This window comes from Cupressus sempervirens, chromosome 5 (assembly GCF_028749045.1).
Source record: "Cupressus sempervirens isolate cs-2001-9-10 chromosome 5, ASM2874904v1, whole genome shotgun sequence".
Taxonomy (NCBI): Eukaryota; Viridiplantae; Streptophyta; class Pinopsida; order Cupressales; family Cupressaceae; genus Cupressus; species Cupressus sempervirens.
The window spans coordinates 428,980,017-429,052,105 of record NC_143122.1 but is presented as its reverse complement, the minus strand read 5'-3'; positions in this window follow the sequence as shown (position 1 = coordinate 429,052,105).

The window sequence follows — 72,089 nt, the reverse complement described above, 5'->3', positions numbered from 1 at the left end:
CTCATTTTAAGGGTTTCTAACTCTTCATAATCCTTATTTTCCTCCTCTATTTGAACTTCATGCTATTCTCTCTTAAAGAATGATCCATTAGAGTCCAAACTTTTGGGTATATTCTTCTTAGTCTCATTATTAGAATATTTAATGATTGCTGAGAAATATTAAAATATGTATTAAAGTGGTTTACACTATCTTTAATTTTTATAGTGTAATAGAATTTTTGGTTTATGGTTCTTATATTTCTTAAAGGAAAGGGATTAGAACATGACTTCAATTTTTTATTTTCATTGAGACATCTAAAGATGAAATAAAATGGAAGGGAAATGAAACTCTCAAATTATATATCTCATGTGGTTTAACAATACCATAAATAGATCTAAATAGTTTTTCCAAATGATAACCATAAATAGATCTAAATATTCAATGCATAACTTCTTTTCAAACTAATTTGAGTGAATTATTGACATGCCTAGAATGCAATTTAACTAAGCTTGTTATAAGCTTTACACAATTCACCAAGGCACCATGCTCCATATATTTTATAATTTTATTATTTTCTCCACCTCCATGGATAGATTAATAAAATATAGAATGAAATCCTCTATTATTATTAGACAATCAAAACCTTGTAAAGAGACTTCTTTATCCTTCCTTTAGCCTTTGGTAACCACCATAGCATGCCCTTAAAATGTTTCTAAATAGATCCTTAAGCCCCCTCTTTCAAAAATCCTCCACATCTAATCTTATTTAATATGAGAAAATGGATCCGTGTGATTATTATCACCACCCATATATGAGATTATATTTTTCAAATCAAGACTATCTCACCCACTCTAAGACTCTTGCACTTCTTCACATAAAGAAAAGTTAGCCTAAAGATCTATAAATCATTAGAAGCCACAATCTTGGAAAAATGATTTCAAAGCCCATTTTGTTAGAGGCAATGTGTATGAGATTTGCATTAATTTGCCTCTATAAGGTAATTTAAATAATGATGTTGTCTATTATTGGTCAGATCAAAATACTTGTGCAAGTTTTTCTTTATTAATACACTTAGCAAATATTATATTATAGATTTTTAAATTAGCAAACAAATTAACACTTTCATTTTCACCAAGTATATATAGCAAATAAAAGGTTAACCTTACAATTTATCAATTATAATATTTAAGTAAAATTATTATCGAGAATGCATTTACATTATTTTGTAATAGATTCAAATAATCCACAACTTTTCAAGTGGAAATAATTAATAATGCACATTTCTTCTCAAATATCTTCCATTTAGTGCATTTGTTGACAATAAACATGCAAGGCACAATTTTGTTTCATAAACACAATCCTTGAGTAAGCTCAATGCATGAAACATTTCCATTCTCATGCAGATATTTTATTTTTGTTCTTTGTTCTTGAATTTCACAATAGTAAAGTAATTATTTTCCTTTTTACTTATCTTACTTGAAGGAGTATTTTTTAATAGAATAAATATTTATTAGAAGACTCAATATACTCATATTATAGACATTAAATATATGAAACAATGTGTAAAGGGAGAAATATTAATCAAGGGGATAAACCCTAAGTTCATCACGTAACTACACTTACACAACTCAAAGAGGGAGTCAAGGAATTTGATCCTTCCAATCTCAATTCTAAAGGGCTAGATCTAGAAAGATTAGTCCTAGCCAAGTAAGAAAGGATCACTAATGCAAACTAGATCTAGGTGAGGTATAATATGGGAAGAGATACAAAAGTCCTTGAAAACCCTATGAAATAATGAGAGATAGGGAAATATGGGTAAATGAAATAAGTAGATATGTCGAAATTAAGAAGAGGATAGAAAAAATGCCTTTTATATTTGATTTTATACTTATTCTACTCAAAACTGATGAATAATGCTAGATTCGGGCCTAAAATGTTGAAATCTGCAAAACCCAAAATCATTTGGTCATCTCAGATGGGCGACTTTTTTCTAATTAGTGGTGACCTCCACAACCTTGAATTCAAGGGTGACCTCTATGGCCTTGTAAAACTATATTGGATGTTGATTCTAATTTCATAGTTCTAAAGAAAGCCAAAAAGGGTACCCAAATCTGTGACTCATTTGCCAATATGAGATTTGCATCCTACAATAACAAGGTTTTTTTTATAGTTGATAGGGGGTCTTCCATCAAACCCCAATTTAGTAATTAACCCCGAATTGAAATTATTTAATTGTAGAAATATAAAGTAAATGTATGAATTCACCTTATAATAGTATGATCTCTCAAATTTCATGTAGTGTCCTTACTTCACCAATTAATTTAGATCAAGAAGATAAAAATGAATGAATGTAGAAGATGCACCAACGGATCTTGAATGGATCATACTCGATAAACTCCTTCAATGACTTGATGCTTGGATCCTTGATCTTTGATGGAGGAATTGCTTGAATGGTGCTTGAAGACTTGAATGTTTGAGTGGTTGATCCCGTGAATGCATCATGTGAAAATGAGGAAATGAATGAGATTATTAAGGGCTTGTAATTGACTAACTTCTGTAGGATGACCTACCTAGAAGTTAACATCCCAAAATAATATAGACACATGCCCTAAGCATTGGATTGAAAGTAGTTCCCAAATAGGGGCACACTACATATTTGATTGGCCCAATAAGGGCACATTGCATCCTTGATTAGACATGGGTGCACTACTACCCTATAAACCAGGGCCAAGAACCCTTAGGATTCCTTGGAGATATGGAAAGAAGCCTCAGATCTTGGAAATCAAGTACAAAAATCAAGATATAGTTGTTTTAGTGAGATAAGATATTTTGAGTGATTGGATGAAGGAAAGGGATCAAGCCCTAGGTGGTTAGATCCTACCTTGAGCTTTACACCATGAAAATAGGACCTTTAAAGAGGACCAATTAGGTTTTACCCCAATATCACCTAAGATAAAGAGAAGAAAGGAGGAGAGATGCAAGGAGATGATGATCTCATATTAAATAGGTGCTAAACCTTCATTAAAATAGAGATCTTCCAATTTAAAATAATACACAATGTTATAATAGGTTGTACTTTTCTATTTTGGCTAAAGATACCCTTCCAATGACAACCAACCTTCTTCAAAATATTTTTACAAGTTCATCGACAAATAATCTCAGCACCACACCATGAGAGAAAGGTAAGATAAAATATTTAGATGAAATACTCACTTGTAATATAGAGACACTAGCAAATCTCTCTTGTCTTAAAGTTGTGGTATGCAAGATAAAAAATAGTGCTAGATTTGGAAACTATTTTTTTTGCCTAGATGTCATTTCATAGTTAGAAATGATTGTTGGAATAATCAAATGGGAAGAATACTTCTAAGAGGGGGGTGTGGGGTGAATAAGAAGTATCACACTTTTAACCTTAAAAAATTTTAACTGAAAAAAACTTCATGCATGTAAACATATCAAACAACCATAACGTAAACACATGCATCACAACACATAACACCAAATTTGGTAACCAGAAACCCTCCAAAATGAGAAGGTAAAACTAGGGTGGGGGTGATACCCACAAAATCACATAAGCAATAATGTTTGACCACTTTTGATGGTCTGCCCTGTTAAAGGCCCACCCTATTAATGGCTTTACACTATATCAATAGTGACCTATTTAAAGGATTTACAAACACTTTACATGAAGTGTCACCCTGTTAAAGGATTTATTCACCTCTTTAAAGGATCTACAACCTAGCAGTTAAGCTAACCTATCAACATAGGATTTTCATTCTAATACAATTGCTAGAGAGTATTAGACCAAATGAACTTGATAGCTTACAATCTTTGATTGTTGAATTCAGGCCCTTGATCTGCTCTCTCTGATCTTGGTCCTCTAAGATTTGATATCTATTCGATGCCCTTGCTCTGTTATGATCAATTGAATATGCAATGCTACTCTATTCCTCTAAGTCTTTTCATACTTTCCCTCTATATTTCACTATAGTTTTCCCATACACTACTCTCTTTCACACATACAATGGGTTTTTGTCCTCCTTTTAAACATTTTTAAGACTTAGGGTTAGGTATGGATCTACAATCCATATTGAATCTTTATTTCCTGCTCATTCCTTGCACTTTTCTTATTGGTTGTATGCCTTCTCCATTTTTCTTATTGGCTGCATGCTAATTGCATAGGAAATATAAAAGATTCATTTTTATCTTTAATATCCTTCGAGATTCTTTTATGTCGGCCAAAAAAATAGTTTACACCTGAGTTTGTGAAGGCACAAACTCATATGTTGATTCTGTGTTACTTGACACATACTGGATTACTAGTGCTCGACACATATATGCTTCTGGTTTGCTCGGCACCTACTGCATTCTAGCTTGCTCGACATCAACTGTGACTCGACACCTATACATCACTCGACTAATATGGTTCACTCGACACCTGTATCATGCTCGACACTTGATCTTCACTCGACACTTGAAGATCACTCGACACCTATTAGAATTTTGGCTCGACACATAAAGTGTACTCGACTTCTATATGAAAATTGGTTAAGTGCGTTGACACTCAATTGTCAAAACCAATCTGAGACCAACAATGATGTGTTTGTCTAGCCTCCACCAAGAATTCACAAATGACTATAGTGTATAAAGATAAGTTATTTTCTATAATATTTGTAAAGATGATTTTACTAAATGATTATTTCACTTGGACATAAGGGTTTATTCATTCATTTTAGTTTTTAAAACTAACACTTTTATGATTCACTTCAATGCAAATGTTATATTGAAGGTTACTATTTTTCCATTGGATATAAGTTTCCAATGGTTGCATGCATGATTATGTTATAATATTTTAATTTATGTGTGCCAAAATGGATTATAGGATATTCATTTAAGGATATATGTACAATTTTGATGAATGATTTAAGACAAGTTTTGTAAGGATAATAAGATTAAGTATGTTCTTGTCAGTTTTTTATACCATCACACTCTTCTTAATTTCATATACCATCAATTTGAAGGAGCATGTATTCCACATTTCTTCTTTGTACTTGTCAACATACACGTACGCTACTTAATGCAATTCTTGATGGTCCTACAAATAATAAATTGTTGTATTTAAAGTAACACTTCCACGAATCCATAGCTACACTCCCCTAGATTACATTGGACCTTTATAGACCCTTAGTCATTCACATTTCTTATGGCCTATATCCTTGACGAAGGGCAACTAAGTAATACAACACTAACTAGATCAAACTTCTTTCTCTTTCCTTTTCAATTTTAGTTTCACAAATGACCATCTATTCAATTCACATGATTCCTCCTCCTTTTTTTTTTTGACAAACTAAATGGAACACACATAAATTTATTGAAGTATTTTTATAATTTTCTTATCATGTTTTTCCTCCTTGCTATGTGTTTTATATAAATATATAACCACACCAAACAAAATTTACAAATAAATTTAAGAAAAACCTCTTGAATATTTTTTTTAATGAAATTTAATAAATATAATTATTATTTAAATTGTAATTCATGTAAAGGTTTTGATATGATAATTTGAAATATCACTCTATTTCAAACCCTTCATTCCCATAAAAAAGTATTGTTAATTCAATTAAAGAATTTGATTGAAAAATATTCCTAAAATGTCATCAATACCCACTCTCCCACACAACATAATTTGTAGATATTAGCTCCCTTGTGTTGTAATACAAATGGTTATATGGAATAAGATACCAAGATATGAGCTTGGATTGAATAAAATCTCCTTTTGTTCCACAACATAGTGATGGACATATATGCTTGGAGCCTCATGCTCTCGCTCTTATAATATAGTATGCATGAGAAATTAAAAAAGGTTTAGATGATAATTCAACTCATTTATTATCAAAACTAATTTGTTGGATTGGTTGAACGCTGTTTGTTTTTATCTCTTTGCAATCCATCTCTATAAAATAATTGACACTCAATTTCTCCACTTTATGTAAACAATTAACCTCTCCAATAATGAAGAATCATGGAATCTCAACCAAGAATAAGTGACGGTGAATCCCAACCAAGCATGAAAAGATGGTGGATAATTTTTGCATAGTGTTGGCCAAATGTCAGAAAGAATATGGTTGAATATTTATGCAAATGTTTAATGTACGCTTGTAAGGTTTATTAAGTAGATGATGACTCTACCTTTGAAATGGTTGGTGAATCACATATGCTCTCATTTGGCACATTAATAACTATGACATTTAGAGGTAAGTGGAGTACATCTTGGAGAAGATTGGTTTCCTTATTCTCCAACAAAGATGAAGTTGAGTGGAATGCCAAATAAAAGTGCAGAATTATTCTTAATAAATATCATTACTCCCTTTTCCTTTATGATGCATGATAGAGATTGCACCCCCTATTACAATGTCTACAATTGACCATTCACATTTTTCATGGATTGGATTCTCATTATTTTGATCTCTTTGGAGTAAGAGTTTACTTAAAAACAAGCCACACTTTTCTAGATTTGACCTCTCACGCACCAATATCTCTAATATATTCCTCTTTTGTATGTTTTCTAGTTTGAATATGAGCATGTCACACTCATATCCTCTTCATAGAGCTATTTATACACTAGTTCTTCTTTAATAATGGAGATGATTCAATATATTTTATTCAAAAGAGTTTAAATTGATAAAAATATAAAAGTTAATATTTATGTTTATTTATATTTTCATCTCTTTCAATTAATTAGGACAACTGTTATTACTTCACCACCAATTTGTATGGTCATACTTTCATATGTAAGCATTGAGTAATGCAATTCAAAACTCTTCAAAATACTATTCTTCAAATCTTCATAAGGAGTTTTATTTAGAAAGAAGTCTCTAAATGTATGATAGGTACCTTTAGTAGTGGCAAAGCATGCATAGATGAAATTGGCTAGTGCATGAATTTATACTTCAATGCACTATATAGATCATTAGTGCACTTAAAGGACACTTAGAACCCTCTAAAATATTCAACTAAAAGATTTTTTATGAACTAGACCATCTTGTATCTAGTCCAAGTATGCCGACATTCTACTTATTCTCATAATAGACATCAAATAATGATTATCCACATATATTTTATCTTTCCTCTTTCCTTCTATCTAGTGTGGTTTACCATCAAATCTTGTTATATACATACATACATGCATTCAAATCTTAAAAGACTTATTTAAGCATCAGTGAAACAAACTTTATGGGATCCATATGCACTACATTAGGGAGCCAACATTAGAGAAATTCATTTGTTTGTGATATTTTTCTATAGAAAAGAAAATTGAAGATATCTTCACCAAACCTATATTAAGAGAAAACATAGTAACTTGTAACATGGTAATCTTATTCATTGATACTTTTGTCTCTCCCCTCTACTCTCTATCTAGATCCCTCTCATCTCCTCTTCTCGTCTCTCCTTCTCCCTCTCCCCTTCTCTCCCTTGCTATCCTTCTATCCATTTTTGGATACTTTCATCTCTCCCCTCTCCTCCTCCTAACTACCTCTCTCTTTCAATCCTTCCCACCTTCTCTCCCTATCTATCCTCCTATCTCATGATGACCCCCTCTCTCTCTCTTGCCCCAACCTATGAACTATATTATAAATTATATAATATGCACACGCTTGTATATAATATAGATTATATATTATATAAATACATATCATGTATCATGTTTATAAAAAATGGTTTCTTGGTCCTTGAAAATGTATCATATATCAGATAACTTGGAGGAAGGGTGCCAACATGAATTTTCTGGTGCTCTTTATGAAAAGGTATTAGATATGAGATATTATCTAATTTATAATGCCTTTGAGGAAGGGTGATAATGTAAAATAGTTGGTGGCCTTTTTGAAATGATATCATATATCAAATATTATTTGATGTATGATACCCTTGACTAAGGATTTCATTGGAGTCCTATGGATCAAGTATCGAATATAAGATAATATTCAATATCCAAAATGTTTAATTATCACATATCATATATTATTTGATACTTGATATCTGTTATCTGATTCTGGAGGCACACAAAAGAGGGCAATGGGTTGTTTTGAGCATTCGAACTATCCCTACATTCTTTTTGTAGGAAAGAAACATATGCTTTTAGATAATCAAAGATACAATAATACATTATTAGCATATTTGATACAATTTTTTCATTACCAGTCATTTTTAACATATTTTTTGAGGTATAGTAGGGAGAAACACTTTTTAAAATTAAAAGCATAAGAGAAAACTTACAAAATGCCAAATTGAAGCATATACATAGAGATACATAAAGTCACAGGAAGAGAAGACAAGATATGTCAAATATTAACAAACTACTCCACCTGTAAATTTTATTTCAAGTGAAGAGAAAATGAATATGCAAATGTTGGGTGTGATATTTGAAATAAAAATGAAAATGTAGAGATTGCTATTGAACATGTTGAACATGATATTCAATTAGGGAATGCAAATGTTAAAATTCATATTCATAATTTTTAACATGATATTGAATTTGTAAATTAAAATGTTGAAATTTATATTGAACTTGAAAATATTAAACACAATATTCAAATTGGGCATGAAAATGTTGAAATTGATATTTAAAATGTTCAATATGATGTTAAATTTGTAAATAAAATAAATTGGGAATTGATAGTGAAGGTGAAAATATTGAAATTGACATTGAAAATGAAGATGTTAAACCAAGTGAGCATAATGCAACACCAAATCACACAAGAAATAAAGTTCCTTGTGTGGAAGAAAGGAAATTTATAAATTCAAGATCTTCAAGAAATCCAAATGGTTATTTGAAATTTCAAAGGCACAATCAACAAGACCATTTGTTTTTAGGTTACAATTTTTTTCAAGCAATATTTCATAGTAAGACATTGAACAAGTTATGCCAAATCTTAGTGCAATCGGTAGAGATGCAAAAGATAAGAGATTTTCTAGTCAAATTGAAGATTTGTATGAACAAGAAGATAGAGAAATTCCAATATTGTCAAAAATAATTTTGATTCTTCAAATTCTATTGAGAAAAAATAGAAAGGACAAAAATATGAGAGTTATTTGAAGAGTGACTACAACCTCCTTGGTAAGTCATCATTTGAGAAAGATTTGATTTATGAGGCAAACTTGTGTTAATTTCAACATAAATTGTAAAACTTTAGATAAAGTCTTTTCAAGAAGAGAAAAACTTGATATTATTCTTTAAAATGATACCTAGGCTTTTGGTAAGAAGTTTTCACATGTTGATAAGAAGCAAAATAGTAATCTTGTAATATCCCATTTCTCAAAGACAATTTGATAAATAATATCACAATATAGAAATAAATAAATAAATTACAAGACAAAATCGCCAAAAATGTATTCTCTTTCTAAAATAAAATTTAATATTAAATACTGATTAAAATATAAAAGAATATAACTGGAATCTAAATTAAAATAAAAAATAATTAAATCAAAATATGAACAAACTATAAATAAAACAAAATCAAAATACAAAGGAATTAAAACATAGTTAGAAATTAAATATAAATATAAATTAGTTTAATGAATGGTCAAAATGTATGAAATGAAAAGATTTTGCTTCACATTGAATATAAAAGGGAGAATACAACTTGATTTGGAAGAGGGGAGAAAAGAGAAGATAATGAAAAAATACAAAGGGATAGTAGCATATAAAGGAAAATCAATTAGTTATTGACAAAAGGATATATCTCTTCCTAATAGGATGTAACCATTCAATATGAAAGATATTTAATGAGAACTGAAATCATTCTCAAATGCATAAAATAGAAGAAGAAAATATATTTGAATAATCTTCATGGGAAGAATAAGAATGGAAGTAGAGATTATGACATTATAATAAATATAATTATAGTATCAAAATGTGTGTATCATGTGTAATTAAATACATGAAAAATAACCAAATACACTAAGATGAGATTATGAGTTTCCACCTCCTGATTATTATAGTAAGAAGGGAAAAAGGAATTCATGTGATCTATATGAGGAGATCATTCATTGAAAAAACTAGGCTAGGTTTATTTTAGATGTTTAGTGAATATTTGTTTGTGGGTTTGCATTTCACATCTATATATAAACAAATATTCAACATGGAGATAAAATGCAACTATGCTTGTCTAGTAAGGAAGGTCCCCACTTCAAATTCCTAATTTGTATTCTATTTATGAAGTCTAGGACAAGTAATAAGAAGGGGACATTACAAATATGAAGGAGGAAATTCAATAATTTTGGCACTCTAATTCGAGAGTATCAGCCAATGGAAAGGATGTTTTGAAGTCAAGAATTGGCAATCAAGAGCACACACAAATAGTGTTCAAAATGTCTTGTGAAAAAAATTCAACTTTACCGATCTCACAAAGGGATTGCTTTATCTCTTGTTGGTCCTAAAATTTGCATTTAGTTAAGGTTGGAATCTTTATGGCAAGCTCTGTAATTTGGGGAGTATTTTGAAATTATTGAATGAACATTGATATTTTACAAGTTGATTCTTAATCTATGTTCATCTTTTGAGATAGAAAGGAAGAGAAATAATGGTAAAAATAAATATCTTTACAATGATGTACAATAAGAATGTTGGTTGTGCACTGAACAATATTTAACAACTACATGATACATTGGAATAACATGATAAATGGATAATACAAGGAGTCACATACATGATTCGATAGTCCATATAATGATGATCAATTATAAAAGATTGAATATCAAAGACACATATTCTATTAATGAATGATACAAATTATAATAAGAAAGACAACGATATAATATTGAACATACATTGAAAAGGCACACACACACATACAAATTTACTATCCTCTATTTAAGATATAAAAAAATTACAACAAGAGATTTAAATAATATCAATCTTTCTAATAATAAAAAGCCAACATAAATATTGAGCCAAGTTCTCTATTTATAATCCAATTATATAAAACCTTTTCCCCAAAAAATATGAGTTACCCTCTACTAATCATGTAACAAGTAGACATAATCACCCACTAATAATCATTAGTGTCTATTGAGAATGAAGGGTTAACATCTAGGATCAAGTACTATCTAATGAGACATACTCCAGCCAAGCATAATGAGACAAAAACTAGATGATCATCAAGTCACAACTTGTAAGACTCAAGAGGTGGAGGGAATATGCTTTGACATAGGTAAAAAAATGGACAAAGAGGAACACCACCAATAAAATGATCTCTCGTGAAGATCATTAATAGTACATTAAAGATATGTAAGTACCAATAAATAATCTACATGATGAAGGTAGAGGGCTTCTGATGGGCCACATAAAATGAAGACCGCCATGCATTAACATTGCAAACACTCTTTGGAAGAATATGGATAAAATTGCAAAATGAGGAGGGATTGTCAACTAAAATAGAACCTTGTTGCATAATAAAATGATATTTGGACAAAACATAAGTTGAAGGTAAATAGGGAATATCCAGCTCACAATACTTATGGCAATATAAATGAGATAAAGTTTTGTAATGGAAAACTTATTTAACATTCAAAGAATAGATCCTTCCCTTTTTATTGGTTTATTGTTAATAGTAATTTATCCATGTATTTAAATCCATAGTGTACTCTAATTAATGGATATACAAGCGCAAGCTAGTAAAATTACACTAAGAATGCCCTACCTTTAGGTGCTTCTTGATCACTAGGTGAATTCAATTTGCATATATATGAGTGTTCTATCAACTTCTTCTCCTAGATGTACGCACAATTTTTGTATGATGGTTTTTTCATTCTAGAAGTTAGAATTCATGTTTGCATGATGAATCTTGTCATCAACATATAGAGGTCATGGTCACAATGTTCATGGATGGTTTGGTTCATCTCTACAAGATTTAAATTCTCTCCAATTCCACAATAAGACAACTCTTAGATTACTTCACAAGCAAAATTTTCTTTCTTCATCTTGACCATTCATCCTTTCCAAATTGGTAGTCAACAACTTGAGAATGTGCAAACTACTAGAAATGAGGTTTAAAATTATGCTTTACTACCTGAAAATTGTTCTTGATGTTGAGGATAACCCAAATGCATAGAAATCAAATGTTCATGATCAACTCCTACATGATCTATAACTCATAGTAATTAATAACATTTACATCTATCATTTCATTGCTTATATCTAAGATATAATATTACTTTTGAATTATAAGTATATCCATCTATCTTTCTTTTAAGTTAATATAAATACTTATTATACTTCACAAATTACTTAGTATTATTTAATCCTTGATATAAAAACTACAACCAATTTTTTTAATAAAGAAAACCTTAAGACAATCTACTTAGTGTATTTTTTTAAACATCCATCAATGTTAAATGGAATTAGGTCTATGAACTTCTTGCTTGAAAACATTATTTTGTTGCAGCATAGAGTGTTCCAACTCACGAATAAATAAATATGGTTAGACTTTTGCATACCCTCCATTATTTCATGACAATGGAAAATGCGAAAAAGATGATTGATTACATTATCTCAAGTCTTTTTATCAAATGGGAAAATTCCGTTGCCTTAATCATACAATGATTCAGAATCTAGAACATGTGCCAAGCAAATTGTATGCTGATAATTTTGGGCTATCCGTCCAATACTTTTGAGAGTTTCTATAATTCTTTTAAGTGCATGGCAGCGTTATTACTTCTAAAGCAATGATAAAGTTGAGATTAATAGTATTTAGTTAATTTGATTTGTAATGGTATATGATTTAAGAGTATATATATTTTTTTAACATTTAAATTTAAAAATATTTTATTTTATTTAGTTATGATATTTATTTGATATAATTTTGTCATGTTTGGTATATGCATATTATATTATTATCTTTTAAATGTAATTAACATGCATTATATATATATATATATATATATATATATATATATATATATATATATATATATATATATATATATATATATATATATATATATATATATATTCACATAGTGCAAAACGCTTCTATATAATTTTGTTGAAACATATCATATAGTTTGATTAAGATAATTTCCTAACATTTATAACATTGTATTAGGCGCAATATGAGTGGATAGAAACATACAAATTTATGTTAGCAAGCATACAAAGTAGTGATACATGAGTATAGATTATCAAAATTTTAATTTAAATACTAGCACATTCATTCAATTCTATTGCACTATATATGTCAATAGTTACACAAAGCCAGCTATGTGAAAGCTCTTATGGACGAACTTCAAAATCTTAATTCTAATAACTATTAATCATTGCATTGCTTCATCTAGCAAACCTTCAACAATGTTTGTACCAAGCATTATCTCTTTCTTTATTTCTTTTTCTAGTTTCATACTTCATCATCAACTCTTTTGCATGTTTACTAAATAATTTCTAAAAGAATAGGAAATTGAGTATTTCATAATTACATCAAATCCAAAGTGAATGAATAGTAATTATAATTTAAATAATTAATCCTATGGTTTTTTAGGCTTTTAGTTATACTAAATTAGAAAATTTAATAATCAAAGGTTAATATGTAAAAATAAACAAAAAATAATTACAAGCTAGATAAAAAGGCAATACATATAAAAACATATTGATTACATTAATGATATCTAAGCCTAGACTTATGGTTGATATAAACTTTCAATGCTTCAGTTAACCTCTAGAGGTTTCAACAGATTTCACAAGGACAAAAACTTTGATAGAAGATTACATTTCAGAACTAGGAGGATATTTAAAAGCTAATATTTCTAATTCTTATTCTATGCCCCCTTTCTACAAATGTTGAAATTTGAAAACTCATTAAAATATTATTATAGTCCAAAATAATAGATTTGTGGGATTTGATCAAAATATTTTAATAATTCATATTTAAAAATACTAACCTTTTAAAATTTCCTACAAAAATTGGGAAAAAAGAAAATTATCACAAAAGTTGGAAATAAGAAAAATACCAAAATTTTAGAACTTTAACCTCGCTACGAAACATAATTTTCAATACCTTTTTAAATTTGATGATCTACTAGTTTTTTGCAAGGTGTTGGCATAATCCTATAGTACCAATGTTTTCATTAGCCCTTAGTTTATCTCTCATCTCTAGCCTCGTTTTCCTCTTAGTTTATTAAAAATAAATAAATTATTTGCACAAGTTTTTAGCTAGGCATTTTTCCTAAACATTTATCTTTATGTATCCTCTAATGTCAAAGGTTATAAAGGTTATAACTAGTCCAAAATATTCAAAGTGTAAGTTATATGCATGCCATTTTCATTAAGTTTCTAAAAATTGTTAGAGTTTCACAATTTTGTGATATATGAGGAATTCTCTCTCTCTTCAAGAATTGCACTAAACTAATTTTACATTAATATACAAGAAAAACTAAGAGGCTTTTTTATTAAAACTTAAGAATATAAATTGAATACAAGACAATAAGCCTATAAATTTCAAAATGGTTATGTGAATCTCATTCCAAACTCATATAGACCATTGTTAATGTTTGTAGCTTTTATCAGAAAAATCCTTTGAGACTATTGAAGATATATATATATATATATATATCTTATGTGAGATATAATATATATCTAGATATTAATATACTAATAATATATACAGTTAATATAATCATTTAGTATTATATTAATCTCTCAATAATACATAGACATGTTCCATGAAGGGATTGGTCTTTCTCCTTAACCTCATTTTCAATATATATGTAATATAGATTGTTGTAATTGGAAAACACATGTCACAAAATGACAGTGTCATTACATTTGTAGTGATCCCACTAAATTGACATGATATCAGAGCCAAAATGTAAAATGTAAGAAATAATATGTCACTCTCAACTAGAAACCATTATTACATCTGATTATCATCTTGATTGATTTTAGATTTCTTTTCTGAACTATTGTTATGGTCATCTAAGAGACATATTAATTACATGTCTGCAACCTTAGCTATGTGATCAAGATTGCTCCCATACTTATAGATCACTGGCTGGAAGTATGATTTGGTTGGAAGTGGGTAGTAATTTTTAGCTAAAACTTACAGTAACAGGACACATCATGCTAAGGGTTTGATCATGCATTGTAAATCTTAATCAATTTGAAGGATGTGTAGAACCTACATTAGCCTATAAAAAAATTACCATTTGCACCTGGCCGCCAAGAAAACATATTTAAGGGAATGCACGTCTTATAAACTTCACAAAGGCCAAAAATATCAAAACAAAAAGAAAATGGTGGATGTAGTGGGTTTTGCATTTAAGAACATGCACAACAACAAATTGAATGTGACAATGTTATATGAAACTTCCTAAAATTCCTATATTCTATTTTTTTTCATCAAAATTCCACTTTTCAAAATACCTTTCCTTCATTTCTATCATCTTAATCCTTTACCATTGATTATTTTCTATCTTTTGGGTCAAAATTTTAGTGCATCCCTTATCTTGATACCTCATATTAGCCTCCCTCAATTCTCAAATCTCAACTCAATTTATTACTCAAGTTCTTTATCAAAGTTAGGATTGTGTGCTTTCTTCAACCCAAGTAACATTTTCATCCTTGATTCCCTACCCTCTAAAATTCTCCTATATAGACTTCTTATATTTTCATATTTTTCCTTCTCATCTTTCATTCTCTACCATTTTGACCCCTCCAACTTCAAAATTATTTTACCAAAAAATTGTTCAAATTTTGGCCTTGACCTTCCCTTCCATGGGATACCTATCACAAGGTATATCCAAATATCATTTCATAACATCCCAAAGTTTATTATTATACAACATGAAAATGAAAGTGAGGTGGTTGATTCAACTTCCTATCGCTCAATTGAAAAGAAGATAACCCGATAGGCCTAAGTAGGACTTAAGTGCTAAACTATAATGAATTTTGGAAAGTTGGATTTGAGGGAAAATTCTATAATGATGAAAATAATTATAACTAATCAAAATTAAAATTATTTGAGAAATAAAGGCTAACAAAAAATAAAATACAAGGTTATAATGACTATAAACAAGACTTTGAGAACTCTACTGTTGATTTTCCTAAGGATCACTGCAAATGTATTAACACTGCCATAATGTTTGCTATGTGTTTTCCAAACACAAATTTGCTTATATTTATAAGAGAGTGAGAGAATAGACATGTCCCTTCATGGGACATGTATATTTATTATCATAATTAATCTCATATATATATATATATATATATATACATATAATACAAGGTTATAATGACTATAAACGAGACTTTGAGAAGTCTACTGTTGATTTTCCTAAGGATCACTACAAATGTATTAACACTACCATAATGTTTGGTATGTGTTTTCCAAATACAACTTTGCTTATATTTATAAGAGAGTGAGAGAATAGACATGCCCCTTCATGGAACATGTATACTTATTATCATAATTAATCTCATATATATATATATATATACACACACACACACACACACACACACATATATATATATACACACACACATATATATATATACATATATATAAATACATACATACATACATATATATATATATATATATATATATATATACACACACACACACACACACACACACACACACACACACACACACACACACACACACATGCACACACACATATACATACATACACACATACATACATATATTCTCATGTAATTTATCTGTGTAAAGCTACAAAATATCAACATTCGCTCTTTTCTAGGGAAGATAAACATATATATTACCTCAAAGTAATATCAAATTATTAAGATTAAGGATATCTTTGATAAGAAGATATCCATCATTTTGATATCATGTTTGATATCAAGAATATTCGTCTCTCAGAATACATGTTATTCTCCAATTACTCAAAAATGTTTGATGTCACATCTCATACCATCTGTTGGTGTCCTAGATTATCAAAGATATTCACCAAATACTATTTGAGTAATGACTTTCCAAAATGTTGAGATGAAAGATATTCATCAAATAATGTGATTAATGGCCTTCTAGGACATCAAGTTGTGTGATATTCACCAAGTACTCTATGAGTAATGGCCTTCTAGAACATCAAAACATATGATATTCACCAAGTACTCCATTCAATGGCCTTCCAAACTATCAATATACATAACATTCACCATGTACTAAAAAATTATTTATAAGGTATGTACAAAAAATAATCTATCATGATCTACATAGATATGGTAAGATATCCATCATAATAGAAGATTAAATTATTGTAAGATCTTCATCTTTCAATAACTTTTGCAAATACAAGTGACATCATTTGGAAGTTGTCACTTCCTCATGATGTACATAGGGGTATGCCCATTAAAATCATATTCACACCCATGATAAAAAAAGTTTATATGAATTCAAAACTCCCACTCATTCTGATATGATCAGAATATTCAAGGATCACTTAAAACATATCCTTTATCCACTCCTTTAGATGAATGTGCCAGACTCCCTCTGAACATCAATCTTCTGAGCTCCTTTTTTGATATTGCCTCTGATGAATTGTCAAACTCCTTCTTTTTCCAACAAGAACATTCTTGAAGATAAAAAGTTCAAGGAAAATAATTCATAGTGTTTATAAAAATACAAATAAGAGAGAGACTAATTATGCTTTAATAAACATATATGCATAATAATAATTGAATCACTTCCTTAATATAGAAAGTACCTCTAGTTCAAAGATTAAACCATTTATATATTAAAAATTATTTGTTTATCTTATCTATTTAAAGAGATTCATAACATTCCTATATATATATGTAAAATTTATTGTTAGAAATATAATAGGGAAAGTGGGATACTAAGAGGGGGGTGAATTAGGATCTACAAAAACTTCTTTGATTTTAAATAATGAAACATATATTTGATATCACCATATAGAACCCTCATTTAAACATTCACATTATATCAATGCAACATAATAGTAGATCTACCTTCTAACTTCATAAATTTAAACTCATAAACACATAACACATTGACATACAAATTTGGTAGCCTAGAAACCCTTCAAAGTGAAGGTAAAAGTGCGGTGGGGATGACACCCACAAAACCTTTAGTACCACAACAATTAACTTGTGTATGTTAAGGATATAATGATTTGATCACTTTTGATGATATAGCCAATGAGGGGTTTTCCTTGTTAAAGGATAAAGGAACTACTAGTCTCTACCTTGGTTAAAGGGTTTTTACATCACAATGAAGTGAGTACTCTATTAGGAGATTTAAATAAGCCTGTTAAAGCTACTCTCTTAAGATATTTGAACCCTAAAACACCTATTAGAATGTTCAGTACCCAATCCTTCAGTTAACACTTCAATACTTGATAGCATATCTTCTCTATGCAATATAATATCACCTTATTGTGATAGACCTCTTCTGTCTTTGCTCACAACTCTTCACTGCACTGTTCAGCATTAAATCTTTGATTCACCCCCAAAACTTTACATATAATCAAAATCTTCACACACACGTGCCCATACACTCATCCATACAAATTAGATCATAAACCCTCTTGAAATAAATATTTGGGTGAACCTTCTAGATCCAAATCAATGATCTAGAATCAAACCTTTTGTTGTTTAGCCCTTACATTTTTCTGATTGGTGGATTGCCTTACCTAGGGATTAATGATCTTCCTCTGAAAACATAATTACTTCCTTGATTAATTCCTTGATCTTCAAAACATGCTCCTAGATTGATAAAATAGTTAACATAATATTTAGTGTCATTCCAAAAAAGGTGTTAAACTATGTTACTTGACACTTCTATCACACTGACACTCGGTATAAATTGTTTCTTCATGCTATCCCTTGGCCTTAACTATGCTTGAGATGAATTGAATAACTTGGCCTCTGTATCACTCAACATTAACCAATATCCTTGAAAAACTTGACAATCATTAGAGTATACAATGATCATTAGCTTGCTCAACAGTAACTACTGCTTGACATATAACTTAGAATATTTACAAGTATTTAATAGTTAGCTATAGGATGACTCAGTCGCAATGATGACCGAATAATCCTACCTTGGAATGACTAAGTATTTGACACTAATAGACAACATGACTTAGGGATTGATAATCTCTCTCTTTGACATTAGTGGCAAAAATACTTTGCAATGATAAAAAATAAATTGTTCATTACAAAAATTAAATACAAGTACTCCCCCTTAAAATATATTCCATACCTTCACTCGATATACAATGTACATGTTTTAACTATGCACTTAATATATACATGGTTAAATTGTAAAACTTCAAAATTTGACAAACTCTCAGTCTATTCTCCTTAGCTACTATCATATCCCCCATTGTTTCCTTCACATCATTCCCCCTTATTTGTGTCACTGATATCTACTTGGATAGGGATGTCAAACTAACCTTATCCAAAAATGGTTTGTAAATTTGCAAAATATTACTCAAATTATTATTCCAATTAGTCCATATGGATTCAATAGCATGAATCTCTAACTCTAGTTTTATTGCAAGATCCATTAGATTGTCAACAAGTCAATGTGGGCTAATTCCTTTACATTTTTCAAATTCAACTGCATAACCTTAAGGTGAGCTATCATCATGGCTTATATAGAGATCAATTTTTCTCTAATCCTTCTATATTCAGCAATCAATTCTATAAGCCTTGCCTATTAAAAAGTTACCTTAGATAAATGTGCAAAACTAGAGCTAGCATATGATGATATTGTATTTGCACTATATTGAAAGTTAGTTTCTAGCTTATCCATCCTCTCTCTAATATCCTTTGTTTAAGTTGAGCTATCACACAATTTTATAAACATTATATTTACATTATTTGAAACTTGTTCCAAATTAGTCATAAGTTTAGACAACTCAACCTATCTTATAGAAATCTCTACTACTACTTTTTACATCACTTTCTTTTAAAACTTCTTCTCTAACTGTTGCATCATTTTTCGTTGGCATCTACATCAAGGTCATTTATTTTCTCTTGAATTCTAATCAACTTCTCAATAATGGGAGCATTCTCATCCATTGTATCAATAACAAAAGACTAAGAAATATATCTTTTATATCATATAACACTTATTTTTGTGCTTTCTTTTGCTGGTGATCTCTGCTCAACTTAACTTATTTTTCTTTTTTTGGAAAATAATTCATTCAAAATTTTCATTTGTTCCTCAGTCAAAGTTGACTTGTCCTAATATAGTATAAGAATCATCAAGCATAATAGGCATACCTTGAAATGGAACGGGGAACTAGACTTTCTTCCTCTTACACTACTACATTTGGACCCGAATTGCAATGGAAGGCCATCTCAATTGGGGCATCCCATCATCACCCAAGTGACAGAATCAAAAATTGCTTCCCATCGAACAAGTGTCACACTTTTTACATCGAAGATTGTAATGACAAGCTTGTCTATGGAAATTATGATGCTGAAATTTGTCATAATTTGGTAGAAGCCAAGGCCAACAGGTCACTATCACATTGTTAGTTATGATAGGAGACCATCACAACTGTGATGGTATGTGACACCAATTCCATGGGTACAACAAATTTCTGTCATGTTTATCTATCACACTTGCGATAGATATGTGAGGGAAATGATCTTTATTCTAATGGAATTCTATTGAATGTACCATCACAATTGTGATGGACTGCTGATATATGACAAAAATGTTTGTTCTTCTTTGTTAGAAATACATATTACCATGTTGATCACATGTATACATTGTTTAGTGTAGGTCATGCAGTTTCCTCTTTGGCCCCTCTTATAGAGATTGTGTTTGACATTCTTCTAAGTTATCTGATTGATATTGCTTTTGCTCAAGCGTTTCATAGATAGTGTTGCATTTCTATTTCTTTTTCATATTACTATAGATAAGAAGCCAAACATCGTGATTATTTCTCCATGCACATTAAAAAAATAATCACAATGTTTAGCTTCTTATCTATAGTAATATAAAAAGGAAATGGAAATGCAACACTATTTGTGAAACATTTGAGTAGAAGCAGTATCAATTAGACAACTTATAAGAATGTCAAACATAATTTCCATGAGAGAGACCAAAGAGGAAATTGCATGACCTGGGCTTAACAATGTATGTATGTGATCAACCTAGTAAAATGTATTTCCAACAAAGAAGAACAAACATTTTTTTTAACAAGTTCTAAATAATGTATACTAACATATTGTGAGTATGATCTTAAAATTTATCATGCTTAATAACTCACAACATTATGTAGAAGATCATGTAATTCAAGAACCCATTGTGATAGTTCTAGTTGCTTCTATTACGGTTCGAGGTTCTCTTCTTGTTGTTGATGGTGTCGCTAGAGCTCCTTTCCTTGGTCCTTGTGATGTTGTGTCCACTCTACTTGTAGGTGTTTCAATTGGGGATATGTGTCTTCCTTGCTCATATCTTTATTGGAGGTTCCTCTATCTCATATGATTTTGGTTGCAACTTCTATTGGTGTGGCTCTCCTTATGGTTGCTAAGATTTGAACTCTACAAGCATGTATATTCCATCTCTAAATTAGTATGTTGTGACAAGGCTCATTGAATAGAACACAGATCAAACTAATATTCAACAGAGGTTAATTGAAATTTGATCACAAAAATTAATTAGAATGCAATACTCATATTTTAGTAGTTAACCAATGGAGAAAGTGGTATCAATCATTGTCATTACATCTTTGTTTGATATCCTCCCCTTATCATCCACCATGCAAACACAAGGTGTTTTATAGCTAACAATGGAATATATCTCAAAGTGTTTGTGAGGAAGGCCACTCGATCTAGTGCATAAGAAGACATGTCTTCCCACATTGATAAGCATTTTACGCCCTTCTATTATAATTTTTCAATACTACAGAAAAATGAAAAGCTTCTGTCCTCAAAAGCAACAGATAATTGATGACAGAAAGAGGAAGTCCAGGAGTTTTTCAAGTGTATAAGTCATGATTCTAATGGGAAACTTAGATGCTAACGATTGATGATAGCTCCCAACATATATGATTTGTATGTAATTTGAAGTACACTACAACTACTACAAGTTCTTCCCTAATGTTTCCAATTTGTCATGAGTATAGTCATGATTTATTGAATTGATGATGAAGATGAGGGGAGTTTGTGGTTGGAGCAATGATGAATGGAAGGGGCATTGATGAGAATCAAGCAAAAAGCCTTCCTCATCAATATTTCTAATCATCTTGACAGATCTAATCTTTCCAAATAGCTAAGATTTCCAAAATGGTTTGAAAGTTTGCTTAAACTATCACAATTTGAAAGATCTAGATATTTTAGTGCTATAAGGCAATGGAAATCACTGCACAATTCCTCTAGTTTGATGATAATTTTAAGGTTTCTAGTGAGCCAAGTTTCTTGAACATAGAGGCAGCCTTAACAACCTCTTACAATTAATCAATTCTAATGTTTTCAGTCCTACCAAGCCGTGAAAGTCATTACACAATTCTTCTAAGCTCTCACACCCTGCTAAGTCTAAATGAAGATGCCCAATTTCAATGATCCCATGGATTCTAAATCTGAAAAATTTGAGCACATTTAAATTTGAAAGGTTCTGCAATAAAAATTATGAAGGTTATTTCACAACTCATCACTATTAAAGAGAAAAGTCAAAATCTATTAGCAAGGATAAAGTGCAAATTTATGAAGGCTTTTATGGAGAGATTTATGACTATACAGAGGACAATGCTTTCTCTATGGATAGATTTATGAGTATATAGAGGACTATGGAAGGATTATAAATTGTGAAATTATAAATGTTACTTGCTTTCTCCATTAAGTGTTGCATGTCATATAGACTTTATGATCCTCTGCTTCCTCCCTACAATATTATTCAACATAAATAAATGATTTTGACTATGGCATCCTTCTGAATTGCCTGAAACCAAGAGATTGACATAGTTTGTTGTCATGAAATCATAGGCTAATGTTGAGCTTCACTTGGTTTCAAGAATAGTTTAATATTCTCTACTAATAAGGGCCAAACACGTGAAGTTGGAAGCTCATTTTCCCTTCCCCCCCAACATCTATATTCCCCATTAACATCTAAATTTCATTCATTCTATTAATAAAATATAACATTCATGAATTATCACATGATAACATTCATTAACACATTAGTTTCATTAGAACATTCACATTAACATTGAAACATAAGATTCATTAGAACATTCAATAAAACATAAATAAAACATCTATACATAAACATCAATCATTATCAAATAAGTTACATAAGTTCACATGAATCATTTCTTTTTTCTTTTTTTGTCATTCCCTATATTGTTGTAGAGGCATATCCATGTCGTCATCAATATTTCTTCTCACTCGTAAATGTACACTTGTTGTGTTTTGCAAAGGTTGGTCCTAAGTAGTAACAAATAAAAGGGCTAAATTAAAAAAAATTGAGACTTAAAAGATTTTAAAGAACATTGTAGTGCTCTTTACCTTGTCCAACCATATCATCTTGCCCATCCACCACCTTGGACCTCAATACGCTCATCAGGAACAACCTTTGCATCCCTATAATTTCAATACAAGATGTTTTCTTGATCCCAACACATTATAGTTAAATTTGTATGACTACACAAATTCAATTTAAAAATGTTTATTTGTATTAATATTTTAGAAATAAAAAATCAAATAGAAAATGTTTACTTGTATATACATTGATATTATTCTTCATCCATCTCATCATCAGTATCATCGTCGTCATCAACATTGTCACCACCACTGTCCTAGTCATCATTGTCATCATCATCATCCTCCTCCTCCTCATCATCGTGATCAGTAGAAGCATCATCATTGTGATCAGTAGCAACATCATTTTCTTCAGAAGCATCATCGACTAACTCTCGATCATGATCCACTTCTTCCTTTTCCTTGGTATCTTCTTCTTCCATCACATTATACTTTATCATCCTTCCCATTGGATCATGTCTAACAAAAAATGACAAACCATTGTAGAACATAGTCTTGTGGTGATTCACCTACAATAATGTCAAACATGTATAAATTATTCCATCATGAGTTCAATAACATATGACTGATTAACGGAAAAAGAAGATTGATAGTAAGTAGGTAACATAGAGAGATGGAATTCAATATGGGCAAGGTGAGAGAGAGGGATGGAGCAGGCGGGAAATGCAATTTGAATCACGTTGTTTCGAATCTGGAGAAAGGCGAGAGACAGAAGACCACGTCTGCAGGAGGGCATGTAGCAAGCGCAGGGAAGGAAACAGAGGGGAAAGATGAGGATGCCTCAAAGGATGGGGACCCACGGGTTTTGATGCCCCATCCAGGTGAGAAGATTCCCCCTCCCCCCCATGTGGGCAGTGGGCCGTCTGGGGCATGGGGATGCTGGTCGAATCTATTCGGGATAAAACCATAAGGTAAACCGTCTTTCCCAAAAGTCATTGACAAATCTGATAAGGAGAAAGGTATTTTTGCTCTGGAAATCCCTAGGGAAATTATTGACCACAATATCCTAAGCATGGCGAACACTCTGGTAGGAAAATTTGTAGGGCCAAGACCTAATATTGATGTAGTGAGGACATTTACCAGGAGAAAATGGGACCTTAAAGGGCATGTAGATGTGACTGCTATGGCCAAAGGCTTCATGTCTTTCGAGTTCTCTTGCTTGGAAGATTTTTCTCGTATACTATGTGCTGGGAACTGGTCTTTGGGTAGATCCAACCTAATATTGCAAAAATGGACATCCAACTTGGATTTGAACAATGATTTCCAATCTCAGGTTCCAGTTTGGTTAAGACTTCCGAAACTTCCTTTGGAATATTGGCATGAGGATGTCTTTGATGGCATAGCCAGGACCTTTGGAGAGCTCCTCTCCATTGACCCTGTCACAGCAGCTAAGAAAAGATTGAATTACGCAAGAATCTGTGTAGGAGTCATCGAAGGCCAGGACATGCCTCAAGTTTTAGAACTACAATCTCGTCTGGGAAACAGATCTCAAAAGATTGACTATGAAAGTGTGCCTTTTGCTTGTTTCCATTGTAAGATGGCTGGCCACAAGGCTAGATCATGCCCACTTTTCAAAGGGAAGAGTACGGTGGGAAAGGCTCGTCCACAAGGGGGGATAAAAGATTCTCTAGATCCCAAAAAAGAATGGAGGAAAAAAGCATCGCAAGTCAAGGCAAATGGAGAGGCAGAAGGAAAAACAAATACTGCTCCTAATGCACCCCAAGAGGAATCAGGGCCTCCTCGGGCGACTGGAAACGTAGGAGGGGGAGAAGAGAAAGGAGTGAAAGACGATTCAACACCTCTCCCCAATGCAAAGGAATCTAAGAAGAAACCTGAGGAGACAGGTGAAAATATGACTCTTCCCCCTCTGGATTCTCAGGAGGATGACTTGAAACTATCCTTTGTCCCGAACTCCATGGAAGAACTAAAGGAGGGGGAACTCATGTCCCAGGACCCTAACTCGGTGTGTTGTCCCCCCCCTTCAATAGTAAACAGAATCATAGAGAGGCTGTCTGCATCGACAAAGGAAGATTTGGCGAGAATTGATGCTTGGCTGGACAAAGGACTAGAGGGAGAAGAGAATCCCTGGACGGAAGTCAGGAGTAGAAAGAAGAAGAATAGCAGGGACCCTTCTTCGGTATCTCCCCCTTCTACTAGAAGCATGGCCAAGGCTGATCTCGGCCACAAATCTAACCTAGTGGGAAGGAAAAACAAGAATGAAATCAGGAAAGAGGAAGCCAGAAGAAACATTAAGGATGGTACGCAGCGCACCATCCAGGAAGCATGTTCAGTAGTTAAATCATGAAGATCTTATCTTGGAATATTCGTGGACTCAATGGAATCCACAAGCAAGAAGTTATTAGAAATATGATAAGGGACTAAAGGCCTGATGTGTTTCTAATCCAGGAAACTAAAATGAAGAAGGAAAGGATGGAAAATATTAAGTTCAACAATAGCATGAAGGGCATAGCCTCTAACTCTGAAGGAGCATCTGGAGGACTGCTGTTACTTTTCAATGATAAGTATTTCAATATAGTAGCTGAGTATGATGAAGATAACATTCTTTTCTGCAGAGTTCAACATTTGCACACCAATGATTCCTGGTTTTTAGTGAATATTTACGCCCCCAATAATAAGAGAGATAGAAAAAAAATCTGGACCAAAGTTGGTAATATGGTGCAAGATTGTGACATTAAGAAAGGTATAATCATGGGAGACTTTAACACATCGCTAGAAGATAAAGAGAAAAAGGGAGGTATGCCCACGGACTGGGAAAGTAAACAGGATCTTTCTAACTTCATAAATAATTTGGCCCTCATGGACGTAGAGCTTAAGGGCAGATCCTTTACCTGGTCAAACAAGAGAAAAGGCCATGATTGCATTCAGGTTAGGCTGGATAGAGCTCTTATATCTTCGGACTGGCTTCAATCCTTCAGCTGCAGACTATCTCTGCTTCCCAGAATTGGTTCGGATCACTCTTCCATTTCTCTTTTAGTTTCCCCTCTGGTACACAGGAGATACCATCCTTTCAGGTTTGAGAAAATGTGGACCTCTCACCCTGACCTCATGGATAATATCAAGAAATGGTGGGGGATAGAGGTGGAGGGCTCAGCCATGTTCAGAGTCACCAGAAAACTTAGCAATGTGAAGAGGATGATTAAAATTTGGAACAAGTCTAATTTTGGTCACATCTTCCATGAAAAGAAAGAGTTATTTGATAATCTAACTATTATCCAAGATTGCATTCAGAAGGAAGGTTACACTGAGACCAACAGGGTTTCGGAGCTCAAGACCTTGTCTGAAATTCATAACATTATTAATAAGGAAGAAAAATTTTGGAGGCAAAGATCGAGGATCACCTGGCTAAAGGAAGGAGATCGGAACACTAAGTTTTTTCACCTAACCACCCTCAAGCACCGTGCTAGTAACAGGATCTATGGTATCAGAAAGGGGCATGAGCTGTTAACTGAAGAATCTGCCATCTCGGAAGAAGCTGTTTCCTTTTTCTCTAGCCTTCTCTCTGAGGACCCAATGCTGTCCAATTTGGACCAAGAGGATTTGTTGCACTGTATCCCTCAACTCATTCAACCTATCCATAATAAACAGCTCAGTGCTATTCCTAATGCTTCGGAAGTTAGAGAGGCTCTCTTTTCTCTGCCTGCTGACAAGGCTCCAGGCCCAGACGGTTTTCCCACTTTTTTCTTCCAAAGGTTCTGGCCGGTGATCATGGGAGAGGTTGTTTAGGCTGTCCAGGAATTCTTTGGAGCCAAATCTATTCTCAAGGAGCTAAACTCGACTTTTGTGTTTCTCATTCCTAAATCCCCTGGGGCGGACTCGTTGGACAACTTTAGACCTATTAGTCTGTGCAACTCTCTCTACAAGATCATCTCTAAAGTTCTCACTTTAAGAATGCTCAAGATATTGCCCATGATAATCTTGCAGCATCAATCGGGTTTTGTTCCAGGGAGACAAATTTTGGATTCTGTCGAGATGGTGCACGAAGTCATCCACTCTCTTGAGGCATCCAAACGGGAAGGTATGTTTCTCAAACTGGATCTTTCTAAAGCTTATGACAGGGTGGACTGGTCTCTCCTTGGGAAGGTCCTCTCGACTTTTGGCTTTGATAGCAAAGTTTGCAAAATTATCTCTTAATTGGTGTCCACCTCCTCCTTGGCTGTTCTGGTTAATGGAGTCCCTTCTAATTTTTTCAAACCTTCCAGAGGCCTCAGACAAGGAGACCCCCTTTCGCCCATTTTGTTCATCATTTTAGCTGAATGCTTAGGAAGGATTATAGACTGTAGAAAGCATGAGGCTTGTATCAAAGGGATCCTTCCCTCCTCTAATTGCGTTCCCTTCACTCATCAGCAATTTGTTGACGATACTATCTTGGGGGGGGAAGCTTCTGTCAAAGAGGCCAGAGCCCTGAAGAAGATTCTTGATACTTACTCCAGTGGGACGGGTCAGCTGATTAATTGGAACAAAAGCTCACTCTTTTTCATCAACACCTCTGAGTTTAGACAAAGGAAAATTGCCAGGATTCTGGGTTGTGGGGTAGGCTCTTTCCCCTCTACCTATCTTGGTCTTCCTTTGGGATCCTCACCCCCAGAGTCTTTTTGGAATGGTATTTTGGACAAATTCAACAGGAAGATGGCTGGTTGGAAAGGGGTCTCTCTTAGTCAAGCGGGGAAATGCCTCTTAGTCAAATCTTCTCTTCAAAATTTGCCAATCTACGCCCTGAGCCTCTTTGGAATTCCAGGGAAAATAGCTGAGAGAATGGAGAAAATCCAGAGAGACTTCCTTTGGAATGGTAATGAAGGGAAGAAAAGATATCCTCTTGTTGCTTGGGAGAAGGTTTGCCTCCCAATGAGGTACGGAGGTCTGGGCATTAGAAAGATCACTCACCTCAATAAGGCTCTCATAGCTAAACAAATATGGCGGATTTTCAGTAGCACAGGTGAATGGAGGGACATCCTGGTAAACAAGTACCTTAGAAGACCCACTCTTCTTTTCACCCTTTTTAATGAAGATATCCCAAAAGGATCGAACATTTGGAATGGGATCATGAAAGCCAGGGACCTGGCTAAGGCTAGGATATCTTGGAAATTGGAAAATGGGAAGGACATCCAGTTCTGGTCAGATAGATGGCTATCCCAAGATCCACTTATCAATAACCCTATTTTTGAGAGATGGATGCAAGCTTGTACTGATCAAATTGGGTCCAAAGTTTGTGATTATTGGAATGGCCAAGAATGGAGTGACCTATCCCTCATCTCTGAGGACTTGACTCCTATAATGCTTATGCTCAATTCCATGATTCCTATCAATTTGGGGGATGAGCTGGTCTGGAGGGATAATCCCAATGGAAGATACTCTGTGGCCTCAGGCTATAATTCCCTTTGGAGCTTAAAAGAGAAGGCCCCTTGGGCGGAGGCTTGGATTTCGGGTCTCACTCCAAAGATCAACATTTTTACTGGCTGGCTCTTCAGAACAAAATCCTTACTCATGACAATCTCATGAAGAGAGGACATGTTATGCCCAATAGATGTCCCTTGTGTAAGAATCAGGCTGAGATCGAAAATCACATTTTCATCTTATGTGACTATGCCAGGGAGGTGTGGAATGTCATCACACATGATAAGGAAACCCTCTGGTGCATACCGGATAATCTCATGGATTTTTTCCATCAGTGGAAAGGTCTTTGTAAGATTGCTGGTCGGCAGGATCACTCGGACTGGATTTTACCCCACTTTTGCTGGGGAATTTGGAAGGAAAGGAATAATAGAATATTTAGAGACAGAGAGGAGCCGGCTATAATCCTTGGCAGGAAGGTCTCAAAGAATATAAAGAAAAATCTCCAAGTGCTGAAGGAGGAAGAAGAAGAAGAAGGGGACAGAAAGATAGCTAAAGGAAAAGACAGGAACCTCAAAAGGCAGGATGCTAGCTGGCTTCTCCCCCCAGATGGTTGGTCAAAAGCCAACTTTGATGGGGCTTCTAAGGGTAACCCAGGCCCTTCAGGTTGCGGTGGAATCATAAGAAATAGCTATGGGGAGGGAATAGATGCCTTTGCTTCCCCGCTGGGAATCCAGACTATTGATCTGGCTGAAGCAAGAGCTGCGAGTAAGGTGGTCAAGTTGGGTTTTGAAGCCGGGATTACTAAACTCTGGCTTGAGGGGGACTCCAAAAACATTATTAATACCATTATTGGTATTTCCCCTCCCTCGTGGACGATTACGAACATAATTGCTGAGACTTGCGCTACTCTCACAAAGTTCGAAAAGGTCCACGTCACTCATGTTTACAGAGAGGCAAACCCAGTCGCTGATTGGTTTGCTAATAAAGGGGTTAACGCCACCAAAAATTTGTCTTGGCATGCCGAAAAAGATTTTTCGGTGGAGGCAAAGTTGCTCATCGACCAAGATAATATCTTGGGAAGGACGGCTCAAATCCAATGCAATTATGGATAATAAAGATTGCTTAATAAATGGTAAGTGCCATTATTGGCATCGTGATTTGCACCAGCAAAAGGGGTTTCCTCTGAATTTTTGACACATTCGAAAGGACGATACCATTATTTTCAGAAAGGGGTATACTCACGGGTATCATAAAAGAAACATCACCATTTTTTCGAATGCAAATAACTTGCACAGATCAAAATGAGAATTGTGGAAGTTGATCAGGTAAACATGACAGGTGAGAGGAGCAGAAAGGAGCCGGTGGGGGAAGTTCAGAAGTGGAAGAACAAGGCCAAAGTTTGGAGAGAGCTGGAAAAGGGTGGGGTTACTAATTTCTTTGAGAAACTTCATGGCTCAGATCCTGAGATCACTAACAGCATGGTGAATTCGTGGAATAATGGTAAGGTTAAGGTGAACGGGGTCTACTTTCAAATTACTGAGGATGTGGTTGCTGAAGTCACGGGGATACCGATGGAGGGGCATAAATTCTTCAAAGACAAGAAGATGTCTTCTAATGCAATCAAGGATTTTGTGAAAAACACTGAAGAGCTAAACAAGCTGGGCAAGAAAGAGACGTTTTTTGTAACAGATACTATAAAGAAGCTCTGGAGGTATGTTCTCTACGCTGTCATTGAATATATAACCCTAGACCCCAGGTTTGATAGGGTTAGGACTCACCATTTTGTGATTCTGAATCATTTTCGCCATGGTAGTAAGATCTCCTTCCCGTATTATCTTTTTAACTCGATGAACAAGGCCATTTCTAGTTTTAAAAAGAAAGCTATCATCAACCCGGCATTGCATGAGGGTCTTTTGCTTCTGATTCATGAGCATTTCCATGCTCAAACCATTAGCAAAAACCCTATCCAGGGGGCGGATGTTGACAAGAGCAGCTCCAGTTTTTCCTCAGATTTCGACAATGTCGAGAGCATCAGCTCTGATGAGGTTTTTGAGCATTCAGGTAAGAAGACTAAAAGCCATAAGAAGGATTACCCCTCTATCAAATTACCCAGCAGAAAGAGCCCTAGAGGTCATACCCCAGCTAAAACTGGCTCTGCTGAGGTGGAGGAGGAAATGGATACTGATGATTCTGACAAGGTTTCGAAGGAGGAGCTGGATGAGGAGAAACTGAGAAAAAGACAGAAGAGGGAGGGAGAGAGAATGGAGCGCTCCAGTAGTCAGGGAAAGGATTCTCTGCCCATTCCCCTCTCCCCTATACATCCTTAGCCTCCTTTGGAGGAAAATGATAACTCTAGTCAGATTGAGGGGGAAGTGCAAGTTAATAACAGAAGGAAGGCTTGGAAGAACTTCAATGTGAGAACGACCACTATGGGAATCTACAGAGAGGCGATGAACCCCCAACTCCTGGTGGACGACCTCGAGAAGCCTAGACTCAATGAGCTAATTGACCCGGCTATGGTGGCTATTTTTGATAATGCAAGAGAAACGGGCATGAATCTGTTGAACAATGCCCGCAATAGCATCATCGACAACTTCAGATCAATTAAATGGCTTTTCCATGAGCTTGAGGATGTCAGAGATAGGGTTTCCCAAATGGAAAAAATCAAGAGCAAGACAGGTGCAGAAAGCCAAGGCGACCGGAACAGCTGGGAGACTCTGATGGAGAGGAGAGTAAAAAATATTGAGAACTACAATCACAACCTGGCAAGTCAAATGATCTCCCTCCTCGCTTCGATCAATGATAACATACTCTCTCTCTTGGATAATCTCAAAGACAAGAACCAGATGGAGGAAGATGATAAACAGAACAGAGACAAAGATAGGCTGGATGTGGATAAAGCCAAGGATAGCACTATGGAGCAGGATTTGACGAACGCCCAGGATCATAAGGAAGAAGAGCAACAAGAGTGCGCCGAAGCTGCCCAGACCATGCTCAAGATGGAGAAGTAGTCTGCTAGGTTGGGTCTCTGTCCTTTGGTTTTTGTTTCTCCTGGCTTTGGCTTTTTGTCTGGTCTCTATTTTTCTAGTTGGTTCTCTGGCCTTTTTTGTGGGCAGTTGTTTCGGGCTGGGAATTTGGGCTTATTCTCAGCCGTAAGGATTATGTTTTGGCTGGGCATTTTTTTGCTTTTTTTCAGCCTTTCTTGTTGTTAAACTTATGGGTTTCAGGACCCCTTAAAACCTGTTTACCTTATCAAAAACATATGACTGATTAACAAACTTATAAGTACTTGGAGATCTCTTAAACCATATGCTAAATCTATTTCCTTTTGTGTAACATTGGGATCTCCATTAAAATGAGCTCGGTTAACCAATGAAGATACGGATTTCCATTTTAATCCATGATCTGAATGTTGACATCCTTCAATTCATACCATCATCCAATCTTGATTATTTGCAATAAACAAATGTATTGCATCCCACTCTTTAGCAGCTATACAAAAGGAAATAGATGACTTAGAATATATTTATTTTGAAGATTAAGAATTATTTAACTTCAATAACATCTCATAATTTATTACCTTTCACTTTCCTAAATCTACCTTTCTCGACCAAATGCTCCCCTTTGAATGTTTTAATGGAGTTGAAATCCCAAATGCAATCTATATGGATCTTTGCTACAAGATTAGGAAGATATTGAGTAACGTACACCATCATCTGGTATGCCATATATCCTTCAATCATAGAACTCTTAGGATTCAAAAATTTCAAGTGTCTCTCAACCATCCACATTGACCTAGGCTATACAGGTCCACACAATTCAATCTCCTCAACATGGTGTATGAGGTAGTGTTCTTGTGCATTGAAAAAAGTTGAAGGTAAACACTTTTTCATTCATTTCACACATTAGTAGAGGAATTATTTTCTTCCAATATTTTATATCTTCTTTATGTATTTCTTTAGATGACAACCACCTACAAGGGATTCAAGACACAAAAATATATAAATAGAAGACTTTATAATATATTACTTGTTTGATATATTGAACAAATAGATCATATATAACTTGTTTGGTATTATTGTCAAAGTTGTTTGGGAGTGATAGGGGTAGCACATACTGCAACAATTGTCAATTGAGCATTTCATTCTTTTCTAACATAATACATTGAAAATTGAATGCAATTTCACAAATATATTATAAATACAAAAGACCACGACTTACCTTGATGAAGGTATGCCAATCATGCATTTTTAGCCCTAGGCCAAATTCACTTTTCTTTGATATGACATTGCTTATTTTCACAGCAAATTGTGTAGGAAATCTCATTTTTCATATGACTTCTTTTATGACTTTACTTTGTTGCTCCATTAATAACCAAGGAAGGGCACTTGCAATAATCTGGTCTCTATTGCTATTTGATTCAATGATATTCTGCATTGCATGATTGGAATCATGAATGCCACTATAAATTTTGGCAAGTTTTTCTTTCTCATGCCTTCCATCTGATATTTTACATAGTATCTCAGTTACATTCTTTCCAATATGCATGGTATCAAACAAATGCACAATTTGTGGTTCCTCGTAGTAGGGTAGCCTACTAAATTCTTTGGTATAACATTTTAGTCCCTTTGGAAGGTGGTTAGTACTAATGCCTTGATGACTTCAAATTCTATTATATTCCAATTGCCATAGGTGAGATGTCATTCTTCACGGCTTCGATGTAGTTCTTCTTTCCCATTGAAAAGATGTTTTTTAGTACTTCGATACTTATGTTTTGTATGGAGAAAGTGCCTATTCTCATCAAACACCCGCTTTCTTAAACTTTTGGAATGAAGAGATTTCATCTTTGGACCACACATTAGATATGAAAATTTTCCCTTTGTTTGAAGACCTACAAGATAATGATACAATTGGATTAAATATGTTCATTTTTGGAATTAGTATTATCATGTACAACTAGATTTCAGCATAACATACCACAAAAATGTGTCAACCCTGGGGAATCATGAGTTGTCCACACAAGCATTGCATGGAATTGAAATTGTTTTTGTCAAATTGGTCTAGAGATATCATACATAGTGAAACCATTCCATAACACCAACAACTCGTCGATAAGAGGCACAATATATACATTCATATCTTTCACTTGGTAATTACCTAATTGAATGAACACCATCAAATAATTATTGTGGTCGTTTCACTCCAAGACTTATAATTACATGTAGGTAACAATAAAATAATTAAATACCTAGAACAACCATTTCCAACATAATGTGCTCCCTCTTTATTAACATCCATGGAGGAATGTTATTGTTGATAACAAAAACTAGCTAGACTAAGTAAACAAATCTCATCTCTCCATATGGATTGACACCATCAGTTGCCAAAGAAAGCTTGAGATTTTGAAGCTCTTCTTTAGAGTGTGGCCACTTTTCCTCTATGTCCTTAAATGTTGAACCATCCTCAGACATTCAAATAATGTCATCTTGACTTCTATTGCATGCATGGTAATCCATAAATTGTGCCAGGCTACTGCACCTGAATAATCATTTAAGATGTGGAATATTGGGAATGTAATGAAGAACCTTGCAAGATACCTTTTTTGTCACTTGATCATCTCGATATCTACTTGTATGACACTTGGGGCTTTCTATTCCATTTTTGTGTTCTTTATGATAAATTACATGATCTTGAGGACAATCATCTATTGATTGATACTCCATTCTAATATGTTTCATAATGGCACATAATTCTTGGTACGAGTGAGGGAGGACATTTGATGGTGGTAACAAATAGTCACCTATCAATCTATAAAAAAAAATATAAGTCATTAGTATAAACAATCTTAATGGTACACATTTCACCTTTTACAGACTATAATGACGTATATCACAAACCTTAACATACATGAAATTTTTATGTTGGATAAACCATTCATAACATTCAAATTCACCAACAACAATACATTAGAGAGAAGAGTTGATTGCGATCCTTCATAAAGGGCCATGTTTGCCTTCTTGAGTAGAGGTATATCATGGATGACCTAAATGTCATCTCCATCATCATCATCATTAGTAGTAATAGCAACACCAACACCAAATGTGTCATGGATCAATGCATTCATACTATCATCTTGAAATGTGTTTTCTAATGCATGATCATCATCTTCCATGGGATCATGATCTTCTCCTTCAATAATCACACCTCCATGTTCCTCTATATTCACACCTCCATGTTCCCCCGAGATGTGTTTGTCCATTTCATGTACTACCCTGGGGAGATCAACCTATATAAAAATGATGATAATCAAACCCCCCTTATGTGGTTCATAAGTATATTAATTGTGAAAATAATATAACAAACAACTTACCAATTGATGATAATCAAACCCCCCTTCAGTGTGGCCATTCTCCCAATAATGTCTCTTAGATATTTTGATTTTTATTCTTCTTTTCTTTAAGCCATTACAATTCTTACAAGGACAATAACATTTGTCATCGCCTGGTTTTTGAAAGTTAGACAACAATATAGCGATTGTCTCCCTATTTTGATCAAACTCCCTTGTATTATCTAACATGATCCTTCTTCACAGGAATAACTTATTCATGTACCCTTATTGAGTTGGTTGTAGTTAATGATTATATCTACACATATGGTTTTCAAAGAAAAATTTAGTGTAATTAATGTGTATATATGCAAAAATATTAGACATGTACTTAATATTTATATCTGCACATATGGTTTTGAAAGAAAAATTTGGTGTAATTAATGTGTGTATCTACAAATATATTGGACATGTTGTACGTAATGTTTATAACTACACATATGGTTTTGAAAGAAAAATTTCATGTAATTAATGTGTATATCTGTAAAAAATATTGGACATGTTGTACTTAATGTTTACATGTTCACATATGGTTTTGAAAGAAATATTTGGTGTAATTAATGTGTATATCTGCAAAAATATTGGACATGTTGTACTTAGTTTATATCTGCACATATGGTTTTGAAAGAAATATTTGATGTTGAAACAACATAAAGTTTTACAAAATTGATGTTTTACAAGAAAATGCACCTAAAGAACTGTTAGCTGAGAAGCAAGAACATGGTGTTGAAATAGTATAGAAAGTGCTTGACATGAGAGGTCCACAAGTGAAGGTGTTGACCAATCTTGATAACTTGAATGTTGAAATGAAAACTATTGAGGATCAAAAACCTATGCCAGAGTTACAACACAATGTGAAGTTGAAAGCTATCAACGATCAAACACCTATGCCCCTTGTCCTTTATCCCCTTCCTCTTCATTCCTCTTGTTTGTAAGTCCTTGTCACTCCCTCCAATCTTCTTCTTGTTTTCTTGAACTTTCAGAGAGTTGTTCACATAATCACCTTGGAAATAACTACATTTTCTTAAACCACCATATCCTAATATCTTAAGTGTTGCTTTCTTAGATTTTCTTGTTTGAAACATTTTGCTAGTTTTTGTGTACATACTTTAATTATCTGCTTTCTCCTTTAAAAGTTTGTGTGCATGGGATCTTTAAAGAAAACACACTTCTCATAATATTATTACCCTCCAATTTATTGCATTTAAGATATTAAGATATTAAGATATTAGGATTTGTCATGATCACCTTGGAATTGTCATGTATTGCATCTACATTTGCTTTGGCAATGCTCATAAGAGTGTTTCAAGGTTGACAACCACCTCAACATCCTTTGCATTGTTTAGAGGTAATGTCATTGTGGCAGAGGCTTTAACAAGGGAATGAGCCTTGTGATTATGGAATTTACACATAAGTGGAACTTTCTTCTTCAACTCCTTTCACTCAACTCTTCACTGAAGTTATTCTTCTAGCAATGAGAATAGTTGCTACAAATTCTTGGAAGCCAAGGAACCATGAACCTATGCTACATTTTCTAGAGACATGGGAGAAGTTACTATTGGATTCAATACTTCATAACATTTTGGATCATATTGTGATGCCCAAATTAACAACAATATTAGGTACTTGGGATCCTCACAAGGAGACTGTGCCAATACATGCATGGTTACATCCTTGTCTTCTGAAGCCTTTATATCCAACCATTTGTTATAAGTTGGGGAATGTAATTCATGCTTGGCATGCAAGTGATGCATCTGCATATGCAATTTTACCACCTTCAAAATCTGTATTTGATCCTACTAACTGGGAACAACTAATTTTTAAAATTATTTTCAATTGAAAAATTATTTTTCCATCTTCAAGTAACCTAAATTCTTGCTTCTCCTAGCTGTATTGTTTCTTTATTGCTATATATTCTATAATAGATTTTCTATTTCTTTCTCCATATTTTATGATGCATATAAAAACCCATATCATCTTAGGTTAACACTAAGGAAAGTGGTTGAAAATATATGAATAAAGAACTAAAAAATGAGTTTAATTAAATAAATAATTCGTGCGTCCAGTGCTATTTAATGAAATACTAAACCAACTAATCATCATATACTTATAACATTCAAAGAATGCACAAAGTAAGATCTTGGTACATAAAATTTCAGTAAAAAATAGAGGGAACAAAATTCAAATAGGGAGTCATATAGTATCTAACTATAATTATGAATTAAACATAATATCGAATACAACCCTATTTACAATGTAATATCATTCTGTGTATTTTGTTAGTCCACACCAAAATCAATAACCTTGTTTTTACTACACAAACTTTTTTTAGTAAATAATCTTTTTCTTTTTTTAATTTGCGAAGTAATCCCCTTGAATTGGGCATACCATGTTTTCTATCCAAGTACTATCAAGACAAGCACAACCAAATCCTAGAATTGTTGTTCATAGATCTAGTGGATATTTATGCACATCCAATTCGAAAGCTGCTACCATTAGATATCTATGTTTTAGATAATCATATAAGAATTTGGGTTATGGTGCTCAATACATGAGCACTCTAAGCCTTATCTTATCTTGGATGTTAGCCAGGTACATTCTATTTCTCCTTTTATTAAATCAGCAAAAAGACTTAATCAACACATGCTTTTCAAGAATCAATTACATTCAGCGTTGAGATCATCACAATTCTTTTTAATAATGGTGGAATTTGGTTTTTATGATTACAAAGGAAACTATTGGAGTTAATGTGTTTGTTGATCAACATCAATAGGCTAGAGAGTAAAGACTCATCCATACCCAAGAATGACTGAGGAAATCAAAGGCTTATGAAAGCAAAAAATGGAGTGTATCTTAGAAGTAGAAGATCGCCTAGTATTTGGTGGAGCTAAGATAAGAGTCTAGGGTTGATAAAATTGAACTAATATTGCATAAATCATGCTTTCAAATTTATTTATTTTTCATTCAATAAAATAGGAAGAGTTTTTATAGTAAAAAAATCATTCTGTGTATTTTGTAATATTTGCTATGATATGTTTTTGTAAAATTTCTTGTGAACTCTACCCATTTTTCGTAGTCTGCATTTTTTTTGTCTAGGATCTTGAGGTAAGTCAGTTAGCACGGGTTGAGTGAGTTTTCTTATTTTATTATTTGGATTTTGGAATATGTATGCATTTGGATCATTTTTTTTAAATTTATTGTGTAGATAATATGTAATAAGCACCTTGAAAAAGATCTCTCTAAATATATAAAGAGATACCTGTTTAGAAGGAAATATAAACACATACATGTTTAGAAGGAAAGAAAATATAAACACATATGCACTTCTTCTTTCCCTAGAAGAAAATTGCAAAGCAAGGGCACATAGACCACAAGGGCGCAACATGATAATGAAATCGCAGAGCAAGGGCATGACACGATAATGAATCATAGAGCAAGGGCATGACAATGAATTATAGAGCAAGGGCACGACACAATAATGAAATCATAGAGCAAGGGCATGGCATGGAAATGAAATCATAGAGAAAGGGCATGATGATGAAATGCAGAGATAATGAGGGCTTAGCAACCAAATGCATTGAGCATCAATCATAAGGGCCACCACAATGTTCACAACACTCCACCTCTTTCACGCACAACTCACCCCACCTCTTTCACGTGCAACTCTCCACAAGAAAAATCAAATGGAAAATAATTTTTGTGTTTTATTTTTTGGTTTATGCTCATGAGGTCATCACAATTATGATTCCAACATCAGTATTGTGACAATGTTGGGGAAAATTGCAAAAAATAAATATGAAAATCATCACAAAATAGACTATCATCACAAATTGACCCCAAATGTTGTAGTGTTAGTCCTTTTACATGGAGTTTTGGAGCTTGGCATAGATACTTGCAAGGTTTGTGTTTGGAGCTCCAGATTTGGTCTTTTAACTATTGCATGTGTGCCCTCGACACCCTTTTTTTCTCCTCAGCCAATGTGAGTGCACCAGTTGAACTTGTTTGCATTGTCTCCTTTTCACCCTCAATCTGAGGTCTTGAGACATTTTTTCTTTCACTTACAGTAGTAGATTGCTCTACTTGAGCATTTTGTCTCTCTTTCTCTTTTCTCCTTTTGATTTCCCTTGCTAGAAATGTCTATTTGATCTCTTTCTTCATTTTCTGGCCCACTCTGTTGCTCGACAATAGCAACATCATTTGCCTATCTTGGCACTTGCATATATGTGTCAACAGTAACTATAGATGTATTGATGATATTGAATATTACCTATTGAGATTGTTGTTTCTCACCAATCATTGGATATTCTTTGATTTGTACAACCACTGGATTGGTTTCCATCAATGCATCTTTAATTGATTTAGGAGCTTGCTCCTTCTTTTCTAGATCAAGAGACACATCCCTTTCAGACTCTTGATCAATAGTTGTCACATCTAGCAATGTAATATCAGGAGTTCCATCTTTAATGGTGACTACTTCTATCTTATTTTTACTCCATGTGTCATCATATGGATTGTCTCAACTAATTGTTTGACATTGTCACATATGCCTTCCTTATTATCAAACTCCACTTCTCCTTCATCCTTCTCTTCCTTTTTTTCTTTCTCGTCATCTAAAGGCATAAGACCAAAAAAATTCTTCCCTACTATTTTAGTTTCCTATACAATGTCTTTAATTTTATTTTTGAAAATTTTATATGCCTTCTCTTTGGCACAAACTTCTTAGCATAATCTTTCATTTCTATTGACATGTGATGTTTGCATTATAGACACCTAAATCTGATCACATAAATTCCTAATAAAATTTACTCATCTTCTAAAGAATACTTTAATTAAATATTAAATATTAAATAATTTTAACATCATTTGTTAATTAATTAATTATAGCCCAATTAATAATTAACATAAAACCAATAGTCTAATTTATTAATAAAAATTTCGTTCCTCTATTAAATTAAATAAATGCAAAACCGATTTAATTTAATCTCCAAAACCCCTCTCTATTTAATTAATTAAGTCCCTCCAACTAAAAACTCATCCTCTAAACCAATAGTTACCTAATAATTCCTCTTATAATTAAATAATTCATCTATTTAATTAAATCTCATGCACTAATACTCCTCTTTTAATTAAATAATTTATTTATTTAATTAAATCTAATGCACAAATAATTCCTCTTTTAATTAAATGATTCATTTATTTAATTAAATCTCATACACCAAATACTCCTCTTTTAACTAGATAATTCATTTATTTAATTAAATCATGCACTAAATATATTTCTTTTTAATTATAAAATTCATTTATCTAATTAAATCTCATGCACTGAATATTCATCTTTTAATTAAATAATTCATGTATTTAATTAAATCTCATGCATCAATAATTCCTCTTTTAATTAAATAATTCATTTATTTGATTAAGCTCACCACCAACATTTTCTCTAACAAATCCATCCACCTCCCACATCATCCAATCAACTAAGCCACCTTAGCCACTTTAATTGAAATACATCACCTTGTCTTTCATGTCTAAAATCCCTCTCCAGATCACTTGCATAAATTAAGGCATGATTTATTCCCTCTAACTCAAGCCCAAGTCCACTCTCATGCCACATCCCTCTCATTCATCTCCTCCACCTATCTTAGCTAATTGAAGCCTATCTCATACCTCACTCAATTAACTATCCATTGGGAATCCTTATCTCCTCCTCACCCTTTTTTAATAAATTAAACCTTTGCTCCTCACAAATCATCCACCTTCTGAGTAGAATTATTATATTGTTTTGAGAGCTAATTACTTTTAAAGCACTATTTGACAATATTCAAATTTTTCGTGCATCCATCTATTGAATCCATCCATTATTGAAGCTTGAGTACTAGATTTTACCACACATCTAGGATCACGACCACATCTACATATTAAGGAGACTACACAGAGATGCAAGTTTGTATGTTATGTTATTTGGTTTCTTTATTGGTTTATCATAAATGCTTGTTAACTGATTTAGTTTGTTAGATGTGTGGATTTGGATTTATATCTTTTACATCTTGATTCTAATGCGTACATTTTCACATGCCTAGTGTGACCCCACAAATGGGTCATTTCGCTATCCAAATTTCATTTTTTCTTTGTTAAAAGACTAAAGGTTTATCAACACTTTTGTATTTTTGTGATTTATTCACATAGTTTCTTGAGTTTTGTAGGTCAAGGTTGATATCAGGAGCATACAAAAAAAATAATATTTTTGAGATTTATAATTTTTTTAATGATTTTTCATTAAAATAATTATATTATGAGAAAATGAAAGAATTAGAAGCTCAATATTTTTTCGAGGTTTCTTCTGATGTCGATAGCCTATAGTAAAAAAATCATATTTGTTTGAGCAATTTATGATTTTTTATGTATTTTGCATGCTTTTTTATTAAAAAATATATTTTGGGAGAAAATAAAAGAATAAGAGCTTAAATGTTTCTTGGAGGTTGTCATTTATGTCTCTATGTTATAGTAAAGAATTTAGTTTTGTTGAGCAATTTATGATATTATATATTTTTTGCATGCATTTTCATTAAAAATAAATATTTTGGGTGCAAATAAAAGAACTAAGATCTAAAATGTTTTTTGGAGGTTGTTGTTGATGTCGCGACACTATAGTAAAATAACAATATTTTTTTGAGAAATTTTAGATTTTTTATGTTTTTTGCTTGATTTTTCATGAAAAAATATTTTGGAAGCAAATAAAAGAATTGGAAGTTAACTTCTTTTTGGGGGTCGTTGTCAATGTCAACAACCTATAGTAAAAAAATAGAGTTTCAAGATCAATTTCTATCAATTAATAAAATTTTCATGATTTTCATTAAAATAATTCTATTAGGAGAAAATAAAGGCATTGTCCAATGAATTTATTTTTTGTAGGTTGGAGATGTTGTTAGGAGGCTGCAATAAAAAATTCAGATCTAAACAAATCTTTGGAAGTTAAACTTTTAAATCTTAAAATTTAACTCACATTTCATTTTGGGTACTAAAAAGGACAGTGCATGCTCTCACATACACAATCTTCAATGATTAAGAGAATGAACCAAATAATAATTTTGATTTGGGTCTAAAATAAAGTCACATAATCTTGAATGCATATAGTTTCAAAGAATATTGTAAATTGCACACTTCTATTTGAGCTTTAAAATGAATGTACAATTCTCAAATGATTAAGGTTAACATACTTTTATTCCCTTCTCTTTCCAACTTTCATGATTTGATATATTAAGTTGACCATTTCGAATGATTTATTAAGTTGATGATAGATTTACTAAATTGACCACATGTATTTTCAAGTTGAAAAAGTGAATATTGCATCTTAATCATGTGTGTCTTTTGTCATAGATAGCTAACTTAAAATACTATATTTGGGAAGAGAAAACTTTTTGGTGTGTTTCTAGAAGTTATTCTACTACAACACTTTCATGGGCTCATTTGATTTCTTACATTTCAAAAGATGATTAATTAAGCGATGTGTGTACCAAAAGGTTGTTAGCAAGATCATTCGCAACAATCCTAGGAGCATGCCCATTAGGAAGCATCACCCCATTGGTGAATAATCTCACACCGGTAAATTTGCCAACTAGTATAGAAAGAAAGCACAACAACATTCTTACTTTATATCCATGCAAGTTCGAGTGATGCATTTCTGATGGTAGTCCAAGGAGGAAAACTTTCCTATGATTTTAGCGTGGTTAGCATAAACTCTTATGTGGGTCACGTGTGCAACAACCATTTGGGAGGACTCCACAGATCTAATTACAAACCAACTTAGTAGCTACCTTTTATGCCATATTCTACAAAGCCAATTTGACCTTAGGGATAATGTGTTTCTGAAGTGCTTGTATTGTAATTTGACCTTGTGAAAACATTTGTTGAACATACATAATTCTTAGTCCTATTATTCAAAATCCTTTTTTAGAAGAAACTATGTCCTTTGAGAGACTATTTTTTGACATATCTTATTAATTGGAAAATTTATCTGTATGTGCCCAAAGGTTGTTAGCAAGTTCATTTGCAACAATCCTAGGATTGATTTCTTGAGTTAGTATTATCAGTCAAATCATTATCATTGCTTTTAAAAGATTATTTTTTTGCATATATAGTTTTTCATTGAGATCCCTATCATTGACATGCTGAAAGGTTGTTAGCAAGATCATCTGCAACAACCCTAGGAGCACATCTAGAGAGGCTTGCTTATTGGGAAGTGTCACCCCATTGGAGAATGACCTCACACTAGTAAATTCCCTAACCAGTATAGAAATAAGGCACTAAAAAAATTATTTCTTTATATCCATGCTAGTTTGGGAAATACATTCCTTATGGTAGTCTGAGGTAGGAAAATTTTTCTATTATTTTAGCATGGTAAGAATAGACTCTTAAGTGGGTCATGCACGTAACAACCATTTGGGAGGACTCCACAGGTCTAATTATGGACCAACTTAGTAGCTACTTTTTTAGCCATATTGTAAAAAGCCAATTTCGCCTTAGGGATATTGTGTTTCTGAATTGCTTGGGTTGTGATTTGACCTCGTGAAAATATTTGTTGAACATACATAATTCTTGGTCCTATTTTCCAAAATCCTTTTTTAGAGAAGACTGTGTACTCGTCTCTCTCAAAATTGTTATGTCTTTTGAGATACTATTGTTGAGATAATGGGTGTTGCACACATTCAATAATATTTTTATATTTTATTATGTAATATTACACCTAGATTGACCTGCAATATATAAAGATTCCCATGGGATATAGTTGATGAGTTGTATTTTAACATTGTGATAAAATTTGGTGTAATTATTTAATATTGGGAAAAATAATTAAATGTCCAATGTTAAATGTGGGGTCATTGGTTTAGGTAGCACATGGTTTATGTAATATCACTTAGTGGTTTTGTGAGACTTGCTACTATATAAGTAGCCACAAGAGTAGTTGTAGAGACAAGACAAAAATAGGGAAAAAGACAAGAGTTGAGCAAGACAAGACTTGACAGGTTAGCTAAGGGATCATTTGTGAAGGTTGGAAGTATGACATGGGATATATGGCTTCCTTCTTTTTCACTTGGTTTGCTTGGTTATGGCTATGGATTTGAAGACTTCCATGATTGTATTGCAATGGTAATTTTGTTGAATAATACATGGTGATGGATTCTTTTGGAGTCTAGGTTTTTCCCTCAATGAGGGTTTCCTAGGGTATATCTTGTGTGACATTTTTTTGTGGGCATTTTGTCTATTCTCTTGCATGTAGATTGTAATTTCTTATTTATTTTAGATCGATAATGGGTTATGTGGAAATCATTCTATATTTTATTGCAAGTTTCCTTACACAAGTGGTATCAGAGTCATGGTTGTGTTGTTGTAACCCTAGATTGAATCCATGGGAATGTATGAGAGGATAAAAGAAAGGGAAAGATATATGAGTTGTTTATTACAGATCTGAGAGTTTTGGGTTTATTTTTATGATGAGACGTTAGCATATTTTGGACATGTGAAATTGTTGATCAAAAGATTTTTTTGGACATTTCATTTAAATGAGAGTTGGGGGAGCTTGTAGAAATTACCTTTTAGAAAAAAATAGACCTCGTCATTGGATCCAAGTCACCTTTTCATTAATTTTGATATATAATATGCCCTTTTTTTTCCATGTGAAGAGAAAATACAAATGTTTTTTAGTTTCATCCTGTGACAACTATCGAATTTAATCCCATCAAAAGTTTCATCACCAAAAAACAAAAATCGTAGTGAAAATGCTAAAAAGATTTTCTTGGTAAAATAAGCATAACATTTACTCAAGATATCATATTTTGGACTTCTTATAGTCATTGGAAAGCTAATTCAGAGAACTACAACATGGTTCAAGTTTGATTCTATGATTTGGATAGTTTATTAGGTTTTAAGAGACCAAAAGATAGATTTTTAAAAAAAAAATTTGATAACAAATTTAAGCATAACTTAGGCATACAAAGTAAGATTCCAGACTTCGAGTAGTCAATGAAAAGCTCTTGGAGAGCTTTATAAATTGGTTTAGATTTGGTGTAGATTTGACATGATTTATTTGGTGATATATTGATCTAAACAGTTTATGATATATATTGACTATGGCAACAATGTGAGTTTATGACATTGAATGTTTTTGAGATTTGGATTTGATGTCATTGTATACTCAATTCATGATGTGTATGATGACTTTTTGGGTCTATAGGTTGTGCAATGCTGTAAGCGGTCTATACTTAGAGGTTGCTTTTAGGGCTTGGATATGGGTTGTCTTTGCCCATTGATCTTTCATTATTTATGCATATTTAGATTGGTGGATTGGATTTGGGTTGTCTATGATATTAGTCACTTCATTTTCAGATTTGTCTTCATGCAGAAGGGATAATATGTTGTTACGAGGTACAATCATGGTTTAGGTTTTTGATTGACTATTTTATGCTGATAAGTTGGACACACATTGAGAGTTAGTTGCTCGATTCATGGATGTGATCATGGTGCCATGGATTTTTTTCATGACATGATTGGATATACAAGTACATCCTTGATGTTCATTAGTTTGGATTCCTAATTTGGTTATGGTGGTGTATATTTTTTTGGTTGAGGATCATGTTTATTTGGTTTCTTTTGACGAGCTCATGATGTGCACTTTTAATTCTTTGATGGTTTGATGCTTGGTTGATTCTCATGGTTAGAGGATGGTTTTTTCATCATGATGTCATAGATAGATTGGATACATGGTTTAGTAGGAGCTTGTAATAGTGATGAGGTGGCAGTGCAAGATTAATTCCTAGTTTGGTTTGTATCTTCTTGGTCTGGAGATCTTGGTTTCAGTTGGTACTGACACTTTGGTTGTGTGTATGTAGACCTCAAGTATCTTCATGTAGGAGATGAATTTTGTGATTCCATGGATGAGTCAGTACCATGTTTGAGTGGGAGTTATTGGTATTGATATATTTATTAAGTGATTGTAGATGTTGGAGGTTTGTCTTAGATCCTATTGCTACAAAAGTGTCTTTGACATTTGCATGGTGTACTTGTTATCTTCATGGTGTATGAACATGGTTGGATCTTGAGGACTCATGGGGTTCTTTTTTATCTTCATGGTGTGTGGAGATGGTTCTTCATGGTATGTGGAGATAGTTTTCTCCATGGTGTGTGGACATGGTTGCATCTTGAGGACTCATGGAGTTCTTGGTAAATATGTGGTTTAAGCTTTCAATTGACATATTATCATTAGTGTTAGGATGGTTTCATTATGATGTCATGGTATACTATTGATATGTATTTAGAGTTGTTTCATGTTATGTTATGTTCATATGGAGTATTTTATCTCTTTGGTTGAGATGGTTTAGATTATGCTATCATATTTTTTGTTCCTGAGACCATGGTTGAAACTTTGACATTGATCTTTGTTTTAGTTTCTTGGTATTGAGTACATTGATCATTTACAGAATGCCTCATGATATTGTTATGTTTCATTTGGAGTTGGCATAGATTGATTGATTATAGGTTCTCATTGATACTTAGAGATGGTGGTGATTTTGATTTCTCTTTGATTAGAGACACGAGATAAGATTTTTCTTGGATTAGTCTTGGTTGGAGACTTGGATATCTTGATGAACATTCTCATTCTCCACTCCTGGTCTACTCAATAGTTTACTACTTGAGAGGTATACCCAATTGTTTCTCTTATGTGCATTATGTTTATGCTTGTCTTTCATGGATATGGATATTAAGCTATGCTATATGAGTTAGTTCTAGAGGGTTCATTTGAAAGGTGGATTAGCATTGGTTATCTCCTTGTGCATATGTTTTTTGTTATGTTGGTTGAGTTTGGGAGATGGTTTTATACTAGGCATATTCTTTGGTTTAGAAATGATTATTCCTTGGTTTATGAATGGCTGATGAGTTTGATATTCTTGTGATAGGATTACATCCATGATTAGTTATATGGTATGGTTTAGGTTTTGTTGTGGCTTCTTGGTTGGGGTTTTATGGAGGAGATCATACTTGCACAATTTGCATCTAGAGGTGTATGTAGAAGGACATGGTATAGGTTGTGATTTGCATGATTTCTCTTTGGTCTTGGTTATCTTCCTAGATGTTCAGTTTCACTGACATTAGATTTGAGATTGGTTGAATTTTTTTATCACTGGTTTGTGTTCATGTATGTCATGTGAGAGATGGCATGGTTATTCTGTATCTTTCCTTTGTTGGATGTGGAGAACTTGGTAGAGCATTTGAGACTTGTTATGAGAGTTGTTCTTGTAGGTTATTAGTTTATGTATTATGGATGTCCTTGATACTACATAGATTCACTTCTATGAGATGTTGTGAGTGGATTGGTTATAGATTCAAGACATTATCTTTTGTAGTGGGAGATTTTATATATGTGTGTGTGTGTGTGTGCGGTAGGTATTGTTCTTATGACTTGTGATTGTAGGTTACAAATTGGATATGTTGATGATGTGAGATTCACTTGGTATACCTTCAGAGGTATGGATAGTTGGATGGGTTTGAGACTTTTTGTGGGTGTTATTTCAGCTATGGATATTTGACAACTATCGATATATGTGATTACCTTTGGATCAGGTTTTTGTGATTTTCATTTCAGTTGGTATAGGATTTTATGATTCTTATGTGACAAGTTGGGTGGTTTTCTCTTTGGATGGCTTCTATGTATGTCTAGTGGCAATGACATAATAGAAGGTGGAACCATTCATGTTCAAGATGCTGGATACTTTGATCTTGTTGTAGGTAACATGATGGAGGACAAGTTATATTTTGATCCATGATGGTGGATGTACTAGGAGGGATTGTTCCCTTATTCATTTATGTGGCTATAGATTGACCTTATGTAATGTATACAACAAGTAGGAGATTGTTGAGATAATGGATGTTGCACACATTGCATAATATTGCTATATTTTATTATTTTATTTTATTATGTAATGTTGTACCTAGATTTATGTGCAACATATAAAGATTCCCATGGGATATAGTTGATGATTTATATTTTACCATTATGATAATATTTGGTGTAATTATTTAATATTAGGAAAAATAATTAAATGTCCAATATTAAATGTGAGGTCAATGGTTTAGGTAGCACATGGTTTATGTAATACCACTTGGTGGTTTTGTGAGACTTGCTAATATATAAGTAGCCACAAGGGTAGTTGTAGAGACAAGACAGAAAAAAGGGAAAAAGAAAGAGTTGAGCAAGACAAGGATTGACAGGTTAGCCTAGGGAGTATTTGCTTAGGTTGGAAGTATGATACGGGATATATGGATTCTTTCTTGTTCACATGGATTTCTTGGTTGTAGCTATGACTTTCAAGACTTCCCTTATTGTATTGCAATTCTGATTTTGTTGAATAATACTTGGTGATGGATACGTTTGCAAGCTGAGTTTTTTCCTCAATGAGGGCTTCCCAGAGTATATCTTGTGTCACAGTTTTTGTGAGTATGTTGTCTATTCTCTTGCATGTGGATTGTAATTGCTTATTTATTCCAGATCTATTATGGGTTATGTGGAAATAGTTATATATTTTATTGTAAGTTTCCTTATAACTATTTGTTCACATATCTTATTTATTGTTAAGAAATCTATCTTTGGGTACTAATATGTTGTTAGCAAGTTCATTCACAAAAACCCTAGGATTTTTTTGGTTGAAATTATAAAATCATATTATTTGTTTATCTATTTGAAAAATAATTTGTCCTATTTATTATTGAAACTATTTATTTATGCAAAGAGAAGTCAAGTGCTCATGCCTGACCAACCAAAGCCCAAGTTTACCAAGGTCAAGCTTAAACCATCCTTAGCATATAGAGAAAGTGATTATTCAACCAAAGCTAAGGTATACTTACCATGGTCACTACCTAACATGAAAGTTATTATACTGAGAAAATCCAAAAAAGCTGACTCATCATGTTAAAATGATCAAAACCCAAGTTTAAAAAATTTAAGCTCCAACCATCCCAAGTATATTGATGGACCTCCAAAAGGCTATTGTTTTAAGTAATTTTTATCTTGTTTTCAAGCAATTATCTTGCAAAAATAGTCATGACTTTATGGTTTTAAGTAGATGAACTTGTGTTTTTATGTATATGTTATACATATGTTAAGACATGAAGTAGAAGTATGGATAGTTCAAATATGCTATATTTGCTTGAATCTATGGAAAAAAATGGTATAATAAAGTAATGTTACACAATCATAAATGTTTCCCCATTTATGCTATGTCTTGGGTAGTTTTCCTTCTATAGTCATAGGATTTGCAAGAGTGGTAGTTTAAACTTTGCACTTTTTCTTTAATATTGATGATGAAATAAATATTTGTATGTGGAATTTGTGTGTGCATCAAATGTTTTATAGGTGCTTGCTATAGATGTTCAAAGATCAACACCTCAACGTTTAAAGTCAAAGCCAACCAAATTGTTGAACCATCGCAAGTGGAGCGAGTTATTATATGCTTTGTGTTGCTGCAACTCACGAATATAGCTTCCACAATTGCTACATTCCTAGAGGATTTAATTGTGGTTAATGTTGATTCTGTTTCAAACTTTATGAGTTTGTAATTGATCCACACTAATGGAGTGATCATAGAGTTAGGAAGTAGTTGTAGTTTCCTTTAAATAATGAATGTTATAGCTTTGAGCACAATTTTAAAAAAGAAGAATAGGATAAGTTGATTTTCATAGCAATAGAGTGTGATACTATTTTTAATCAAGTGTAATCCTTTCACCGTGAATGAATAGAATGAGTAGTTCAAGTTTATTTCTCTTATCTTGATTGTCTTTTCTATTCACTCATCGAAGAGTGCCCACTTGGTGAGTGAACTATTCCATTATAATAGATTTCATTTCCTTGTTTGTTTCCTTGCAAGGTAGAATTGTGTTTCTCTTACAACCATTAATAACAGAATCAATGAACTATTCTTGCAAAATAGGTACATAGATAGGTTTACTGTTTACAACATTACTTTAAGATTTGAGTTAAGTTTTCGTATCTGTTTCTAGCATAGATTTCCTTCAACATTGCCTTCACTTTAGTTGTAATAACTTAAAGAAGAATTAGAGCATATACCTTGTAGTCACCATCTAAAGTTTACACTCCTAGGTTGACAATTTAAGTGAAGCTGGTATACTATTTTAGGTGAAAAACATGATGCTTTCTGACCATAGAATAACTATGAGAGGATGTCCAATCCTTTGTTATGAAGGTATTATGTTGACCAACCATTTTTGGCATCATTGTCAAGGATGGTGTCAATCTAGTTCAACCCTAAAGTCATTATGTTTTTTTAAATTCTACATTATTTTGCATGCGTAGAAGAAGATACTTCCTTGGGAGATTTCTTCCCCGTAATATTCAAGAAGACATTTTTAATCTTGAGCCTGAAGAACCTCATAGTGAGAAAGAAGAAGAATAATCTTTTTAAAATCCATTCATTACTGCTCAAGAACAAATACCCTCATCCTCTGAAGAATCCTTACATTTGAATGATCTCTTCACTAAACTTGAATACCAAGATAATCCATTTTCCCTTGTTATCTATTCACCACCACTGCCAAGTTCTCCTCTAAGAAGGTAATCAAAACTTAAAGAACATATGTTTTGCTACACTCCCCAAATTCTATGGCCTAATTACTGAAGATCCTGAAACCTTACTTTTTGAGTTTGATATCCTTTACTAAAGTTATAACTATACGACTAATGCTCACAATATAAAGTTGTTTCCATCCACCCTAAAGGAAGATGCTCTGAGATGGTTTATAGGGTCGAGTCCCAACATTGTAGTAGATTGGCCTTCAATGAGCAACTTGCTTCACACAAAGTACAAAGCATAATGTATGGTTCAAGTTTTGAAAGGGGATGAAAATATCAAAATGTCCCAAAAGGATGATGAAACCTTGGAAGACTATGATTCATGGTTCATGTTTAACCTACAATGTAACAAACGACATCAACTGAATGAAGAATCAAAGAAACATGGTTTTTAGAGAGGAGTTAATGATGGAAGTATTGAAGCTTTAGATCTTATGGCAGGAGGAGATATCACTTAGAAAAATTGGACTGATAAACATATTATATGTTTGAATTATTCTAGGGCTAATGTGAAGAAAGGTAGGGGACTTAGAGACTACCATATAAGTCTAATGGTAGTTTAGGAGTATCAAAGATGGAACTATCCAATTTGATGTCAGATTTCAACCAAGACATCATTAATGATGTAGACACTTAGCTGGATACCATGTAGGTGAGAAGGAAGAAGGATGAAGCTGATGCCATGTGTTAGGTAAACATGTGTTTCAAATTAACTTAAGATTCAATCTTGATTTGGATGTTCTGTTTACTCCTATTGAATGTCAATCTAGGGTCATAGATTGTTGATAGATATTGGGACAATTTACCAAAGGGATGAAGATAACGAATTAAGTGGGGATGAGATGAAAATCAAATAAAATATCTACATTAGAACTACACAAACCAAATATGTAGGAATGAATACTGTAAGTGAAACCACACATCACATGAAAGCATAATTTGTAGATAATGAAGATTTTGTTCTAAGAAAACATTATCAATCTTATTCGTGATTAAATAAATAACAAAGCAATCACACATTTATCCATACTTTCTTTATTAATCACCACACTTAAATTTCTCAAGAGATATAACCAAATACTAACATAGGAATTGGGACTTCAATGGATAACGTGGTTTGTAGTAGGAATTCTATAAAATAGAGTGATTTGCGATAGGAGGTGAATGACATTGTAGTAGGAGCTTAGTAGTTATGTGAGGTAGAGCAAGAATTTGCGATAGGAAATTATCTTATTTGCAACAAGACTAATGGGTTCATGAAATAGTATGGGATTAAAAATGATGTAACAATGAATGATGGATGGTATATTTGGAGCAGAGCAAGGAAAGGATAAATGTTGAAGTTTCATATTTTAATCTTAATGAAAAAGTAATAATTCAATTTCTTGCACACAAAAATATTCACACCAATTAATGATCATGCATTCATAATTAAATGAAAGAGATTGTATAGTAAATATAAAAAAAACATATATAAATAAAATGATCTTTTCCCAAGAGGGGGCCCTTCCTCTAGTTCACGTGGCAAAAATTGAATTAACACATGTTGCTATAGAAATTCCACTTCACTATTACAATGAACTTAGAAGAATAATTTTAATAGAGCTTTTCATATATCATAATGCATATTGTATTGTGATTAGAAACTTGCTTATATAGGTTTAAAGTATTTAACCGACTAATCACTAAACTGTTATAGCCGATGGCTTCCATCCCAAACATAGATAGATCCAAATTTTAGTCTGGCCACATGCCACAAATATTTGATTAGAAAATAGACATGACCAAAATAGCATAAGGTCTTAATCAAATTGTTTAACTATTTGCAAAATTGTTTGCTCAAAATGGGATAGCAAGACAATGACCCTAAGCTACTTATCTGCTCATGTAGCCAATTCCATGTCCACTCGTGCACCTATAGTTCCTATAGAAAATTAATCAAAAAATGTCATTTTCCACATAATTGACCTCTTTTAAGAATTATTCTTCCATCTTCAAAGAAGTTCTAATTATCCTAATTCCCTATCAATTAATTTGGCAAAATAGGACTAAAGACTATAGGAATAAGGAAAAATAGAGAAGAAAGAATAATTAAAAATAGGACACTTTTGACACCCAACATTTCCCCCCAATTGAAGGATTCTGCATGTTCTCACGTAGACACATATACAAACCAGGTGGAAGAGTAGTGTTGTCATTGTGCTACTTCTTAGGAGTCTCTAAATGGACCATTGCCTTTTGTTTACTTTCACCACTGCCTTGTGTCTGAACTTGGAGTTGTGTGTGAAGTTGTTGGTTCTCTTGTAGCAATCAAGTAATATCTTGAAGCAAATCATTAGTGAAAACAACATGAGACTTATTGGGAGCCATTATTGAACATGGAATAGTAGGATGAAGACTGGATGGATTAGTGATTGCTTCAGGGGTCAATGCAGAGGAGATATTACTGTGGGGTAAAGCTTCATTTACAACAGTAGAGTTCTACCTTGATTTTTGGTGACAGGAACTCACTATTTCCTTTCTACAAGATTTTGAGCAAGAGTAGAAGAGACATGCTCACCACAAGGGGGCTTTTCAATGCTCTATGGTCATTCTTCATTAGGTGTTTGGTTTCCTTTTTCATTACTTCCCCCAGTATCATTATGTAATATTGGTTCCTTACTTGAACTTCAATGTTTATGTCTTGCTCACCTTCAACATTTATTTTTGCATTAGGTAATTGGTGGCTAACATTCCCTTCATCTAGAAATTCTATTTGATACACAACATGATCTCCAAATTCCTTGTGGGGAAATTCCTCTGTCATGCTACACTTTTTGCTACTTCTTTTTGTTTCTATTTTTGCTCCAGACTTCTTTATCCATTTTTCCATTCATTTTTTATTAGTACTACTAGTTAACACCTACACACCTTCCTCTATAGCATTTTGGGAAATATTAGCAGGATTTTTTAGAAATCTAGAGGGTCATTTAGGGTTTCTCCTAACATGAGGTGTATTGGGTTTTGTGGCAGCTGAAGAGATTGTTTAACAGGGCTAATTCCTTGACTTTATTTTTTAGAGGGTTCTTTCATAAGGGTTTCCATTTTATTAGGCTGAGGCTCATTGGGTATCTACTTCACAAAGGAATCCCAATTAAGTTGAGGTTTAGTAGTTTGGAGGTTGTGTATGACAAGAAGTTTGATCAAACCATGATGGGCCAAGGGTTTAACATGACTAGTGTGATATTGTTGGCATGCATGTTTTAAAGAACAATGTAGGTAATATGGGAGATTAACATATTGACCTAATCTCTAATGCAACATAATCCTAAGGTGATGATAATGAACATAGTTAAGATGACATTTGCAAGTAACATATCGGATTAGAAATTTAGCTACCACATTCCAAGGGGTTGGAAGGGTTTTTCACCAAGCTCCTTGTGCCTGAACCATTCAACTAACTTATGATGCTGGAGAAAATTTGCCCAGTTTCTTTTCAGATCAGTGACCTTGCTATGAGAAGTAGGAAAGAATAATTTTCCAATTTTGGGCAAAACTATTGCCATGGTAATCGTCTGTATAATCATTGAAAATATTAAACCCCAGATAGTAATAGTATCATTCACAAACATCTAAGAAAATTCCATGGCAAATAAATTATTATGGCCACTTAATCACTTAATAAATTTGATCCACCTTGCATGAAAAAATATCTTGTAGGATTCGCCACTAGAAATGAGCTCCTTCATGGAAGGAGGCTCATACCACTTGTGATTTCCACCCATTATGAGTTGTAGGGTTTTTTGGAAGCATACATGCCAATGATATTCCTATGGGGGAGTATTGTAGAAACATGATTAGATCATTATCATGATGATATCTTACATTCATGATTGTGTTTGTCATTGATGTCAACGTAGCAGTTTTCTATGGTATTTGACGAAAGAACAACAGAAAGATCAAGTTGGTATGGATAGATCGTTGAGTGCTTTTAGTAGTGAGGTTAAAGGGAGATACTATAAAGTATCTAGTATATGTAGCTGACCTTAGAAGAATAAGATATTAATTTTGGAAGAAGTTATGCAAGTTTTGATGAAGAGTGTTCTGAGATAGAGTTTACAGAGGCATGTTATAGTAAACTTGTTATATCTCTTAGCAGATTTGTTATTTTGAGAAGCCAAAGTTGAAGATGTGAAGAAGATATGTTGGTGATAATGTGGCTAAGCTCACTCATCATAATGATATGTGTACGGAAAGATATTCAAGTTGCAAGACAGAAGATTAATGTTATCAATAAGTGTAACGTGTTTCTAATGTAGTCCTATAATGATTAATTGTGAAGGTGTAACAACAGACTTAGGGAATTTTTTTATGGATTCAATATAAAGGAAGGACATTTTTTTTTATCATGTATGGATGTATGTGAATTCTTGGAAGCAGCATGAAGAGTAGAATGTGAAGTTAAGCAGAATAGAGTGAAGGTGAAGGAAACTTCATTACCGAGGTTTTATTATGTGTCTGAAGTTAAATACTTGGATCCAAGGTTCGTGACCTAGTCTACAAGGTTAGCAAGTCATTGGACTAGTTGACATGACAAAGGAAAGAAGTTAAAATACAATACATACAATTATTTTGCAAGGAATAGTTGAGAGATCAGTTGGACAGTGAGTTCGGTGATCTTGTCTCAGAAGCTATTTGGACAGTGGGTCCTATTTTCTACAACTCCTAACAAGGTTTGAAGCTTCTAACAAGGATTCAAAGTCTCCTAACAAGGACTCATATGTTCTAAATGTTGTAATAGAATCCTCATAGGATCCATCCTCTAACAAGGAATATTTATATTAGTACATCATCTTGCGGGCATCTTTCCCACCAGGGTTTCACCTCTAATCAAGGGTTTCCCTAGTTAACATATCTGGTGTAATTGTCAATGTTCATCTTGTTATGGTTGTTTTTTACTTTGGTTGAATGGATAAGATTGTTTAAGGTTGATAAATGTTTTAATTTTTGGAAAAATTATTCACCCCCACTTCTTAGTTATCTTGGTGGACTATTGTTTCTAACAAGGGTATGGTTGATAGGTAGTTTTACAAAATATAGAGCTGATGGTATTGGAAAATAATAATAGAGAAAGAAATGGGCATGATATATCATGATATGTCCATATACTTATGAAAATAAATGGCTAGCGGAAGAAATCATAAAGGCAAAAAACCCGTACCTCCCCCCAACTTAGCAGTGCAAATGACCTCATGTTGCTAAATTTAAATGAAAGAAAAGAAAGATAAAATTACACCTAAGAAGAAGGAGAGAAATACTTCTTGAAATTAGAAAAGGTGATCATGTGGGAGAATGATGTTATAGTGTCTATAGAGCCATCATGAAACTGAATATTGCAAAGGAACAGGAACTAGGTAGACAACAAACATGACATGCCACACATGCAAAACACATGTTGAAACTGAGTTGAGAAAAGGAAATGGAAGTGATAGGAACCTTGGAAAGAAGGCCAAGGAAAGGATGACAAAAACAATGAGACTTTCTTGTCCCCATGATGGTAATTCCATCAACTAGAGAGAAAGCCAAATGGGGAAGGTGGAGGCCTTCTATACTAGAAGATGGATAGAGAAGAAGCAGATAGAGAGAGAGATAAGTAAGTGGGTTGTTTGGTTTTTTCTATTTTATTTTCTTTTTTTATGGTGTATTTTGTTAATTTCATTTTATTTTATTTTTTAATTTTATTTTCTCATGTTTGGAGGAGCCCAAAAGGAGCCATTATGAATTCTAAGGTCATAGCAAGAAAGAAGGCTTCCTTTGACAGAGGCTTTTGGTACAATTTGAGACTTTGACCATTAACAAGCAGCTTATGATGTTTAGAGTACATAGTGTAGAGATGAATAGTACCATTATCAAATACATGGACAATTTCATAGGGACCTAGTTAACGAGTATGAAATTTACCTTTGAAATCTAGAAATCGAGAATCATACAAAAGTGCCCAATCACCTAGCTAAAAGGAACATTGATGAATATGTTTGTCATGCCAAAGTGCCCACTAATTCTGGATAATTTTGGTATGGAGAAGTGCTTCCTCAAAAAGTTCATCCAAGGAGTGGAGTTGTGTTAAGCTAGCATTCTTGCTAAGCATCAGAGAGACTCAAACTGAGTTGAAGTGTGTTTTGATGAGTCTTAGTCTCAAACTCAATAGGAAGAACAACCTTCTTACCATAGACCATTTCATCAGGGGTCAAAATAGTGGTGGTCTTCCACATTGTACAACCATGTGGCCCAATCATGCTTATGAAGAGCAATAGTCTTCATAAGAATATTCTCTAGTTCCTAATTGGTGACCTTCGCCTATCCATTTTCTTGAGGGTGATAGGGTGATGATTTTTAATGGCAGATTTCATACTCTTTAAAGGTCCTTGATCTGTAGTAATCTCCCATGGAACACCAAAGCAGGTGAAAATATCAATACAGGAAGGTAGTGACCTTAGTATCATGAGCATGCTTGAGGGAAACCACTTCAATCCATTTGGTAACATAATCAGTACAAATAAGAATGTGTTCCTTGTTGTTGGAAGGCAGATTGATAGGTCCCATAAAGTCAAGACCCCATTTCTCAAAAGGTTCAGTAGAGAGCTGAGAATGGAGTGGCATTTCATCAAAATGAGTAGGATGGCCCATTCGCTGGCACTGATCAAAATGATGAACATAATGCTTACAATCCTTATGGAGCATGAGCCAATAATAGCCTATAGTAAGAATCTTTTGGACAGTTCGTTGAGTAGCAAAGTGTCCCCCACAAGGTTTAGTATGGTAGGCATAGAGAATATCAAAGACATCCTCCTCAAAACACCAACACATGATGTTATCAATGCCAATACATAATAGAAGACTATTGGTCCAAGTATATTGTCCAATAAGGCCTACCAACTTAGGATGCTCTTGAGGGGAGAAATATAGTGGAAACTTGCATGTAACCAAATAGTTGGCGATATCACCATACCATGGACTCTTGGAAAAAATGGCAAAGAGATGTTCATTAGGGAACAAGTCATCAATAAGAATAGGTTAATTATCAAGCTTCTGTAACCAAGACAAGAAATCTACAACCACATTTTCTCGACCTGGATTATCAAGTATAGTGACATCAAATTCTTATAATAAAAGAAACCATCTAATAACCCTACTAGTTACTATGGATTTATTCATTAGAAATTGAATCGCTGAGTGATCAGTATGAATAAATACTTTATAAACAGTAATGTAGTGCTGAAATTTATTAATAGCATAAACAATAGCTAAAAATTCTTTTTCAGTTACCATAGAGTTTACCTCGACACTAGCGGAGTTCTTGATAATGTAGTAAATTGAATAGAAGAGGTTATCTTCCTTTTTTCCAAGTACTACTCCTACTAAAAAATTAGAAGGATCAGTGTGAATATGGAATGGTAATTCCCAATTAGGGCCTCTAAGAACATGAATAGTCACAAGCTTAGTCTTAATAGTTTCAAAGGCTTCTTGACACTCAAGGGTCCAAGTGAAGACATCATATTTAAATAACAAATCAAACAAAGGAGAAGCCATCTTATTGAAGTTTTGAATAAATCTCCTACAATACCCAACATGACCAATGAAACTCTAAACATCTTTTTGGGTCGAAGGTGTGGGGAGGTCCTAGATTATTTGTATCTTTTTGGGATTAACTTGTATACCTTTTAAAGAGATTAAGTGGCCTAATATGATTCCCTCAGTCATTAACATGTGACACTTCCAATGGCTTAGAGATAGGTTAGTGTTGATACATCTCTATAGTACTTTCTCCAAGTTATCTTTAGCTTCATCAAAGGTATTTCCATGAATAGAAAAATCATCCATATAAACTTCTACACAATCATTAACTAGATCAACAAATATGCTTAATACTAGGTATTGGAATGTAGCAGGGGTATTACACAACCTAAAAGGGAGAATGTTGTATGCAAAGGTTTCCCATGGACAAGTAAAGGTGGTCTTGTCATGATCTTCTAGGGAAATTTGGTTTTGATTGTACCCACTAGATCCATCCAAGAAAGAGAAGAATCATTTTCCTGTAAGAGTATCCAAAACCTAATCAATAAAGGGTAATGTAAAGTGATCCTTCTTAGTAGCCTTATTTAAAGCTCGATAATCAACACAAATATGCCACCTACCATTTTTACTTAGAACAACAACCAAAGGAGATACCCACCTGCTATCCAAAATTGGATAAATGAAACCAATATTCAAGAGTTTTTTGAGTTCTTCCTTGAAGATATTGCGCAAGGCGAGATTGAGTATTCTTTGCGGTTGTCAAACTAGGCAACTTCCTTCTTCGATGTAAATATGGTGGATACAAGTGTCTGGATGGATACTAAAAACATCTAGACATTCCCATACAAATGCATCTTTATGTTCTTTAAGCACACTTATGAGATCTTTAACTTGAGCTGGTGTTAACTATGGATTAATATTGAGGGTATGTCCCGATAGGATCTCCATAGGTTCTAACAATGTAGGAGCACTAAGGAGGAGTCTTGATGATGTTTTCATTTTTTTTAAAGATAATAATGGACTATACAAACATTGATGTGGCAGAAGTTGATGTAATGTGAGAAAGTGTTGAATAGATCGAGGATTGCCAACTAAAGGAAAATTCCCAAAAGGACAATCAACAGTCGCATGAGAAGGGAAAACCATAGTTTCTAGGATATTGTTAGACTCATACATATTTTGAAGAAAGTTCATCACAATTTTTTCATCATTAGGTTCCTCAAGGTGAAGTGTTTGTTCGATGGTAAGGACTAGTGCAAAATCTTCTAGATCACTGTCAACCCATACATGATCTTTTGTATCTAGCAAGGGTTGAGTAGGGGGATATAGTGGCAGTTGTTTTATTTGTTCTCAATCAAAAGTGAGCATTTTACCTAACCAAGAATTGATATAGCCATTAGTATCATCCAACCAAGGTTTCCCTAGAATTAAAGGATACCCCTCCAACTTAGTTTTTGGTTCCAAAATCATAAAATCGGTTGGATAATCCCAACTATCAATGGAAAGAACAAAATCTTCTATAACCCCCTCTAGTTTGACTAAGGATAGGTTAGCCATTTGAAGCACCATAGGAGTAGGTCTAAGTTCATCCAAGGATAATTTGATTTTTCTTTCATTCATCATCATGTTTATAGAAACACCTAAATCTACAAGTGTATTATGAATAAAAATTATACCAATACTTACTTGGATGATATGGCTGCTAGGATTTGCATATTTTAGAGTGGTGACATTCCCTAACATTAAATTTGCTAATTGTTCATTAAATTGTACTGTCTTTGGATCCAAAACTCACGTACCATTTTATTATATACTGAAATATCCCTAAGAGCCTATAAAAGAGGAATTTTGATGTTAGCATTGCACAATTCATTTAAAATATCAAACTCTAAATGTGTTGGTTCTTTAGGCTCTAGTCTATGAATGAATCAGTCAGGAACGGGAGGCTCTTTTTCTAACTCTTCTTCAGGTTCATCAGGGACATTTGTGATAGTAGGCCCTTGAAAAGCCTTCCCAGATTTGAGTTGTATACCATCCAACTCAACTGTGTTAACATGATAGGTAGAAAAATTAGCCATCTCATTATGATAAAGTAGTTGTGAAGGCTTATTATTAGGATTTGGATTTGGTTGAGTTGGCATGGATGTGGGTTTAGGTGGTTGTGGTGGATTTGAGGAAGATGGAGGTATGGGAAGAAGAAATTGTTGAGGCTGTTGATAGGGACTTATCATTAGTGGTGGAGGAAATGATTGTTGTGGAAGATAAGGTTGCATATAAGGTTGTGGAGGTGGATAGGAAGATTGTGGCCTCCATGCATAATGCCATGGTTGTGTACTAGGCTACAATTTTTGGGGCCATTGCTGATAAAGTTGAGGTTGTTGCCAACCTCCATATCATGGACCTTGGTTGGAGAATTACTGAGATGGTCCAAAAAAATGTTTATTGGAGAACCTTCTAGGTAAAAATTGGCATCATGGAGCCACATAGTAAATCGGTTCTTCGGTATAACTCCATAGGAATCATCCCTTTAGGAAGAGGTCATAGTGTCAAAGTCTTGCTAGCTTCCTCAAGCGATGCTACATGAATCTAATTATAAGGGCACTCTTCTGGTCCATGCTTCTTACAACAAGTTGGGAAATATACTGCCAAGGCCTTTTAAGCTTCTTCTTGTTTCCTGTGAGTGTACAAAGTGTTAATTTATCCATATGATTTAATAAATCTATTTTAAGGTATTTAAGTAGGTTACCAATTTCTCTCTTAGAGATACCTGATGCATTACCTATGGTACAAACTTACTTGAATATCCACAAATTGATCTATGAGACCCTGAATAGTTCTTGCATATATAACAAATATCTTCAAAGGACATTTTAGAAATATCACCTTTGCCAATCAAATTTAAGGCATCCATGGTTTCATCGTGAATCCCTCTTTAGAAAAGCATTTTGATAGTGTCTATAGTTAAATCAAGGTGCCTTGAGCACTATAAGATAAAGGGAAAATATTCTAGGAAATCTTCAACTGACTCATCTTCTCATTGAGTCATGCAAAAGATTTCATCCCATACTGCATTGGTCTTACAATACTCCTAATATTTTGCTAGAAAATCATCTTTCATTTGGTCCCATGCTCTAATGTCCCTTAGACTCATAAACCATCATAATGCAACATCTCTCAAGGTAGCTAGAAATAACTTTAGTTTTTGTGCATCATTTTGATAATTATAGCTATTACAAAGGACATAAAATTCAAATTGGAACATATCAGGATCCTCAAAGATTGACCCTCTAAATATAGGAAGTGATGAGTGGGGGATACTTTTCATAGGGGCATTATCCTTAGGAGGCTGAATAGGAAATTCAAAGGTTGTATTGTGTTGAACAATTGCATTACCATTGTTTTCAACATTGTTAGCTCTGACATTATTATTTTTAGTATTATCAGCCATGACTTCTGTCAAAACTTTGGTTGCCCAAGGTGTATAGTATGTCTTAAAGGGTTGTTCTAGAGAATTTGGAGGTTTACTACACCTAGCTTCGTATGAGTTTGTGAATTGTTGAGAAATTTTAGAAGGTATAGTAAGAGATGTGGATTGAGAAGATGGCTAGATTTTGACTTCATTCTTTTGTTTGGTTTTGATGGTTGATGGATTTTTCTCTTTTGTGGTTTTTGAATTTTTGAACTACCTACTAATTCTTTCTTAACAAACCTTCCTTAACTATCTCTAAGCCTATTCATGCACCTAAATGATTTACTACAGTGAAAATCCTATGTACTGGGCTAAGCAAGGACGACTCTTGATCAGTCACTCCCACAGATGCATTGTTCATATCTTAACTTGCTATGACTTTACACCTTTAATATTTTTCCCCAAAAATGACGCCAAAAATGTCAGGGAAAACTATGTTTCAAATTAACTTAAGATTTGATCTTTCTATGGACATTTAGTTTACTCCTATTGAATATCAATCTAGGATCATAGACCATTGCAAGATATTGGGGCAATTTATTGAAGGGATGAAGATAAGAAGTTAAGTGGGATGAGATGCAAATCAAAGAAAATATCTAAATTGGAACTACACAAACCAAATATGTAGGAATGAATACTACAAGTAAAACCACACATCATATGAAAGCATAATCTGTATATAATGAAGATTTTATTCTAAGAAAACATTATCAATCTTATTCATGATTAAATCATTAACAAAGCAATCACACATCTATCTATACTTTATTTATTAATCACCACACTTAAATTCCTCAAGAGATATAACCAAATACTAACATAGGAATCGAGATTTCAATGGATAATGATAAAAAATGGTTTGCAGTAGGAATATTGTATAACTGAGTGATTTGGGACATGAGGTGAATGATATTGCAGCAGGATCTTTGTAGTTATGTGAGGCAGAGCAAGAATTTGTGATAGGAAGTTATTTGATCTGCAACAAGACTAATGGTTTCATGAAAGAGTATGGGATTTAAAATGATGTAACAATGAATGATGGCTGGTATATTTGAAGCTGAGAAAGGAAATGATAAATGATAAAGTTCCATATTTTAATCTTGATGACAAAGTAACAATTTAATTTCTTGCATACAACAATATTCACACCAATTAATAATCACGCACTCATAATTCAATGAAAGAGATTGTAAAAAAAATATAAAACAAACATATATAGCTAAAGTTTCCTAAGAGGAGCCACTTCCTCTGGTTCATGTGGCAAGAACTTAATTAACACACGTTGCTATAGAAATTCCACTTCACTATTACAATGAACTTAGAAGAATAACTTTAACAAAGCTTTTCATATATCATAATCCATATTGTCTTTTGATTAAAGACCTTCTTATATAGGTTCAAAGTATTTAACTAACTAATCACTAAATTGTTATAGTCGATGGCTTCCATCCCAAACACAAATAGATCTAGATTTTAGTCTGGCTGTAGGCCAAAAGTATTTGATTACAAAAAAGACATGACCAAAATAACGCAAGGTCCTAATCGGTTTGTTTAACTATTTACAAAATCATTTGCTCAAAATGGAATAGCAAGATAATGGCCCTAAGCTACTTATCAACCTATGTAGCTAGTTCCATGTCCACTCATGCACTTGTAGTTCATGTAGAAAATTGATCAAAATCTGTTATTTTCCACATAATTGACCTCTTTTAGGAATTATTCTTCCATCTTCAAAGAAGTGCTAATTATCCTAATTCCCTATCAATTAATTTTTCAAAATAGGGCTAAAGACTATAGGAATAAGGAAAAATAGAGGAGAGAGAATAATAATAAAAAGATACTTTTGGCACCCAATGCCTTGTTAGCTAAATATTGTCCACATTGTAGGGAAAAGAAAAGGCATTGTAGATGCAAGTCTATTGCAAGCTTGGAAACACAACCAATGCCTACTGAGTTTAAAGCCATTGATGAAAATGGATAGGTGCTCTATGTTGCTCAACGAAGGCTATAGGTTCATAGATAAGGTATGCCACAAGATCCTCTTCAAATTTATAATAGTAACAACCAATGGAAAAATACTGGTTTTAGTGGAAGTAGTAATTGGAAACAACCCCATCAAGGTTGGCAACAACCTCAACAGGGTTAGCAACAACCTTAGTAAGGTTGGCAATAACCTTAGCAAGGTTGGCAACAAAACCAAAATTGGAATACCCAACCTAGTCAACAAGCCTTAATGCTACCACCTTAGCATAGGCTCTAATGCCTCCTCTTGTAGCCACTAATACTCCTCCTAAGAAGACTCAACTATTAGTTTAGCCTAATCCTTATCCCAACAATACCAAACAACCAACACAACAACAAAACTATTCTATTTCCTTGAATGATATCCACTTAAGGTCCGGTACTACTCTTCCTTCACCCCAAAAGCCTATAATAACTAAAGTTGAAGATTCCCAAACTAAACAGATAGATGTGTCAAACTAGTAGACCTCTCCTATAGCCAAAGAACCTTCATTTCCTCATAGCTTGATGGAACAAGGCCAACATATAGAAAACTATGCAGTAATTGGTTGTCTTAATCAACTGAAGAAAATGATAGTACACATACCATTACTTGATGCTATCAAGGAAGTCACTCCCTATACTAATGCTATCAAGGAAGCATGTATCAAACAACCAAGAAGAAAGAAGAAGGATCCAAAAACTATTTATATCTTAAGATAATTGTCTAATTTAATGCTGGAAAAATTAATTGTACCTCTGACCTTGGGATTCCAATGATTACCATCATCATTCATGGGATGCAAGTTCAAGATGCTTTAGTTAACTTAGGAGAACCTATAAATGTCATGACAAAGGAGGTATTATCTTGATTACATATCATTGGTCTCAAAGAAACACCAAACATACTTGAGCTTGCCGATAGTTCTACTGTCAAACCGAATGGAATGATAAAAGATGTCATAGTCACCTTAAACTCTTGGGAGTATCTAGTAGACTTTTTTGTCCTTTCCCCAGAGGATAACATGGGTGGATATCCTTTAATTTTAGGGTGACCGTGGTTAGCCACTATAGATGGCTATATAGCTTGCTAGTCTGGAAAGATGGCAATATCCAATGCTATCCATACTAAGAACCTAACTTTATACTCCCCTACTTAGCCACTATCACTGGATGACCAAGTCATCTAGCCACACTTGGGTGATGATGATTTAGAGGTAAATTCTATCCATCAACTAATGATGATAGGTCAAGAGCTATTTGTATCCTCTCAAGAAGAAGATGAGATCATTTAATCCATTATCATGAATGAATATGGAGTAGAAGCTCAAGTGTGTCATCAAGTGTCCTACAAACTATATTACCACCTTTAAACACACCCCAAAATTTAGAAGATTCTAAATTCTTTCACTCACTATTACCTCATGAAATGGATTCTTCTCCTATTGCCCAATTATTCATGACTTGAAAAGGTTATTAAGATGGAAGTTGGTCTAGAAAGGGAGCGGAATGTAAACATTCGTTTACCACCTTCCCATCAGAAAATTATGTTGTAGTTACTATAGGAGAATCAAAAAGAATTTTCTTCAGATAACATGGACATGAAAGGACTAGACCATATGCTTTGCACTCACAAAATTTACATCAGTCCTCATTTCAAACCTATCTGATAGCCTTAGAGGAGAGTTAACCCTATTTTGAAGGATACCGTTACGAGTGAACTGTAGAAACTATTAAGTGTTGGTTTTATCTGCCCCGTCTCTGATAGCCAATGGGTTTCACCCTTGGTTATAGTACTAAAGAAGGGAGGAAAATGGAGAGTTTTTGTAAATTATAGGGATCTCAATTTAACCACTAAGAAAGACCACTTTCCCTTACCATTTATAGATCAAGTTCTTGACAACCTAGCTAGCAAGAAACATTTCTCTTTTCTAGATGGTTTTAGTGGTTACAATCATATACAAATAGCTCGAGAGGATCAAGAAAAAACAACTTTCACATGCCCATGGGGTACTTTTGCCTATCCAGTTTTATCCTTTGGCCTATGTAATGCCCCAACAACATTCCAACAAGCTGTCATAAGTATCTTTCTGGATATATCTGCTAACTATATGGAGATCTACATGGATGATTTTACTATTTATGGGATAATTTTGAGGAAGAAAAATCCAACTTAGAGATAATGCTCAAGAGATGCCAAGACTATAATCTTTCCCTAAATAGTGAAAAATGTTTTATGATGATGGAAGGAGTAGTAATAGGTCATTTAATTTCATCAAAAGGTATCCAAGTAGATCCAACAAAGATTGAAGTCATTAGTACCTTTTCTAGGCCAGAGAAGTAGAAGGATGTACAAAGTTTCTTAGAACATACTAGATATTATAGAAGATTCATCAAGAATTTGAGTTAACTTGCAACACCCCTTTATAAATTATTAAAAAAGGATTATGAATTCTCCTGGGACTCTACATGTGCTACATCTTTCCTATAGCTTAAAGAAGTTCTCACCATAGCACTAGTTTTAAGAGGGCCCAATTGGGGACGGCCTTTCCACATCCATACAGATGCCTCAGACTATGCTAGAGGTGTAGTGCTAGGCCAAAAGGTAGACTCACTTGAACATGTTATTTAATTCATCAATAAAAATTTGCAATGTGCAGAATTTAACTACACAGTCACTGAAAAAGAGCTACTTGCAGTTATTTATGCACTGAATAAATTCAGGCACTACATTATTGGATATTAAATATTTGTTCATATTGATCACTCTGCTATAAAGTATCTAATGAATAATCCTACAATATTAGGAAGATTGGCTTGTTGGTTGTTAGTTATGTATGAATTTGATATCACCATAATAGATAAACTCGGTAAGGCCAATGTGGTAGTTAACTTTCTCTCTCAGTTGCACGTCCCTGATGATCCTACAGCCATTGACGATAATTTTCCAAATGAACACATTTCCCTATTGTCAGCACAAAATTCATGGTATGTAGATATTGCAAATTACCTAACCATAGAAAAGATGACAATTCACTTCTCTGCCAAAGAAAGAAAGTTACTAGTTGAAAAGAGCTTTAACTATTATTGGATTATTGGATTTATGTTTTATACTAGCCTTGATCAAGTAATGTATTGGTGCATAAGTGAAGATGAAACATATGATATCTTGAGGTCATGTCATGATGAGTCATATGGAGGTCATTTTGTAGCCAAATAGAAAACCTTTAAAATATTTACAACTAGGTACTATTGGTCAACCTTACACAAGGATGCAGCTAGATACACAAATTAATATGATAAGTGTCAATGAATGCGAAGACCCACCAAATCAAATGAAATGCCCATGCAACCTGAAGTAGTTGTTGCACCCTTTGATAAATGGGGGATTGACTTTGTAGGCCCTATTGAACCCTCTTCATAAGGTAAATCCTATATCTTAGTTTGCACTAATTATGTAACTAAGTGGGTAGAGGCCAAACCCATGAAACACCCAAGGGATAACAACGGTTCCAAGTTCTTGTATGAGTCCATCTTTACATGGTTTGGAGTCCCTAGGGAGTTCACATCTAATCAAGGAGCTTAGTTTACATCTAATCTGATAGCTGCTCTAATGGGGGAATATACTATTCAACATGGTAAATCATCACCTTACCATCCACAAGCTAATGGCCAAGTAGAAGTTACCAACAGGGAGCTAGAATCTGTTCTCACCAAAATAGTAGCACTTAATAGGAAGGATTGGGCCATATGCCTTCCTAAAGCTCTTTGGGATTATAGAACCAACTAAAAATATTCAACAGGTTTTACTCCTATTGATCTCATCTATGGTAGGTCAACTATAATGCCTATGGAGTTTGAATATAAAAAATTAAGGAATTCTTTGGATCTTAGTATGGAACTCACTATTGCACAACAAGATCGAGTTCTAAGTTTAAATTTCCTTGATGAATGACACAAATCTACATTGAACAACACTAAACTCATCTAGCAATTAAGGAAACAATGGCATGATAATTTTATCAAAGATACAATGTTTGTTGTAGGATATTGAGCCCTTCTTTATGATTCCAAGTATCAACACAATCCAGGAAAGTTTCAAACTCATTGGTTAGGACCACATGAATTTTTGTTGTATTTCCAAATGGAGCGGTCTAGTTATCTACTATTGATCCTATTCAATTCAAGTTACTTATCAACAGGAATAACCTAAAGATCTACAAAAAACTAGTAAGTCATGAGGAGTTCTTGCATCAGTTTCAACACAATGAAGATTTACTCATTCCTGCAATCGAGCAGTCTGGGTCTTCTACCTCGACTATTGCTAAATCTTGATTCCATTCAAGATTTTCATAATAAACACTTTCTTCTTGAAATTAATTTCTCTGCCATACACTTCATCTCAACTTCTCTCTTTCCCATCTTTCCATCCCATTCCATCACTCCACCACTTCTGATGATCTTTTCCAAGAAACTCTTCCTACAACACTTGCTAGGTATGTGCCACATAACCTTGCATATATTTTATTTTGTTCACTCTTTATTAGAAATTTTTGTTATTTGAATTTATTTCTCTTGCATATCCTAGCCCGATGGGACCCATACCCTTACTTAGTTGGGGAGGGGGTCGGGGGAATATTCATTTTTCAAGATTTCAAATCACACGTAAATTTTAAAAGTTATTGTCTTATGAGATGATTGTCATCACATATTGATTACCTATCCTTGTATGATTGTGTCATTAAGGGAGTTAAGGACATTAAAGTTGAGCTTAACTTTTAATGATAATTGGGAATTTGTTTGAGGTGGTACACTTGTACACAAGTAAAAAATTATGAGAATTGATGTAAGGAAGGCTATTATGAGATTGCCTGCATAAAAAAATATTTAAGAAACATGTAGCAATAGTATGCCATTTTCTTTTTCTGGTACCATAACATTGAAAATTATGATAACTCACTATTGTTGAGCTCTAAAACAACATGATTTTGCCAAAATTATTTTGTGTGTAATAATGGGTTGAGGTCTTCAAAGATATGAACCGGTTGATCATAGGGTTTTATTGGGTGATGTAGCCAGTTGCTAGATGTTTAGGAGAAGAGGATGGTTAGATTACTGCCTCAGTCTTAAGGGATTTAGTGGGGAGGTTTCTCTTCAATTTTTGAACACCTTGAAGGATGGCTTTGCAATGGTTAAGGGCCTTAGAATTTAATTCATAGAATATGTGGTAGCAAAAGTCATTGGGTTACCCCAAGAAGGAGAAAATTGGGCAAAGGATTTTGACCTACATATGGCTAGGACATAGTTTAGTGTGCATCTTAACCCTCCATTGGTCATTGAAAAGAAGCAGGGTACCTCTAGATTATCATTGCCTTTGGAGTTTATCTAGCCAACAAAATTTATCATTTAATTATTCACTTGTGAAGGTCATTACAAATACCTGCATGCCCTACATTTCAAGATTTTAGCTCATCCGTGGCATGATTGTAGAGAGGCAAATCTTCCCAATTTCCTATTTAACATTGTTAAGAAGAAAGTTTCATTAGTACAATTAGGAAAGGATCAATCCATCTCTCATAATTGCTTGATACAATTATATTTGGAAAGGGAATTAAACAAACAAACAATTGGGACATGGGAAGAATTTTTATAGTTAAAAGAGGTAGAGACTAGATCGGTCGGCCCTAGAGGAAAAGGTGTTGGACGAAGGGAAAAGACATCTAATAGTTTTTGTAACGTTGTTCCTAGGACTAAAAATGTTCGTGAAGCCTCTTCCTCTAGTTTTAGACCAACTAAGAAGAGAATTTATAAAGCTAATGTCTCTTTCTAGCAAAAAGAAAACAAAAATAGAGAAGTTGCTAGTGCCCACAAGACCCCATCATCTGTTAAGACTAGGTCTACTATTAGGGAAGGAAAAGGTAAGGTTGTGGAATATGAAGATGAAAAATTTAAATAACAACTTGATGATGAAAATAATATTAATGAAACCTTGTGCTCATAAGAAGAGGAAGCTTCAGAAAAACCTCCTAAAGCATCTACTCTAGAAATGTCTACAAGCAAGAGGGAATGAAAGAATCCTCCATGCTTGTCTACACCTCCGATGAGGTTAAGTGTGAGGCTTTCTGAAGGAAATAGGGTTACTAAAGCCTCTATTCCAATGGTTAACCTAGAATCTTATAAGTTTAAGAAGGATTCCTCTTCAGAGGGAAAATTGCAACAAAATAGATCCACTAATAATGAGTACAATAACTAGAATTCACAACCTAAAGTTGACCTTAGTGTTAACTATGTGCTTGCTGATAATTATAAGGAGTCTTATGAGTCTAAAACATCTAAGGAATTTGATGAAAGTCCTATTATGAAGGATACTAATGAGAATCTAAAAGACCCTCATTCTGAGGACTATCTAGAATTTAGACAAGAAATTATTGAGGGAGTAACGGAAAAGCTCAATTGGATGGACTAGATATATTGGCTACAACAAAAATTGAATTTAGTAAGAAAGAGAATGTTGTGACAATGCTTTTTTAAAGGAAAGGGAAATGCTCCATGCCACAAAGTGCCAACAAAACTCCTCATCCGTTATATGATTGGATAGACATTTTTAACCAAGAACCATTGCCACCACCCAATCTTTCTACAACTTTGTTCACAGGAATCAATTTGTTTCAATAGTTGTTATGGGAAAGAGCTCAATGGAAGCTAGAAAGAGAAAAATTGAAACATGTTATTAATGAACAAAGCTATCAGTTGAAGTACAACCCAGACCAAAATGAAGTTTTAAAATGAAGGATTGAATAAGTCATAAGATTGATTCCTAAACTGATGGAATGTAGATCATCATCACCAATGTATGCATTGCTCCTCAAAGAACAACTTGTAAATTTCAAATTGACTAGAATTATGGAAGGGATTAGTCCCTCGATTTCAAATCCACATGAGTTTCATGACACATTCTTATATATTCCAATACCTTTGAAGAATTTATTGTGTGAATTATATCTCCATAATTTGGTAGTGCCTAATGACATAGAGTGGAACTCACTCCTTTATATAGCGGATGTGATGTTGAGAACAATTATGTCTTGGATGCATAATGAGATAAGTAAGGAACATCAAGCTAAACCTTACAAGACAATAAAATGATAGTTCCTATACTCATGAGACCAAAAATTCAAAACTCTAAATGAACATTTCTGGATTGGATTTCTCTTCTAGGAAACCTTGTTGTAGCTAATAAAGTATTCTCAGTCAGAGAACAAGCATTTGCAGATCGGGAACAACACTCATCTCGAAATGTTGAGACAAAAAGTATTAATTCAAGGAAAAGGTGGAAATGAATTCCACATGATGTAAAGATAAGAGAACCCCACTCTCCTCAAAATTTAACTCTTGCTGCTATCCAAATTCTATGGTATATCGATTTGGGAAGGAATCGGTGCAAATATTGGCTTCCATTAAAGTATCAGCCTCCTATTTTCCTACAATCACTACTAGCAGTGAAAGACAATGTAGAGGGTCATGATATGACAATAGAAGTTTGGTGATGGAGAAGGCTCAAGGAACATTATGGGTGCTTTGACTATGTTAAGAACGAGCTAGGGGAGAGGACGACTTGATTGGAGAGTTTGATCCAGAATCATAAACTTCATGGTTGTTGGGGACCAACAATAGCTTAGTTGGGGGGAATGATGGGCCTCCAAAAGGTCATTGTTTTAAGTTCTTTTTTTTTTTTTTTAAAGTAGTTATCTTGCAAAAATAATCACGACTTTATGGTTTTAAGTGGATGAACTAATGTTTTTATGTATATGTTATATATATGTTAGGACATGAAGTAGAAGTATGGATAGTTCAAATATGCTATATTTTCTTGAATCTATGGACCAAAATGGTATAATGAAGCAATGTTACATGTTGATAAATGTTTACCCATTTATGCTATGTCTTGGGTAGTTTTCCTCCTGTAGCCATAGGATTTGCAAGAGTGTTAATTTGAACTTTGCACCTTTTCCTCTAATATTGATAATGAAATAAATATATGTATGTGGAAGTTATGTGTGCATTGAATGTTTTATAGGTACTTTCCATAGATACTTAAAGATCAACACCTTAGCATTAAAGTCAAAGCCAAATGGATTGCTGAACCATAGCAAGTGGAGCAAGTCATTATATG